Raw genomic sequence first — 72089 nt, forward strand, 5'->3', positions numbered from 1 at the left:
GAGCATGCTACGTTCGACCATTGTTTTCACTCAAGCCCACCAGCCTGGGGGGAAACATGGCCGAATGAGCACAGTCCAGCGGGAATCTTCTCACTTCCTTCCTGAGGGTACGGGATGGTGTAAAGAAAAAACCAAGGCATAAAGCAATCTATAGCGGAAAGGAAATTAGGTTCGGGAGCTGGGTGGGTCAAACATCTAATAAGTGTCCAACGTAGTCTAAATAACTTGCCAAGAAATTCTCTGAAGGGATTCAGTCCGTACGAATTATTATTTGGAACTAGAATGATTATCTCTGACCTCGACAGTCAGACTTCAGTGGTTAAAGAAAAAAGCTTTGATGTCAAAGACCGTTTGGCTATTTCGCAGGACTTAAACAAAACAAGAAAAGACCTGAGCAACATACAGTTGAAACAACAGCCAACAACCACTGAAGAATCACCACCTGTCCCAGCAAGACCTGTCTGGATTCCAAAAGTCGGGGATCTAGTCAGGGAGAAGATCGCGGTAAAGAAGGAATTTGGGCCTTCTTACAGAAAAGCAGTTCCTGTCTTGTCTGTCAACGGGACAAGATCAGTTGTACTACCGCCACTTGCTGGTAAAAAGGAGAACCGAGTTGTATCCATCGACCTGGTAAAACCACAACATGTGGCCGATAACAAACAGTAGGCCAAGTGGACTCCCAATAAGTAGCAGAACACCAAGGTTTGCTACCAGTACAGAGGTCCTAACAAAGAGGCTCATCACATTCGAAACGCCTACAGAAGAACAACAAGGACTATGCAACAATGCAATAGAACTCAGACCTCTGAAAACCCAAATAAAAACATTTAGCAGAGACACACCAATCTATAATGAAGTACCAAGTGAAAATGCAAGCAACAAAAATCCTGAAGCAATTGGAACAATTGACAGAACTGCATCCGGCTACTTCATCAACTTCGATGATTCCTCTGAAAGCCTCAGTGAATCAAAGACACAGCCATCATCAAAATCCTTTAAAGACAAAGCTAAGGAACTTTTGAACCAACTGAAAGAAACATATCTGATTTCTCCATGGATTGAATTTTGGGTGGGTTTTGGTGCATTTATCCTCATACTTTGGCTCATCATGGTATTAACTTTGGGACGCTTCATTGAGGGAAAATATGCTAAAATGGACACAGCAAGTCAGAACATCAACTTGGTCCTCAAACCACACACATCTTCACACGTCGAGAAAAGAGAACTTTCTTCAGCCAACTTCACAGCCAATCCTATACCTGGTGGGGTAGCCTGGGACAACACTGACTATGAAATTTATGGTCCGGGCGAGATCCTGAAATATCCACACCAAATCAAGATCTCCTTGAGTGACTTTGCAAAACCAAACTCATTTGCTGATGATTGGGACTTCGAAAACATTAATAACATGATGTCTGACTTAGTAATGTCTGCTAAATTTACAAAACATGATTATTTGCAAGGTTCTACAAATTATGATAGTATGTATTGCTATAACCACTATGGTAACCATTTTTTACATAAATCTGCACAACCTAGAAATGTTTTAAATTATAATCAATGGGAACATTGTGCAACACCTCCAAAAGGGAGCTCAAGAACCGTTTACGACAAATATTCATATTTTTCAGGTTTTAACACAAGTAATGCTGAAACATTCTATTTTAAATTGTCAAACAAGACAGGGATGAAAACCATGATAACCAACACAAAGTTGATATATTCAGATTCATTCTTCGAAGAAATGAATACTTTTGGATTTGATTATTGGGACAAAAATGTTGATTTGAAAAGTGTTTGGGGTACAAAAGAATGGCAAGTACAGGGTTTAGAAGCTTTGTTTAGAGCTTGCATGATCCCAGAACAAATGATATTTTTAAATGACACTGTTCAACAAACCACCTGTCTTGGCCTAGCCAAAATCAAAGATTTAAATAAACCGTCTATTCCAAAGCCAACAATGTTTAGCAATAGCTCTGATACGGATGAAGAGATAGACGTAAACCATATATTAAACCAAAACAGAACACATCCTGATTGGAAACAATGGTTAATCTGGCCCACAGATACAAATAACTGTCAAGACAGATTCCTGAATAAAACACAGGGGTTCAAAATGACCAGGCCAGACCCTAGATATCCCCAAAGACATCACCCAGGGATAATAACAACCTACAGTGTGGGCAAATTATGCCTTCAGTGGCTACAAACTTCCACACTGCCTGAAATTAAGCAACACCTAACTTTACTTACTGATGGTGCTGACTTGCGTGATTTCATAATGGGACCACGCAAACAGCGTCAGAAGCGTTTCATAGCAGCCTCTGTATATGCAGCATACAATGAGGCCTGGAAGGTTAATCAAATTGAAACAGCAGAGAGAATACGGGAAATTGACCGTATTAATTTGGAAAAATCACTTTCTGTAGTGGACAATGGGTTAATGACTCTGTCCTCCAGAATTTTTTCATTGGACAGCATTGTGTCTTCAGCAATCGATATATTATCGCAAGACTTACTATTATTACAACATGGTCAGTCACAATTGCGTTCTATTGTACAGCTTGGCTGGACGTTACAAAATCTGCGTTCAGGCTATGTGCCTTGGCGTTTAATCAACACAACGTCACTATTCCAAATCTTTAACCTTACTGATAGACAAATCGGTATGGCGCAAAAGGGTGCTGATTATACAATCTTGAGCATTGAAAAACTACAAAGATTACCAATGACAATGTCAGAACGACCTGTCAGTGAATGGATAATCCACTGAATCATAAATATTCCAATCTCAACCTTCAGGTTTCAATACTGCCAAAAATATATACAGGCTGGCATGTACGAGAAATTGGGGAAGGGGTACCTTAAAACAACTTGGAACCTGCCCTATTCACATGCATGTGTCAGTAATAAAGGACAGAAAGTGTTTCTTAGTGGCAACAATTGTGCCATGTCACTAAGCGGCACGCTTCTGTGTAACGGAATTAGTTTGCATGGAGCCTGTGAAGGGAATTCATACAACCTTTCATGTCACCAGCAAGGCGCACCTACAACAGAAATAGAACCATTCTTTCAAAGACTCTATAATGGGAGTTACATTCTTATTGTAGACCGCAAATGTTGTAGTCTTATGCCCGGGACTCCTTATCTAGTCACTACGACTGCGAAGGTCAAGTGCTGTGGACGTTCTTTGTTCCCCAGCTCCTTTCCAGACAGGGAGGCAAGGGCATGGCCCAGTTTGAAAATTACTTCTATTCGAATAGATACTTTAAGCAGAATGAAAACAGTGCTTCTTCAGACGCCTACAAGGCTCACGTCATCAAAAGAAATGTATGATCTACAAGTCGCAAGGACGACTGCAGAGATACATACATTATTATCGACTAATTCCCCCGTACATTTCGCGGAAATCCTGAGCGAAATCTTAAATATTTCTGATACCACTGGGGTCTCAAAGGTATTTAAGACAGTATTTTCGATGGCATTAACACCATTCAAAGCCAGACTGGGTATTTTTCCAGATTTCGTCCATTCGATTTTTGGCGGACTTCCCCTGATCCTGGGACTAATTGCAGGAATCCTATTCTTAGTCCTTATTTTTCGTTATGGCAACCCATGTCACAGATCAAACTCTCGCGACAATGGAAGAAACAATCCTAGCCATTGGATACCGGGACCGGATATCAAAAATCCTGGGACTCTCCCGGCTTAGAGACCTGAACATGACTTGGTTTCTATCATTTCGACCAATGTGGCAAAGATGTGTTTTACCTGTATTAAGGTGTCTGCTATACGGAGAAGAATGCGTGTTAGACACCTGTCTGACGCTACAATCGGATGCGCCAGTGGATGCAGATACATTGTTGGTTCCTACCAAGGTTCACGCTTTGTGCTGCCCTCAAAGGCTGCCAATCCTGATGACGGCATTCGTGGAATCTTCACCACTACGATTGAAGAGTAGTGAAGTTCAAGATGAAAGCAGCATCGATCAGGTACGACCTTCTGTCAGCAATGCGAATCAGAATGTCAATGGAGGCAATCATGCGCACGAATGCATGGTTACACCTATTTCCGACTTAGTGGAACTTTCCCATGAAGCTGTTGACAGTTTTTTCGAAAGCATTAATGATATGATGTTCTCTCCAGAACAGAAATAGAGACTTTTGAGCAAGCTCGCACACGGCGTTCCCTGAATTCGGCCTTCAACTTTAAAAATAAAGTCACATGAACAATTTTTCCCACCAGTTCACGGACAACAATTTTTTAGCAGCCCCAAATTATTTTTTACAAAATTTTCGGGACACTTATCTTCTGCTTAAAGTAAGAAACTATTCCTAGAGAACTAAGATTTCTATTTTTAGATACTTTATAAACTTTAGTTGCCCGCTGGTATGTTCACAAATATTTTATTATGTGATGAAATGGTCTCGAACTTTCTTTCTGTATAGCCATATTAAGAGCCATTTCATGTGTATTTCTCATATACCAAATAAGCAATAATGTCTACAAATGCGTGTTTACTTTAGCGTTTAATTCATAGCTTAAGTGCATACAATATATATGACTGCAATTTTTCAGTATATTTGAAAATTTCAAAATGCATTAATGTATTTTGGGGTGGTGAGGTATACACTATACTCTATAGTATGTTGTACTATGTTATACTATGCATAGATTAGTAAATATGACCATAGTTAGCGTGGAGTGGGTGTCATGTATTCCTATAGGTTCTGAATCGATCCCCCTATTCCTGACCCTATTCTGGTTAAACTAACTATCAAGTTAACTAACAGTCAGCCCATGAGGCAAGAAAAGCCCCCATGATGCAGATACCGTTATCTGACGCAGTCACACTACGGCACAGGAACGTGTTATCTGATTAGGTCATAACGCTTGAGATCTAATTAGACAAGCGACATTCCTCCAGCCCCTGATAAGGCATACGACGTTCTCATAACAAATCAAACCTATGACAACCTGGAAAATCCGTGCGGCCATTGTTTTGACTTCACAGAGAACTTCAGTAAAAGAATGTGCTAACGAGCAAGTCGTATGACATCTTTATTGACGTATCTATGTCCATCCTTACGTCAATCTCGGCACCTTTAAGGTATAAATATTGCCGATCTTGCCCTATGCAAACACACGCGTGGTGACGAGACGGAGCAGCCATACTTGCCGAAGCCCAGAAGCAGAGCAGACCCCGCTGGCAGCAGCCCCGCCTTCCTGACGCGCTGAGAGACGCGCTGCTATCTCCTACCGAGAGACCCAGCACCGGCGTTTTCGGGCAGCCCTCGCAGGCAGCCTGGAATATCGAGAGCAGAGAAAGAGATACCATTCCTCATTCATCCTAACTTCCAGGTACAGAACTGAATAACCCCTCACAGAGAATTCTTTAGTTATTCACTTGGCAAAAACAAACTTAACTTAAACTGTAACTTTCTATTCCCGCCCACGCATTAGACTTAGGTCAGGTACACGGGGTAGGCGTATTTAGAAACACCAGTTGAGTACGTTTAGTCAAATGTATATGTGTATGTAAATATATTTTAATCATTTTAAACATCATATGGCTCAGAAACCATATCAATGTTTTTACAGTATTATTTTATACTATTGCTTTTAATGTATGCACTTTACTTAACTATAAGTATTGCAATAATATCGATCCATTTCTCTTGTACGAGAAAAGAGACTGATCAATAAATAACACCTTTTTATTGAACACGCCCGTCTCTTCCTTTTCTCTACAATCTGATGAGACTAAGAATGCACGTACTGACTGAGTAAAATAATTGCCTTGTGCTCACACGACTCTGGAGATATACTCTTGATTAGGGGAGAGCAAAGTTGTCATGTTCTATGGTTGTCAGAAACTAAATCCCTTCTTGTCTAATCAGGGGAGTTAATTCTTTCCTGAACATTCGAGAAAGTTTCTAGCGAACTCTGAGCTACGCTGGCAAACCCAAAACTTAAGTCTAGTATCGACAGTAGTAGACCTAGTTAACGTCTGGCCTAGGCCTTTACTGCTGTAGGTATTATTCCAATGCGCAGAGCCTATTGGGAAGATAGGAACTACACTACATGGCACCCAACGTGTTTGGAAAGGGCGATAAAACTAACGTAAGACATTTAGAGTAACTCAGTCGTGCTTTCTCACTCAGACCCCTTTTCCCAAATACTCCAAAGACGTCTGGAGTGGGTGAAAGGTAATATCCTCCAAAACCTCGCAGGAGGGAACTCCTATGTAAGGTTCTTGGTATAGTCAACGTTGAAGGATACACTGTTCCAAAATATTGTGCATCTAATCTTTGTTCCATAAGAAACCTGATCTGCAAACAAACATAATACCATCCTCTCGGTAAAATGGGAGACAGTGATGAAGAAAGAGAGGCAGTTAGATTAGCAGCTGAAATAGTAGCAGCTGATACTGCAGCACTAGATGCGGACGGGGATATAATACTCATCCCGGTCGCCAAAAGGAAATCTATAACCTTAAAACTTATAGAAAATGGACTGACACCTAGAGGTGGCACAGTCATATTCGTAATTGAGGCACACGAATATCGGCAGACAGAGGTATACTATACATGGATACATTTTCCAGCAGCAAATGCTGTAACAAAGTACTTCCACTATTACAAAATAGAGGGTCCACCCGACATTTACACTCCTTTCGAGGAGGTGGAAGTACCACTCAAATTCCAAGAGCATTTGCTCTTATTTGATGGCGCCCTAATACATAACAATCACATTACAAGGCTCGGTCCTTTAGGTAGACCAGGAGCAACGTGGCCGGTCTTAGCCGGATACACACCACACCCAGACATCGAAGGAATGTCTACTGGAGAGCTGTTAATACAGCTAAAACAATTACTAAAAATTCATAGACAATTAGTCCAGTATGTAATGCGGACTTCAACAATTCAGCCAGCGATTAAACTTCCACAGCTGACCCCTCACCAGGGGAACACAAATAAAATCACACCACAGAACATCCAATCCTGCCTAGGTAAAGTTCCGGCTAAACGGGAACAAATACCATTCTGGTTGGCACAGAAAATCACCCAAATAGAGGCGGTGTTTCCTGACACCACCCCATTAGAAAAACACAGGATTCTGACTATATGTCTCCCAATGGGAATCGCACCACACATAGAGGACTGTGATACTTGGGGTACAGTCTTTGCTTCAATCTACACAAAAACGCACGGTGTTCCATCCATTTCGGTAATACCAGATGTGCTAAAACAAATTCAAGATGAATACGGTCCAGAACCAGCTTTAACTCTTGGTATGAAATTACTGAAAGACTTCAAGCAGGTCTCGGCTATATTATTAGCCAATATAAAAGGTGAAGCAGCAAACGTGGCGATCCGCCAGAGGTTAAAAGAGACAGATATAGCAGACCAACCAGCTGAAATTGCCAGAATCATAGAAAAATCCTATGAAGAACTAGGTAGAGATAGTTTAGGTGGAATACCAGTAAAACCGCAACTGACTGAAAGTCCAGAAAAAATATTTTTTAATAATAATTCACCAAAAAAGAACTGGGATGGAAACAAACAATCCAATCCAAAAGAAAAGAAATTCCAGTCCCGAGGAAGGTCTCCTAGGCGAAGGGAGAAATCTCCGAACCAGAGACACAGGTCACCCCAGAGTGACCCCTCTGGGAAAAGATATAACCTTAGAAATAGGGATAATATTAAAAAACCTGATAGATATCAAGACATTGATACACGTTCCTCTCAATCTTTTCAGACTTCCTCGCAGAAATCGGAAAGAAGAGGACGATCAGAACAAAGAGAAGAGCACGCCAAGTCCAAAGACAAGGAACCTGCTCAACAAAAAAAGAAATTACAATTTCCAAAAAAGAAGGTAGCCAGTATCAAGGTAGTTAACAATGCCGAGAATACTGAGGACACAACTGAAAAACGGAGAGTGGGCTCAAACAATGCTAGACAGCGCAGCAGAAGTGAGCATAGCTCGCAAAGTCCTTATGAATCATCTGGAGACAGTGGACACGAATGAATATCTTCAAGTGGAAACTGCAGACACCAGAGTTAGCAAACCCCACAAGATATACGAGATAACATTACGTATAGAGGGAGATAAGACTAGGAAAATAAGGGGACTATTTTGTGATAACCTCTCCAAGGGTTATGACATCCTTCTAGCTGAAAAAGACTGGCCACCAGAGTTTGTCAGGGAGTGCCCTCATGGCGAAGAAGTAATTATGCCTGCCTTCTCGAATCAAATCCCGATTCATAAAAAATACACACTTGCTAGAAAGTGGGCAGTGGCCTTAGCACCTGCTTTATATAAAAATCATGTAGGATGGGATGAGGATTCTCCTCCTCACAAAATCCAGTTAAAATCACAACCTACTGCACAAAGGCAGTACCCAATTAAGCAAGAAGCTAAAAAACAGGTAAATGAAATACTAGATCAGCTAGAATACCAGGGGTTGATTGAAACTTGCACCTCACAAATGAACAATCCTTTGTTTTCGGTCTCCAAACCAGACAATTCATATCGTCTAGTTTTGGATTACCGACACCTTAACACATGTTGCAAAACCTTTGCAGTGCAAAACTCACACAGTGCTGCACTAATGAATAACATAGTGCGCAAAAAATACAAAACAACCTTGGACATCTCCAATGGATTCTTTTGTCAAAACATAGCACCAGAGAGCAGATCTTTAACTGCATTCTCAGTAAATGGCACTCAAAAGCAATTCTGTCGGTTAGCCCAGGGGTACAAGAACAGCCCGGGGGTATTCTCAGCGAGAGTAACAGAATTACTACATCTATATGATGATGAAGCATTATCTTATGTCGATGACATTTACTTAACAGACGATGACTTGGATACTCACTTGAAAAGAGTGAACACCATAATACTTGGGTTCGCAGCAGAGGGTTACAAATTCAACTTTAAAAAGTCCAGAATTGCCCATCTGACAGTCCTGTTCTTAGGATATGAGTTATCAAGTGAAGGTAAAAGCCTGGCAGACAATTTCCTAGAGAAATGTGCCGTAATCCAAGCTCCTAAAACACTAAAAAACCTACAGTCAATTCTAGGCGTCCTAAATTTCGGAAGAACATACATTGCAAATTACGCAGAAAGGGTCAAACCCCTTTATGATCTAATTAAACCAGACTTTAAAAGATCCAATTGGACTCAAACACACACAGAGATTTTCAGATCCTTACAAACAGACATGCTAATTAAAACAAAATTAGAAACACGTGATAACACACGCAATCTTGTGATTCGAGTCATCCCAGGGAGATGCGGATTCACATACCTAACCTCTAATGAGGGAGAAAAGGTACCAATTGCATTCAAATCACACTTGTACACAGAAGCTGAACAGAAATTCAGTAATACAGAAAAAATCATTCGTGCAGTTCAAACCGCAATAGCTAGAGAAAAAGACATAGCTGACGGTAGACATATCACAGTCAGAACAGCAGAATCAGCCTTTGAGGCACTAACAACACCGTGTAATTTACCAACAACAACATTGAATCCGGAATGGATAAAATGGGTGAATTCAATCACAACGGACAAAGTATACTACTACTTTGATCCAGAACTAGAAGAATTAAAAAATCTAAAATATGAAAAGACGTATCCTCTGCCAATCGACATTCTGCCTCTACGACATTACGCCTGTGTAATCTATACAGACGGACATGCTCAACCCTCCGTTTGGGGAGAACAAGCATACAACCCCACATGTGAGATTACAAAAGAAGTGTGGCGCGGAGGTAAACTAAGACCTCTATTAACAAAAACACACTCAGTTGAAACTAATTCAGAACAACAAACTGAAATAATAGCATTGAAAATGGCGCTAGATAATGCGGATCGCGAATTCCCGACACTTATAGTGTCAGATTCATATTACTACGTCAAATCATATAACAGCGATTTGCAGACATGGATTCAAAACGGTTACAAAGATGACACAGATGCACCAATAAAGCAGAAACTGCTCTGGGAACAAATAGCTCTTTTACAAAAAGAACTACCAAAGACTCACGTGACTCACTCACTGAGTCATCAGCGTGATGGCGTTCACGTTGTAGGGAATTCATTGGCTGAGACAGCCACAGCGGCAGCCACTAAACCGGCTCCCGTAGATCGAAAAAAGCGTACATTAAAATACATTGACGGTGAAACAGTGCTGGCGGTGAAAACGTCATCAAAAGGCGACTGCTCAGCGTTACCGATCAACTATCTACTCAATTATACATACATAATCGATGCAAACTCCGTCCCTTTTGCTCGAATCCCTGGAGTGGGGGATAGAGTGATTCCAAACATGGACAGGAGAAGCTTGTTAATCGCAGACGCACATATGGGCGAGGGTCTCAGACACCTCAAACTGAAAGATTCTCTGGAAGAATTACAATCACGGTACTGGTGGCCAGGCATGAGCCTGCACTACACCATGTTTGTAAAAAAACTGCCCAAACTGCAACAGAGATCGCAGTGGGGAAAGAAACAGTTTAATACCTCGTCGTATCAAGGCAGATAATATGACCAATAAAAAGCAGGGCTTGCGATTAACATATACAGGCTAGTTTCCACTTATAATGTAGATCACCAGCACTCGGCTGACGTCCGGACTGTTATACAAAGATTTGCGAGTCTAAATGGCATATACGCTAAGAGCATGCTACGTTCGACCATTGTTTTCACTCAAGCCCACCAGCCTGGGGGGAAACATGGCCGAATGAGCACAGTCCAGCGGGAATCTTCTCACTTCCTTCCTGAGGGTACGGGATGGTGTAAAGAAAAAACCAAGGCATAAAGCAATCTATAGCGGAAAGGAAATTAGGTTCGGGAGCTGGGTGGGTCAAACATCTAATAAGTGTCCAACGTAGTCTAAATAACTTGCCAAGAAATTCTCTGAAGGGATTCAGTCCGTACGAATTATTATTTGGAACTAGAATGATTATCTCTGACCTCGACAGTCAGACTTCAGTGGTTAAAGAAAAAAGCTTTGATGTCAAAGACCGTTTGGCTATTTCGCAGGACTTAAACAAAACAAGAAAAGACCTGAGCAACATACAGTTGAAACAACAGCCAACAACCACTGAAGAATCCCCACCTGTCCCAGCAAGACCTGTCTGGATTCCAAAAGTCGGGGATCTAGTCAGGGAGAAGATCGCGGTAAAGAAGGAATTTGGGCCTTCTTACAGAAAAGCAGTTCCTGTCTTGTCTGTCAACGGGACAAGATCAGTTGTACTACCGCCACTTGCTGGTAAAAAGGAGAACCAAGTTGTATCCATCGACCTGGTAAAACCACAACATGTGGCCGATAACAAACAGTAGGCCAAGTGGACTCCCAATAAGTAGCAGAACACCAAGGTTTGCTACCAGTACAGAGGTCCTAACAAAGAGGCTCATCACATTCGAAACGCCTACAGAAGAACAACAAGGACTATGCAACAATGCAATAGAACTCAGACCTCTGAAAACCCAAATAAAAACATTTAGCAGAGACACACCAATCTATAATGAAGTACCAAGTGAAAATGCAAGCAACAAAAATCCTGAAGCAATTGGAACAATTGACAGAACTGCATCCGGCTACTTCATCAACTTCGATGATTCCTCTGAAAGCCTCAGTGAATCAAAGACACAGCCATCATCAAAATCCTTTAAAGACAAAGCTAAGGAACTTTTGAACCAACTGAAAGAAACATATCTGATTTCTCCATGGATTGTATTTTGGGTGGGTTTTGGTGCATTTATCCTCATACTTTGGCTCATCATGGTATTAACTTTGGGACGCTTCATTGAGGGAAAATATGCTAAAATGGACACAGCAAGTCAGAACATCAACTTGGTCCTCAAACCACACACATCTTCACACGTCGAGAAAAGAGAACTTTCTTCAGCCAACTTCACAGCCAATCCTATACCTGGTGGGGTAGCCTGGGACAACACTGACTATGAAATTTATGGTCCGGTCGAGATCCTGAAATATCCACACCAAATCAAGATCTCCTTGAGTGACTTTGCAAAACCAAACTCATTTGCTGATGATTGGGACTTCGAAAGCATTAATAACATGATGTCTGACTTAGTAATGTCTGCTAAATTTACAAAACATGATTATTTGCAAGGTTCTACAAATTATGATAGTATGTATTGCTATAACCACTATGGTAACCATTTTTTACATAAATCTGCACAACCTAGAAATGTTTTAAATTATAATCAATGGGAACATTGTGCAACACCTCCAAAAGGGAGCTCAAGAACCGTTTACGACAAATATTCATATTTTTCAGGTTTTAACACAAGTAATGCTGAAACATTCTATTTTAAATTGTCAAACAAGACAGGGATGAAAACCATGATAACCAACACAAAGTTGATATATTCAGATTCATTCTTCGAAGAAATGAATACTTTTGGATTTGATTATTGGGACAAAAATGTTGATTTGAAAAGTGTTTGGGGTACAAAAGAATGGCAAGTACAGGGTTTAGAAGCTTTGTTTAGAGCTTGCATGATCCCAGAACAAATTATATTTTTAAATGACACTGTTCAACAAACCACCTGTCTTGGCCTAGCCAAAATCAAAGATTTAAATAAACCGTCTATTCCAAAGCCAACAATGTTTAGCAATAGCTCTGATACGGATGAAGAGATAGACGTAAACCATATATTAAACCAAAACAGAACACATCCTGATTGGAAACAATGGTTAATCAATCAATCAGGTCATTTGTAGAGCGCACTACTCACCCGTAGGGTCTCAAGGCGCTGGGTTCGGGGGGGGGGGGGGGGGGTGCCGTTACTGCTCGAACAGCCAGGTCTTGAGCTTCTTCCTGAATTTGGCCCACAGATACAAATAACTGTCAAGACAGATTCCTGAATAAAACACAGGGGTTCAAAATGACCAGGCCAGACCCTAGATATCCCCAAAGACATCACCCAGGGATAATAACAACCTACAGTGTGGGCAAATTATGCCTTCAGTGGCTACAAACTTCCACACTGCCTGAAATTAAGCAACACCTAACTTTACTTACTGATGGTGCTGACTTGCGTGATTTCATAATGGGACCACGCAAACAGCGTCAGAAGCGTTTCATAGCAGCCTCTGTATATGCAGCATACAATGAGGCCTGGAAGGTTAATCAAATTGAAACAGCAGAGAGAATACGGGAAATTGACCGTATTAATATGGAAAAATCACTTTCTGTAGTGGACAATGGGTTAATGACTCTGTCCTCCAGAATTTTTTCATTGGACAGCATTGTGTCTTCAGCAATCGATATATTATCGCAAGACTTACTATTATTACAACATGGTCAGTCACAATTGCGTTCTATTGTACAGCTTGGCTGGACGTTACAAAATCTGCGTTCAGGCTATGTGCCTTGGCGTTTAATCAACACAACGTCACTATTCCAAATCTTTAACCTCACTGATAGACAAATCGGTATGGCGCAAAAGGGTGCTGATTATACAATCTTGAGCATTGAAAAACTAGAAAGATTACCAATGACAATGTCAGAACGACCTGTCAGTGAATGGATAATCCACGGAATCATAAATATTCCAATCTCAACCTTCAGGTTTCAATACTGCCAAAAATATATACAGGCTGGCATGTACGAGAAATTGGGGAAGGGGTACCTTAAAACAACTTGGAACCTGCCCTATTCACATGCATGTGTCAGTAATAAAGGACAGAAAGTGTTTCTTAGTGGCAACAATTGTGCCATGTCACTAAGCGGCACGCTTCTGTGTAACGGAATTAGTTTGCATGGAGCCTGTGAAGGGAATTCATACAACCTTTCATGTCACCAGCAAGGCGCACCTGCAACAGAAATAGAACCATTCTTTCAAAGACTCTATAATGGGAGTTACATTCTTATTGTAGACCGCAAATGTTGTAGTCTTATGCCCGGGACTCCTTATCTAGTCACTACGACTGCGAAGGTCAAGTGCTGTGGACGTTCTTTGTTCCCCAGCTCCTTTCCAGACAGGGAGGCAAGGGCATGGCCCAGTTTGAAAATTACTTCTATTCGAATAGATACTTTAGGCAGAATGAAAACAGTGCTTCTTCAGACGCCTACAAGGCTCACGTCATCAAAAGAAACGTATGATCTACAAGTCGCAAGGACGACTGCAGAGATACATACATTATTATCGACTAATTCCCCCGTACATTTCGCGGAAATCCTGAGCGAAATCTTAAATATTTCTGATACCACTGGGGTCTCAAAGGTATTTAAGACAGTATTTTCGATGGCATTAACACCATTCAAAGCCATACTGGGTATTTTTCCAGATTTCGTCCATTCGATTTTTGGCGGACTTCCCCTGATCCTGGGACTAATTGCAGGAATCCTATTCTTAGTCCTTATTTTTCGTTATGGCAACCCATGTCACAGATCAAACTCTCGCGACAATGGAAGAAACAATCCTAGCCATTGGATACCGGGACCGGATATCAAAAATCCTGGGACTCTCCCGGCTTAGAGACCTGAACATGACTTGGTTTCTATCATTTCGACCAATGTGGCAAAGATGTGTTTTACCTGTATTAAGGTGTCTGCTATGCGGAGAAGAATGCGTGTTAGACACGTGTCTGACGCTACAATCGGATGCGCCAGTGGATGCAGATACATTGTTGGTTCCTACCAAGGTTCACGCTTTGTGCTGCCCTCAAAGGCTGCCAATCCTGATGACGGCATTCGTGGAATCTTCACCACTACGATTGAAGAGTAGTGAAGTTCAAGATGAAAGCAGCATCGATCAGGTACGACCTTCTGTCAGCAATGCGAATCAGAATGTCAATGGAGGCAATCATGCGCACGAATGCATGGTTACACCTATTTCCGACTTAGTGGAACTTTCCCATGAAGCTGTTGACAGTTTTTTCGAAAGCCTTAATGATATGATGTTCTCTCCAGAACAGAAATAGAGACTTTTGAGCAAGCTCGCACACGGCGTTCCCTGAATTCGGCCTTCAACTTTAAAAATAAAGTCACATGAACAATTTTTCCCACCAGTTCACGGACAAAAATTTTTTAGCAGCCCCAAATTATTTTTTACAAAATTTTCGGGACACTTATCTTCTGCTTAAATAAGAAACTATTCCTAGAGAACTAAGATTTCTATTTTTAGATACTTTATAAACTTTAGTTGCCCGCTGGTATGTTCACAAATATTTTATTATGTGATGAAATGGTCTCGAACTTTCTTTCTGTATAGCCATATTAAGAGCCATTTCATGTGTATTTCTCATATACCAAATAAGCAATAATGTCTACAAATGCGTGTTTACTTTAGCGTTTAATTCATAGCTTAAGTGCATACAATATATATGACTGCAATTTTTCAGTATATTTGAAAATTTCAAAATGCATTAATGTATTTTGGGGTGGTGAGGTATACACTATACTCTATAGTATGTTGTACTATGTTATACTATGCATAGATTAGTAAATATGACCATAGTTAGCGTGGAGTGGGTGTCATGTATTCCTATAGGTTCTGAATCGATCCCCCTATTCCTGACCCTATTCTGGTTAAACTAACTATCAAGTTAACTAACAGTCAGCCCATGAGGCAAGAAAAGCCCCCATGATGCAGATACCGTTATCTGACGCAGTCACACTACGGCACAGGAACGTGTTATCTGATTAGGTCATAACGCTTGAGATCTAATTAGACAAGCGACATTCCTCCAGCCCCTGATAAGGCATACGACGTTCTCATAACAAATCAAACCTATGACAACCTGGAAAATCCGTGCGGCCATTGTTTTGATTTCACAGAGAACTTCAGTAAAAGAATGTGCTAACGAGCAAGTCGTATGACATCTTTATTGACGTATCTATGTCCATCCTTACGTCAATCTCGGCACCTTTAAGGTATAAATATTGCCGATCTTGCCCTATGCAAACACACGCGTGGTGACGAGACGGAGCAGCCATACTTGCCGAAGCCCAGAAGCAGAGCAGACCCCGCTGGCAGCAGCCCCGCCTTCCTGACGCGCTGAGAGACGCGCTGCTATCTCCTACCGAGAGACCCAGCACCGGCGTTTTCGGGCAGCCCTCGCAGGCAGCCTGGAATATCGAGAGCAGAGAAAGAGATACCATTCCTCATTCATCCTAACTTCCAGGTACAGAACTGAATAACCCCTCACAGAGAATTCTTTAGTTATTCACTTGGCAAAAACAAACTTAACTTAAACTGTAACTTTCTATTCCCGCCCACGCATTAGACTTAGGTCAGGTACACGGGGTAGGCGTATTTAGAAACACCAGTTGAGTACGTTTAGTCAAATGTATATGTGTATGTAAATATATTTTAATCATTTTAAACATCATATGGCTCAGAAACCATATCAATGTTTTTACAGTATTATTTTATACTATTGCTTTTAATGTATGCACTTTACTTAACTATAAGTATTGCAATAATATCGATCCATTTCTCTTGTACGAGAAAAGAGACTGATCAATAAATAACACCTTTTTATTGAACACGCCCGTCTCTTCCTTTTCTCTACAATCTGATGAGACTAAGAATGCACGTACTGACTGAGTAAAATAATTGCCTTGTGCTCACACGACTCTGGAGATATACTCTTGATTAGGGGAGAGCAAAGTTGTCATGTTCTATGGTTGTCAGAAACTAAATCCCTTCTTGTCTAATCAGGGGAGTTAATTCTTTCCTGAACATTCGAGAAAGTTTCTAGCGAACTCTGAGCTACACTGGCAAACCCAAAACTTAAGTCTAGTATCGACAGTAGTAGACCTAGTTAACGTCTGGCCTAGGCCTTTACTGCTGTAGGTATTATTCCAATGCGCAGAGCCTATTGGGAAGATAGGAACTACACTACACCAACTCTCACATGTACTGTGTTTTACATATGTACTTACTATGACATGTAGCATTGAGATATCCATTCACTCATCAATACACTCATGCACACAGTCAACTGCCCATGTAGCTGTTTCCACATGCACTCTTGAACTCATACACCTAGTGAATAAACTGCTCACACATCTATGCACAGAGTCACACACCTTCCAGCCACCCCCACACAAACTCAATCTCCCATAGAAATACTTGGGCAACCAATTAATAACACATATAGCCTCTCGTATAGCTAATGATCAACACATGCAGCAGTTTACATCACAACAGACATAATGATGCACAAATTAAGACAGTTTAGTCACTAACCCATGCATTCAGTGAGACACATTTAATCACTCACTCATACAGTCAGTCACGCACCTACTAAATCCTTCATCCAGACACTTATACATCCACTCATTCTTCAATATGTAAGACATATTTTAACTTTACAGAAACATACAGTCACTGGATGTTGTCATCAGTGATGTCATCAGTGATGTCATTTGAGATGTCATCAGTGATGTCATCAGTGATGTCACTGACCATGTCATGAATGATGTAATATGTGACATGATCAGCAGTGGATTGCGGGTGCGCGATATATAGTTAGTGCAACTAACTATATATGGAATTTCAATGGTTTTGTGTGAGTAAAATAAGGTTTTTTAAATGCTAATTCCTAACTATATATGGTCTATAACCTATGGTTTTTTCAGTGAATATATATATATATATATATATATATATATATATATATATACATACATGTATATATTACCTACTGGCGGTCGCCAGTAGGTATATATAGTTAGGATTTTTTCTCTATGGGTTTTTTGAAAATTCTATGTCTAATAACTTTGGCGTTTGTGGACGGAATTGGCTGAAATTTTCAGGAAAATGGCACATTTTGTTTCTGAGCAGCCCTTGAAAATTTGGGGGGGTTTCGTCCAGTGGGGGCCGAGAAAAAAGGGGGGTCCCAAAACGTGTTTTTAACATTGAGTTTTCCATAGGGCGGTTGGCCTCACTTTTAGCCCGAACGGCTGAATGGATTTGCACGAAACTTGGCAAAATTGTAGGGACTGGTAGCCCGATGTGCCTTTTGTAGGTCTCAATATATGTGCTCCAGTGGATTTTGAGAAATTAACGTTTAAAAAAAGATATATATCTGTAACAGCGGACCGGGCAGCGCTCTGGTTCGCGGACTTTTCGCGCAACGGAGCTTTGTGAAGCGAAGCTGATTGGTTCTCCGGCGTCTGTCAACATTCCAAACAGTCCGTAGCGGCCGCCATCTTGTCTCTCGGTAGGATCGAGAGACAAGAGGAGGTCAAAACAAAGGGGGAAATAACTATAAGGGGGCATAGTAGATCCTCGCTGACCCCCTAGGTTTGATGTGGAGGTTTTAAAAGGGCCCCGCGGGGCAAAAAAAAATAATAATAATAATAATCGAACGGCTGAATGGATTTGCACGAAACTTGGCAAAATTGTAGGGACTGGTAGCCCGATGTGCCTTTGCTAGGTCTCAATATATGTGCTTCAGTGGATTTTGAGAAATTAACGTTCAAAAAAAGATATATATCTGTAACAGCGCACCGCTTCGCGTACTTTTCGCGTTACGGAGCTTTGCGAAGCGAAGCTGATTGGCTCTCCGGTGTCTGTAAACATTCCAAACAGTACGTAGCGGCCGCCATCTTGTCTCTCGGTAGGATCGAGAGACAAGAGGAGGCCAAAGCGAAGGGGCAAATGACCATAAGGGGGCATAGTAGATCCTCGCTGACCCCCTAGGTTTGATGTGGAGGTTTTAAAAGGGCCCCGCGGGGCAAAAAAAAATAATAATAATAATAATCGAACGGCTGAATGGATTTGCACGAAACTTGGTAAAATATTAGGGACTGGTAGCCCGATGTGCCTTTGCTATGTCTCAATATATGTGCTTCAGTGCATTTTGAGAAATTAACGTTCAAAAACAAGATATATATCTGTAACAGCGCTCCGCTTCGCGGAGATAAAATTATATCTGTATTACCTAGCTGTTGCTAACACCAGTTAGCGACGGCTAGTAGGAGATAGCGACCATCTTGGGTCCCACTTTGCATGTGAGTGATATTTATCACTAATGACATGCAAAGTGGGCATGCCAAGATGTTAGCGACTGGAAACAGTCGCTAACATCGCTATCTCCTATTATCAACTTTTGGAAATATTCGAGATAAGCGCGAATATCTCCAAAAAGTAACAGCTGCCCTGAGCAGTTCTTAGCCATGTTATCCAATGGGAGGTGGATAACATGGCTAAGAGCATTAGCTCGGTAATGCATGAATATCGCGGAGTTTTCAGCGATATTAATGCATTGCGCTCGTTTTTTATCGTATTTGCGATAAACCTTGATAATAGCAAGGTTTATCTGCGATAATTTCTGACGGTAAAAAAATCTTTGCACTGCATCGTTAGGGATAAATATCGCTTAACTTTGGTAATATGCCCCAACGTCTGTTAACGTTCGATTCGAAGGAAATCAGGAATTGTTGAAAAACATTGTGTGCGCCATCTTGTCTTTTTTCAAATGCCACACTTTTGTCGTGCACGGCAGCCATTTTAGATGCCTTGACCAGACCCACTCTGTGCACGCTGTCGATCCTTAGCATGGCTCCCCACCCTCGAAAGCATCTCACCCAGGCAGTGGTCACCCCCGCTCTCTGTCTTATGCATGGGTAATAAACCTCCCCCCATCTGCGCTGCTCTTCCCTGAGAATCACACCCTGTGCCCGCCCGACACCTCCCTTTCGCCCAATTCACTACCGCACCCTCTGACACTCCTTTTCCTCTGTGTCCGATTGTCCAGGCCGGTCCTAGGCTATCAGCTAGCCCTGCAGATGTAGTTTATGGCCACAGCTGTAAAGAATCACCCCTCTTCAAAGGAGTTATAGTAGATCAAGGCCCACACTCGATGAGATCCGTCACAGCAGAAGCGTTGCTATTATCTGAAAACCATCCTGTATTGTGATTGGGGAGGGGACCGAGCGTGAAGCGGAAGATTCCAGGGATGACTCTTTGTACATCAAAGTTTTTACAATTATGTGTCACATTAAAAATATATAGCACTCCGACAAAGTAGTAAGATTATAAAACTTTAATAATTTATAAATATATACAAGAAAACAAAAATAGTAATAACATATAAACATTTTTAGAGAAAAACAACGAAGTAGCGGTCGGCTGTGCGAATAGTCCCAACGCAGCACAACGTCCAGATTTCCGGCGTGGGGCGTCGCGGGGGGTGGGTCATCAGTAGCAAACTGTTGTGCGAATAGTTCCAAGGCAGCAGAACGCGCCGAAATCTAGATGACACGAAAGTGATGTCTAGTAAGTTGCCACCCAGCAAATAACGGCGTGGGGCGTCGCGGGGGGTGGGTCATCAGTAGCAAACTGTTGTGCGAATAGTTCCAAGGCAGCAGAACGATGGCACCAAGGTGATGTCCAGTAAGTTGCCGCACTGGTTTTGGTATCCTACAATGCTGCTCCGAATAACGGCGTGGAGCGCCCCGGGGGAGGCGGCGGAACGGGCCTCTCCAGGTGGAGTCTCATCTGTTTTAGTGGGGCGCCCCTTTACCGTTTCAGTTGCCATTCCGTCCGCTTTTGGTCCACTGTGTCAAAATCCGCCATTCAGCTGAGTTGCGCCCACTCTTGCGGTGCAGCGATAGGCGGCTGCCACAGGACTCTCAAAATGGCGGCAGGCTCTTTCCTTTTTGGGCGTGGTCCACTGAAATGGCCCTGGGACACCTTGGAAATCGGACGCTTGTCTGCTAGGTCTTGGACCCCATTCTCGAAAGCGTCCCCTCCGCCTTGAGAATTCATCAAAAGTTTTGGGGGCCCCGACTCCTGCAGGCTTCTGGTGGGGAGCGGCTGCCATGATTGCTCGCGGAATGACCACGACGGAGCTACGAGATGGTGGTGCTCTCATGCTGACGCCAGTTTAGTCTGAAACATCCAGAAACAAGGTGGGGCTTTCATCGTTTGGGGGAAAAAAAAAGTTTTCATCCAATGAAAAGTGTTGTTTTTAGGTCATATGATCAAGCCTTCCATCATTCGGAAACCAAAAGTAAAATGAACCAATGAAAAGTTTTATAAACAAGTCACATGACCTGTTATGCGGCATAGGGTATAAAATGCGGAGAAAATACGTTGGCACGTGAGGCGGCGTCAGTAGCGGACCGATGTGCGAATAGGCCGAAGGCAATACAACGCGCCAAGATCCGGATGGCACCGAGGTGGTGTCATAGTTGAGAGTTCTGAGCAGCGGTTGTAACACTGTCTGAAGCTTATTTGCAGCTGCTGCAGCTTCACTACGCGCCAAGATCCGGATGGCACCGAGGTGGTGTGTAGCAAGTTGCCGCACTGGTGTGGCCATCCTACAATGCTGAAAGTCGGCGTGGGGCGCCCCGTTGGCCTGTGAGTTTGCGTCAGTAGCGGACCGATGTGCGAATAGGCCGAAGGCAGCACAACGCGCCAAGATCCGGATGGCACCGAGGTGGTGTCTAGTAAGTTGTCGCACTTCTGTGGCCATCCTACAATGTTGAAAGTCGGCGTGGGGCGCCCCGTTGGCCTGTGAGATGGCGTCAGTAGCGGACCGATGTGCGAATAGGCCGAAGGCAGCACAACAATATTTTCTGACTGACACCACAAGGCGCTGAGATGCCAAGATCCGGATGGCACCGAGGTGATGTCTAAGTTGCGGACTGATGTGCGAATGGGGCCAAAGGCAGCGTAACAATATTTTTTGTATGGAAGATACCACTAGGCGTTGAGATGCCAAGATTCGGATGGCACTGAGGGGATGTCTAGCAAGTTGGTGTGGTCATCCTACAATGCTGAAACTCGGCGTGGGTCGCCCCATTAGCCTGTGAGATGGCGTCAGTAGCGGACCGATGTGCGAATAGGCCGAAGGCAGCACAACGCGCCAAGATCCGGATGTCACCGTGGTGGTTTCATAGTTGAGAGGCACTTCATCTGCAGTGGGGCGCCGAGATCCGGATGGCACCGAGGTGATGTCTAGCAAGTTGCTGTACTGGTGTGGTCATCCTACAATGCTGAAACTCGGCGTGGGTCGCCCCATTAGCCTGTGAGATGGCGTCAGTAGCGGACCGATGTGCGAATAGGCCGAAGGCAGCACAACGCGCCAAGATCCGGATGTCACCGTGGTGGTTTCATAGTTGAGAGGCACTTCATCTGCAGTGGGGCGCCGAGATCCGGATGGCACCGAGGTGATGTCTAGCAAGTTGCTGTACTGGTGTGGTCATCCTACAATGCTGAAACTCGGCGTGGGTCGCCCCATTAGCCTGTGAGATGGCGTCAGTAGCGGACCGATGTGCGAATAGGCCGAAGGCAGCACAACGCGCCAAGATCCGGATGTCACCGTGGTGGTTTCATAGTTGAGAGGCACTTCATCTGCAGTGGGGCGCCGAGATCCGGATGGCACCGAGGTGATGTCTAGCAAGTTGCTGTACTTGTGTGGTCATCCTACAATGCTGAAACTCGGCGTGGGTCGCCCCATTAGCCTGTGAGATGGCTGTTCTTTGGATTTGGGCCTGGTCCACCAAAATGGCCCTGGGACACCTTAGAACTCGGACGCTCGATTTTTTTTTCCTTTCCTGTACATGCAAAAAAAGGTAAATGCCCGGTACGTTACACGCTTCATCTGCCACGATGAACTCTCCAGAGGAACCAAAAAAAAATATAGTTGTGGTAACTATACCATGCATCGTCATATGGAGAGGTGGCACCAATTAATTATAGTGCTGCATAAAAGAGAGATTTGGAGGAGAACCCCTGACCTGCTAGTACATTCATCAAAGAAGTGGCACTGAGAGCTTCAGAGGCAAGGGAAACGGTCCCAAATATTTAGAAGAACTTTGGAAAGATTAAAATGACATGTTTAGATTGTGGCAAATTAATTTCATGTGGACAGATGAGTGTTACTCTAATAAATACAGCATATGAACATCATCATAGTCGATGGTTGGTAGAGACATTTTGACTATATCCTGGACCTGCCCGTCCTCGCCCAAAATGGCGCCGGAATAAATGGGACTCGTAACTCCTTGTTGTGTACTGGTTGCAGAACCTTGAAATCACGAGATACGTATGCAGTTTTGAAGCACATGGCGGGCGGGGACGAGAATTGATTGAATATTTCGACATCCCTATTGATATTAAGTTCTGATGTGTTATTGATTACTGTACTGTTGAAAGTTCGAATTAACGTCACCCATGGTACTTGCCCGCAAATGTATATCTAGATAATTTTATTGTAACTGGCCCTGTCGTATTTTAATTATAAAATGTACGTCCACCGATTCCGTAACTGTTAGACACCTTAGTTCTTGCAACCTAATGGCCCGCCCGTTACGTTCCTCTACAGTGTAAATGTCTATTCATCATATACGATTACAGTTTGCTCTGTGGCAGGCCCACGTGGTTATAGGCTCGTATTTGTATAATGAAATTTTCACAATAAAGGTTTTTAAAAGAAAACATGGTAGTAGTATATACATTGGTAAAGTTTTTAATAATAGTGACTGTTTTAGAATCATTAAAAGGCAAGTGAAATAAAGCAGACCAATTACATGAAGGGTAAAAGGTATAATACGAAGGAACGCAGTAAAGATAAATGGTCAAGGGCTGTTGTGTTTTCTATTCCTGCAACATAAAGTGATCGATAAGAATCTCATATTCAGGCGTATCGGCGACTAAGACAGCAGGTCGACCCTCTTTTGCTCAACGGCTCCGTCATGGGACGAAGAAACGCTCTTTTTCTCGAAAAAAGAATATATTTTACTTGCAGGACAGTTGTAAAATTTCCGGGAAAGTACATTAGCCTGGAACATTATAACATATATTTAAGAAAAAATAATGTTCGGAAGTAATGAAAAGCGTAATTTTTAGGTCATATGACCAAGCCTTTCATCATTACAATAAGAAAAGTAAAATGAACCAATGAAAAGTTTTATTAACAAGTCACATGACTTGTTATGCTTACGTTACGCGCTGCGCGCCCCGGATGACTTCCGGATGCGCTAACGCGGCGCGTCATATGACGCATTACGCGACAACGCAGGTACAGAATATAGTCAAAATGTCTCCACCAACCAGCGGTCGGAACACAACCCCTTTCAGCAGGCTAAATAGTTCTGTTAAATGACAACAGAAGGGACAGGCAACAAGAACCATCAGTCAAAGAGGGGAGAGCTAGTTCTTCTCTACCGGGTTACATTGGGGCGCTACCGGAACTGATCGAATTGGTAGTCTACAGTGTTTCTGGATGTTTCAGACTGAAGCTGGGGTTAGCATGAGAGCAGCACCATTTCGTAGCTCCGTCGTGGTCATTCCGCAACCAATCATGGCAGCCGTTCTTTATCGTTATTTTGGGCGGGGTGGGTGGCGGAGCCGAGCTGTTTTGCAGCCATCATTGTGTGGAGTTCAGTTCATCTCACTAGTTTTGTATTTGTCATGAGGGGTTGTTCCTAATGTTTCTATTTTAGCGAGGTCAAAAAGAGATCCCATTAGTGGCCTACTGATTTTGCTCGATTCCTTTTCTTTTTTTTTTACACGATTTTTCGTTATCTGCAAAGACTAAACAGAGTATTGCGACTCTGTGTTTGTTTGTAAATAGAGAATGAACCAAAGAGAACTAATTCTAAAACAGTAAATACTTGGATAACAATCAATCAAATGGAGAGAGAAGCAGGCACGACGGATTACAATGGGGGCAAAGACCTGCGTTAACTACCTTTCACTATCTGCAAAGAGAGAGTACTCCTAATAGAAATGAGGGGGGGGGGGGCACCATTCAAAGCAGATCAGTGTGCATAAACACGAAAATGTTTTCACTTACCACGTACTTGACATTCGACAGCTTATGATATTTGCTATTAAAAAACCATTGAAATTCACTGAAAAAACCATAGGTTATAGACCATATATAGTTTGGAATTAGCATTTACAAAACCTTGAAAATTCACTGAAAAAACCATAGGTTATAGACCATATATAGTTAGGAATTAGCATTTAAAAAACCTTATTTTACTCACACAAAACCATTGAAATTCCATATATAGTTAGTTGCACTAACTATATATCGCGCACCTGCAATCCACTGCTGATCATGTCACATATTACATCATTCATGACATGGTCAGTGACATCACTGATGACATCACTGATGACATCTCAAATGACATCACTGATGACATCACTGATGACATCTCAAATGACATCACTGATGAGATCACTGATGACATCTCATTTGACATCAATGACCACATCACTGATGATATCATTCATGTGACAATACAATGCATCTCCTCACATTTTAATATAACCTCTGTTTCACCCAGTGTTAAATACAGAGTATAATTTTTGAAACCATTGACACACCAATACTAGTTACTACATACGTACTCACTGATTCCTACGTCTACACACACATTCACTCATTCACCCATACAATCATTCATACATACAATCACTCATCTTTACAACACTATCATATGCACCCATACACCTATACAGACACTCACACTCTGCCACTCATCCATGGAGTTACTCACACACCTAGTCAGTCCTGTAAAGAAACAATCACACTTCCATTTTTTTTGTCTATACAGTTAAACATAGAGCACCTTACATTTTCAAACATATACTAACACATACTTACTTTCTTATACAATCATTGATACAAGTACACATTGATCTGCACAGAGTCACACACCTCCCAGCCAGCCACACACACACTCAGTCTCCCATACAAATACTTAGACAATCAATCAATAACCCATATAGTTAATCATATAGCTACTGATCAACACATGCAGCAGTTTACAGAACAACAGACATAATGATGCACAAATTAAGACAGTTTAGTCACTAACCCATGCACTCAGTGAGACACATTTAATCACTCACTCATACATTCAGTCATGCACCTACTAAATCCTTCGTCCAGACACTTATACATCTACTCATTCTTCAATATGTAAAACATATTTAAACTTTACAGAAACACACAGTCACTGGATGATGTCATCAGTGATGTCATCAGTGATGTCATTTGAGATGTCATCAGTGATGTCATCAGTGATGTCACTGACCATGTCATGAATGATGTAATATGTGACATGATCAGCAGTGGATTGCAGGTGCGCGATATATAGTTAGTGCAACTAACTATATATGGAATTTCAATGGTTTTGTGTGAGTAAAATAAGGTTTTTTAAATGCTAATTCCTAACTATATATGGTCTATAACCTATGGTTTTTTCAGTGAATTTTCAAGGTTTTGTAAATGCTAATTCCTAACTATATATGGTCTATAACCTATGGTTTTTTCAGTGAATATATATATGCATATGCATTTATATATGTGTGTGTGTATATATATATATATATACATATATATATAAATATATATATACATCTGCATATCTATATAAATACAAATATAAATGCATACATATACATATATGCATACATATGCATGTTATGTACATGGAAGTTTGAAAAACACTAATAAAAGCAAAGCTAAAAAGCCACCTAATTACGAACAGAATTTCTTTATCTTAAACGAGGGCGAGACCTATTGCATTTTTAATGCTTGTTCATCAAGCCAGCATGCAACTGAAATGTGACCTAAAGCTGAACTACAGCCTCTTCGCCCATCACATGCCTCTACACTTTAGAGGATTTCTGATTTATAAACCTGCTAATGAGAACTAAGTGTGAACTCAGACTGTTAGTAGGCCCCAGAGTCTTTGAAGCGCCGACAGTCAAACCTCCTATAATAATAGAAAGATTTATTTGCACCTTTGAGAGTAATAATTGTCCTGCTGCAGCCGAGAATCAAAGCCTTTGTAAACATCCATTTCCGAAAATGTATACTTAATGATAATACTTACATATTTATGGTATTCAACTAATAGAGTCCAAATTGAAATGTGAGAGCGATGAAAGCGTTTACAATGTGAAAATATTTTTGATTTCTTTATGGTTTTATACAGTGTTTATATGTTCATACTGTGGTGTATTAGAGTGCTGAGGGACGCATGTCTACGCTTCACACATGATTACTCAGTGGCGGCAAGTTGCTGTGTTAAAGATGTTTATGGGTTTGTATTTTTGTGCATCATTTGGAGTGTGAAGTATGCATTTAAACATACACATTCACACGTAGAGACTGATACAATTGGCTTCGAAATTGCAGCCAGATTCATGAAGCAAAAATCGGCTCGCAAAGGGCCAGATTCTGCGAATCTGGCCCTTTGCGAGCGCTTTTTTTGCATTTGGAATTCATCATCCCAAATGCAAAAATCGCAAATTTTGAAATCGCTAAATTGCGAGGAATTGCATTTAAGGAATCTTTATTTGAGATTCCTTAAATTGCGAAATGGCAATTTTGGGCCGCTATTTACCGCAAAGTCTGACTTCGTAGTAAATAGCGAAAACTTAGAAAGATGCACTTTAGTGCATTTTTCTAAGTTGTATGTTACACACACACATGTCCTTTGGACATGTGTGTGCGCAACACCAGTGTAAATCACCATTTATGGGGTGCTACAGGGTGTCCTTTGGACACCCTGGCACCCTTGAAATCGCTTCCGTATTTGCGATTCGCTAATTGCTAATCGCAAATAAGGAATAACTCCCCATTCATTCCTATGGGCCTTTGGCCCATAGGAATGAATGGGGAGTCATTCCTTATTTGCGATTGGCAATTAGCGAATCGCAAATAAGGAAGCTGTAGAAATCGCTATAAATTTTGCGATTTCTACATGCATCCCGTTTTACGAGTCATTAATAGCGATTCCTTAATAATCGCTATTAAGGACTCGCAAAAGAGGAGCATGATGAATCTGGGGGTTAGTTTTCTATGACATGAAGAAGTGCGATATTCTAATGATTGTTAACTAGTTATGCCACATTTCTGTGTAAATTGCCATTTTGCCCCATTCAGAGGTTCCCCTCTTCACACATCCTCTACACCACAAGCTTCGCAGAACACAGTCTAGCTGCACTGAACTGAATTATTTTACACAATTGCTAACATTTTGCTCCCAAAGAGCCTTCTCCAGTTCAGCTATAGCTTGTAACATGTTTCGTTTTTTCCCACTGGCACACTGAGATATTCATTCACATTAGACGTTATTGTTCATGTATAATATTCTTTTCTATCATCTCTGGATGACATTGGCATAGAGGGCAATTAGTGATTTTTGCATGAAGTGGGATAGTCCCAGATATTAAGCCAAACTGACTGTTATTTTTCACGTGCTCTGATTTTCTGAATAAATGATGCATTTGCTCAACCCTAGATGAAGTTGCAGTACCATTGATTTAATATGCAAAAATAGTGTAAAAGAAACCTTAGATTTTGACGATAATGCAGAAGACTTTCTTGGAGACTTAGATACTGCTAGGGGTGCTGTCCGTCTTTCTATTTGTTTTGCTGCCCCTTTTGACTTACAATATTACTTGATTTTTACATACCCTGTATAACTCTTCATCTGAGAACCTTTATTGCATTGACTCTGTACCACTTTACTTCTGAATTTTGCAATAAAATGCTTTAGCTTTTTGTTGATCTAGAACTCAGTTATTGAATGGCCCAATCAATTTCAAATTGATTATTTTAAATGTATTGTATTGTTTCTGATGTTGATGCTCTGGGAGGTGCATTAATGCAGGGACACATTGCCTCATGAAATTGAGGTTTTACACTGTCTCCGAGCCCGATAAAAGTGAGAACACTGTTTGAGGTAACGTTTGGAGTGTCTTGATTTTAAGGTACATTGTTGAGCTCCCACCTCAGTGGGAGTGGTTTTGAAATTGTGTACTGGAAAGCTACATACTTGTCAGTGCTTGGTAGGTCTCATTTTTGAACACACTGGAAGTTGGGAGTTTGCAAACTCATGACTTTCATGTGTGGTGGCCAGATAGCTGAGGGTGCTCTGTGATTGAATCCTGGAAGGCATGCAAGTGGAAGGAAGGTGGCACAAGACCGTGTTGCAGAATTCTGCTGAGGCTCCCTAATTCTAAAATCAAGGTATAGTGTTTACTGTGTCTTTAATGGTTATGAGTCGTAATCAATGGGTAACGCCCTGAGCTGCCCCGGATAGTAATTACTGGTGCCTCGGAGTTAGAAGCATACAATATATATCTAAGACATTACCCTGGCAATTTTTTTGTTGGGTTGGCTGCAGTAGTAAATTCTTCTACACCTACGAAGGACCGGATCATTCCTAAGGCGTGGAAAAGTTATAGACTTAGGCAAGCACAACTGAGTAACATCAAGATGGAACAAAGGCCCAATAAATGGTATTTTGAGTAGCTCATCAATGCAATGGAAAATGCTAATTTACCTGGAGCACAGACCAAAACCAATTCACAGTCTGCACTGTGCACTTGCACCACTACACAGTCTTTACAATGTTTTTCACCAGCTCATTGCACAATCTTTCTTCTTTGTTCACCGCTAAGCAATGTTCTGTACAGCGACTCTACCAGCTCACGCCACACAATACCTGCATGGTGGTGCTCCCTACACTCCACTGACTAGGTACACAGTACGTCTCCCTTAATCGTTCGCTGTCTGAACTATGCTTCTCTTCATCCACTGGCTGCCCAGTTCTGCCACCTCACTCATTCCTGCACAGTGCTTCTCTGGTGTCCTTATGTGAGAGAGGAAACGCTAATTCAATGGCTGTGCTTTTGTGTACTTGAACCATGGAAGTGTGAGGATTTGCACAGGTTCTGCAGATGGGGTCAAGTCTTGAGGGGAAGTGGTTGGCCCTAATGCCATGCACTGTCAATTACCAATTTGGAACGGCCACAAACCTGAGCTTGGAGTCTTGTGAAGCTGACTCCGAGTGCCTGGTAACTCTCCTGCCCCCTTAAAAGAGGTGACTACCAGTCATCCTGGGGAGGGGTGACTCTTCCTGGTGAAAACAGTCCATGGCAGCAATGCAGTGCACCTCTGAGGGCTCTCTGCAGGGCTCCTGATACTTACTTGCAGTTGTATAGCATGGTGTGAGCATGGGCTTGTCAACACCCTGTGGCCTGGATGCTGGAAGAATTGTCCCTGAGAGACAGTTAGGGATCCCTCTAACCCTGTCTAAACATTTAGACATCCAGTAGTGAGTTGATTTTTGAGCCAACTGAGAACTGTACTAAGACTGAACCATGCCGTTCAATGTATACCTCTCTCACCTTGACCACAGCCAGACATTTGATTTCATAGTCAGCACGCTCTTAACCCCCACTAGCAGAAAGAATGACTCCCAATTGTATGGAGATCACATTATGTTAAATTGAATGATGCGATGCCTGAAATATTTCAAGTTCTAAACTTCTTTATTATGTTGTAAACCAAGCAGCCTAAAAGTACATTCCACTGGTGAGAAGCATGGAGTCACTATTACAAAAAAAGTTTGCTCTTCGGAACATTAAATGTTCACCATAATCAAAAGCACACCTATTGTTCAGATTGCACCCTGACAAAATTCAGTTCTCAGGGTTCACTAGGGAAGAAAAATCAACAACTCAACAGACTGCAGCTCTCAATCTCCCATCAGGCATTGATGCCACAGTGGTGCACAGAAATGTGCTCTGATATTTTAAACAGATTGGCAAATACCTCAAATAAAAAGCAATAATAACTATTAAGACTTATTTTCAGTGCAGCAATTAATGGCGAAGCTGAAGACGTTTAAAATGATCAGAAAACAAAAAGAGACCAACTTTAAGTATGTATTCACTGGGACCACCCTATAATATTTTGCTGAAAATTGAAATAATATTTTGCTGAAAATTGATCGACAATGGGAAAATACTATGACATTTACTATCATCAGCAACATTTATACATACGTTTCATAGAGCAAAACTCAAGAAATTGCTTCTATATGTCAACAACTCCACAACTACGAGGTGACAGCTAGGGCCTTTTAGTGACAGGGATAGCTGTCATGCAGCTAAGCTAGAAAGTGTACTGAAATGTAAAGGCGGGTATCATGAAAGCTAGGTCAAAGCACACCAGAAGCAACCACTATTTATATCAAGCTCTTGGTAGTTGCTTCCTCTGACACTAAACTTACATTCCAAATGCATATTTGTAGCACTAAGGGACCCTAACCTTTTCAGAGACCCAGTGTGCCTAAACCAGTTTCACCTGTTCAGCCATGCCCCAAGTGAAGGCTATTGCTTCCTTGTTAAATAATGATACCAGGACAGAAACTTGAAGCAACAGTTTATTAGGACAGCTTTGTCTCAATTGCCTGACTTTACATTTAACACAACATTAAACATATTATCAACTTCGTCAGTACATCAAACTCATTGCCACCCCCCTTTTTAGGTCGAGCGTAGCGATGGACCTTTTGTTGGCGTGTTAGGGGGAATGTGAGACAGCGTACAGGCACGAGCGTCTCCGATTTGCCGTCGAGGGCGCGCATAGCGCCGTGCAGATGCCATGCCTCAGATTCACAGACTCACTCACGCATGCGCACAGAGACACACACTGCATATATACACACACACACGCGCGCGCGCGCACACACAAATGCACGCAGCCACCCCCCACTCACCTGGCTCTTTTGTCGTGACTCCCCGTATCTCCGCCGTATTGCCTGGCCAGCATAATTGAAACGGCACCCAACAGCCATGCGCCGAAACCGAGTGGAAGTGGACGCCGCGTCCCCAGCGCACCCCTTGCCTGTAGCAGCCGCCTCTGCTGACCCGAAAACGCTCCAGCCGCCTCCCCGCCTCCGGTACCCGGATGTATTACATTCTGCTCCTTGTTGCTTTAGTTCGCTAAGGGAGACAAACCATGTGCACGCCTGCCGCCGGACAGGCGATGTGCACGCGCATGGCGTCTCCCACCGCGCGCTGGATTTATTACGGCTCGCTCCCGTCTTGTTTCTTCTATTAGCACAATGGCAAATCCACAGAGGAGTCCTCCGTTGTGCGCTCTGCTTTCGCAAGAGCACTCGCGTTTTACGGGCGCCATGTACATAACTTAATTTGAGGGTTAGGTTTCTGTTTGCTTCTGAAGGTAAATACTAGCATGGCTCTTTTATTCAATGGTTTTTGCTTTTACGGTGCTTTCGAAAAGCACTGCAGTAGATTATCTGAAGTGATCGGCCACTGTCCGGAGACTGTAGCTGCGGCGGTTCTGCACTGTGTCCTCAGCCCAGGCCACCCACTAGAGGGCACAGAGGAATCCCACAGTAGAGCGGGCCTACAGCGAGCCGAAGAGTGTGGGGGCCGGGAGCGAGTGCTGCTCCACTGCCAGACTCAGCGCTGGTACCTGCTGCAACCCTCAGAGGCAGGCCCGAGCCGGGGCATAAAGGGTCAGTCTGCCACTAGACGGCACGGTGCGCACCCGGCTCCCACCAGCCCCCCCACAGTCTGAGCAATGCAATAGGTCTCGCAATTGTGAGAGTTTGAGCTATTGGCATTGTAAATGGCAATGCCTTTTATTTACGTTTTAAAAACCAACACATAAATAAAAGGCAGTGCCATTTACAATGCCAATGGCTCAAACTCTAACAACTGCGAGACCTATTGCATTGCAAATGCTTGTTTCCATACCCTCTTCTCAAGATGTACCTAGCATTCCCCAACCAACTCCCTATACAGTGACTTCATTCTTTTAACTTTTATTCACTGTCCTGCTTCCATCTCCCAAGTCTCTCTCTCTCTCTCTCTACCCATCAACCCTCAAATGAAGCTTCCTTGTCCTGTTCCAAAGCCATACTTTGTCTTCCCACCCGCTGTGGTCCCCACCTAACTCCAGAAGGGTAGATATGCCTGCATTGACTCACCCTACCCCTAATTATTGCCAACTAGGAAAACACTGCAAGGTATTTTTCTGCACCCCCGTCACCGGACGCGTGTATAAAAACCTATTCAGTCATAAACTCCTTTGCACCATACCTTTTCGTTTCAGAACTTTCAAACTGTAGCCCTCAGTTCCATCATATAGTAAGCATTTCCAAGTTGTGACAAATGTACCGTATCATCCCGGAACAAGAACCATTCCTCCTCCTTAATGCCCCTGTTTGAAGTCATGGCAATGACCACTGACAAGTAAAAGACCCTCATAGCTCTGTACAACTTCCTCTTGACTTTATCAATATCAGCATGCTACAAAACTCCCCTCCACTGTTGCTTCAGTACAAATCCGTTCAACTTAGACATGTCCGTGAGATTCTCCTTTTGATCAATTGCAAATCCTACTTCATCTGTTACAACAATGTTAATCCGGATAGCTTTGCCAAGTCATTCTCCCCCAAATGGATCAGGAGCATGGTGTGGCAACTCCTCTGTGCCACCAGACTCACCAAGAAAGGCAACAGATTCCCCCATGGCATCCCATTCCTACCCCACCAGATCACATTATGCCTGCTACTGGGTACTCAAAGGCTCCTTCCATATTTCTGCCAGTCAGCGTATTTAGCCTCTCATCGTACAAAAGAATGTCCCGCTAACCATGTCACCATCTGACTCCTCTGATGCCTGCTCCCACATCCTTTGGTGAAAAACACAACATTAGTAGAAAGTTACAAAAAACCCTGACAGCCCAGCCCCCCAACAAAACTCCGTCACTACCTCACATAACGCTTGCAGCAGTTAGATTTCCATCTACCGAGAGCTTGTATCTGTCCCCAGTCCAATCCTAGCTGTGCTGCAGCCATGGCTGCCCCAATCTTAAACGGGTGAGTCCATAACTACCTGGGTCTTCATCCAACTTCCTCAAAGCCATCCTCAAAACTGCCAACAATTGATAAGCTGTCTCCCTCTTGCCATTCTCATAACAGAAAATTGTCTTCTAGCTGCGACCAGGCCACACCATAAAACTCGACAAGTTTGACACTGGGCACGTCTCTGTCCTGCCTCCCTCACGTAACCACACCCATCTACCCCTGCCCACCCAATCTGTTTTCAATCTCCACAACCAGATCCGCAGCTGGCACGCCTCCAAACAAATGTCATCATGTAAAACTCCTGCCCTCTTGTCAGTACTCAGCACTTCCAAAACCCTGAAAGCACCAATAACATCCACATCACAGAGTTATGAATTTTTCAAGAATATTTGAAAAATAGTGCTTAGAATCTTAAAGCACTAATCGGGGATATCTGGTCATGCTTGATAGGGTAAATCCAAAAGTTCAGGCGGACAACAATGGAACATGGGTCGTAAACAGGGACCAGCCTTCACCCGCTGAAACAGTACCTTTGGATGGTGGCTGTGTTGATGTCGAGGACGAGATGTGAGGAGCAGAGAGGCGATGCATCAGCGTTGATCCAAGTCATGCATATATGATGCGTCATCTTTGAGTCACGCACTCGGGGGAAGCTTCGTCGTTGAGCAGCATTGAAGATGGCCAATGCGTCGTCATTGAGACGTGCACTTGGGGAAGCTTCTTCATAGAGTAGCGCTGCAGATGGGTGATGACTCATTGTCTGGTGAAATGCGCCGGTTCTGACTGGTGCAATGGTGGCAATGCATCAAGGTCAACAGTTACAGCACAGAATACCTCATTTCCAGGTGCCTAGGACTGGATCGGCACCACTTGGCAGGGCAGGACTCACAGTTGGCAGGGCCCAGGTCCTGTTGCAGGGTTGTGGAAAGTCTTTGATGTCCCTGAGACTTCAGGAGAGGAGTCACTCTGTGTTCAAGTGAGATGGGTCCAGTCCTTTTGCTCAGCAGGGCAGAAAGCAACAGGCAGAAGGTCAGCAAAGCAGAACAGAAAATCAGTTCTTTCAGATCAGCAGTCCAGCAGAGTGGCAGCCCTTGTAGCAGCACAGCAGTCCTTCCTCGTGGCAGAGTTGTTTACAAGTCCGGTAATGTCTGTTCTGGTCGGGTCAGAGACCCAGTACTTATATTCAGATGTGCCTTTAAAGTGGGGGTGACTTCAAAGAAGGGTCTTTGAAGGGCACAGGTTCTTTCTTTTCAACCCTGGCTCCAGACTATCAGTGGGGAGTAGTCAGCCCTTTGTTTGGGGACAGGGCACTGCCTATTCAGGTATAAGTGTCAGCCTCCTCCCTCCCTTCCTGCCCAGGAAGAGCCATCAGAATGCAGATGAGTACTCATACACACCTAACCTTCCTGTGTTTGTGGCTGTCTAGAGGGAATGCACAAAGCGAAGCTGTCATCCACCCTGACGTGTATTGGAGACAGACTGTAGGCACACAGAGCTGTAAGGGCAGAGAAATGTCCACTTTCTTTAAGTGGAATTTTTACAATAGTAATGCTAAATCCAACTATTCCAGTAAAGAGGATTTATCATTATCATTCCAAAAACCTAAAATATGAAACAGCTACTCCTTTCTAAACAGGAATTACAGCTTAAAAGTGTATTAAGGAATTCCCAATGTTAACCGATGAGAGAAGTAGGCCTCACAGTAGATGACGTGTTTATAAGTCCTGATTGACTACATTAAGATATATAAGACATCGGGATCATTGTACACTAATGGTTTGTTGAGTGCATGCTTAACTGAATGCAAATGTGGTTGTCATTTTTGTTTTTATTTTGTTAGGTATTCTGCTAATATTATAAATATCTGAATATCACAGTTTTAAAAGAAATTTTGAGATAATAATAAAGAATTTTAACTTTGTAATAATCAGTTTGCGTGGCCCTTGTATATAGTAATCATGAACTTTGAATATGTGCATAGTAGCCTAGAGGTTTTGTATATACAATAGTGTTTTTTCCTGCCCTGGGAACTGTCATTATTAGCATGGGGTCCTTATCTTTACATTGAGAACATCCACTGCAGCCACAATTCTGAGTCCACATACCCCCAGGGCTTCTTTGAGTTCAAACTAACCCTAGCCTTGATCACCTTATCATAGCAAAGCCATGCATACCCCCGAAATGCATTTGCACCTTTTGAATGATATCCATGTACTTAAACAGAGCTATCACCCTGTCAGTGTGTTTTCCGCAATAAATACTGCCTTAAATAAGAAACACTGACGTCCAAATTTCAACATTAACCAGCATGCTAGGCCACCTCACCAGCTCCCATTCCTCTTCATTAGAACCCTACTTTGCTTGAATATCCCTGTGTAGTAACTTAAAAACAAAGACATATTTGTGCTTCTAAATTTTGTTTTTAGTTTTACCTACATCATGTAACCCTGACGGACTTGCTAAACCCATACAGGGCAGTTTTTTTTCTGTGTGTGCCCTGTCATTGTCCCAATTCCTGTGATGTGCTCTCTCTGCTCTACACTCCTCCTGACCCTCAATGCACATCTCCTTGTTGCCCTTTGCATTAAGCACCTGCGCTTTTGCGCTAGCCACTGGAGTCTCTTTGTCTTTGTCTTTGTCCTGCACCTGACACCACACCCTCACCCGAACCGATGGATCTGCAGTTCTTGTGTATTGCCCCACCCCCCTGTCCCACTTGGACCACCAGTCCCCTGTACCATGTGGCAGTCTACCTCCATCCCTTCCAGCCTCCTTGTGGTAGGTCACATTCCTTCCACTGTGTTTTCCTCTGGTATCACTCTTGTCTGCATGTAACCTCTGCATAACACCAAAAGAGCTCCCCACGTTTTTGTCAACAGGACCCCTCCACGTCTGCCCTTTCAAACCCTCGTCATCTCTCACTTTTTCTTCTCCCCATTCATCACTGTCAGCCCTATAGTCCAACACCAATTTTTCCACACCAGACACATCCAATTCACATGTACATCTTTCTGATTCCACAAAGCGGCACCACCGCGGACATCTTTATGCTGGCAACAGAGCTCGCGGTGTAGGGAGGCCTGTCAAAGATCCTGCCATCTCTTAAGGCCAATGTCATGAGGTCGCAATATGCCTGGCTGGTGCTGCCAAACTTCTGCCACCCTCACGCAGTGGCATCAACACCCTCTCCCCCTCCAGGCTGCAGCAACCTACAGGGTCTCCTTCACCACTGGCCCCACAATCAGTATCAGCACTCTGATCCCCTGCCTGCTCACTCTACACCTCTGGTTCCCATCGTCATTGTTCTTATGCACCCCCAATCCTGTCACCTGTTCCATGCCCCTCACTTCTGCTGTCTGCACTGCCCCATATGCCCTTGGCCTTTTTGTCCAAATGGCCCATGTCCACCCTTGCATCCCGCTCCCTTCATGAACGGGCACACTTCGCCAGTTTCTTGCAGAATCTGTCTCTTTTCCCTGTTGTGTGCACTATGTTCTGGGCAGGGAGAGGACTTAGCAGCAGTCCATCTCTTAACGAGAATCCTAAAGCTTAAATCAGCCTTTCACACATTGCGGGAGTTACATAGGCTTCCTACTAGGAAGCGAAAAGCCTTCAAGGCATTATGCACCACCCACAAATCTCTTCATGGTACAGGCCCTGAGTACCTTAACCCTTTTGCTGCGGCGGTGATTCCGCCGCAGCGCTAAGGGGTGGGGGGGACGCGCGGCGCTCCGACGCTTGTGGCGGAACCGCTCCATCACGCCCCTCGGGTGGGCTGTGCTTGTGACGGAGCGGTTCCGTCACGGCCCTGCCCGCTCAAAAGAACGCACCACGCAGGGGCGAAATCAGCGCCGCACAGGCGCGGCGAGCGGGCCGTGACGGAACCGCTCCGTCACCAGCACAGCCCACCCGAGGGGCGCGACGGAGCGGTTCCGTCATAAGCGTGGGAGTTGTTAAAACAAAATTCAAATGATACACACCTAGGAGAGCTCTTAACTCAGTTACATCAAGAATGGTAGAGACTTGATAAAGAGACTTGGGGTGACAGAAGTTTTACTTCCACGAGCAGTAAAATTTGAAACAAACTGCCCCGGCACCTCAAAGAACAGCACAACTTATTCCATTTTATAAAACAACTCAAAACTTGCCTTTTTTACATCCATGCCACTTAACTAGCAGAACACAGAAGTGACATCTATCTAGTAGACATTAGCGCCAAGGCATCTAGCAGACATTAGCGCCAAGACGCCTTTGGGCAATCGTGTCGCTTTATAAACCTTATCATTATCATACATGGGCTAACCTGATGAAGGTGTCCTTACGTTACAATCTATATCACCACTTTTGGGGGCTTATACGTACCTGCAACTTTCCAAAACTTGCAATAGTACTTAAAGTTTCTGTAAATGGAATTCTTAAGGAACCACAACTTTTTTTGTAAGTGCTCGAACAGTGTTGCCTGAACATGTGTTTTAGTCTTACAGTGTATCAAACATTAGAGGCACAAACCTCCATCTTTAAAGATTCTCCAAGTTTACCAGGCTGCATTCAGTCATTAGAAATATGTGTGACTTGTTCTATTCTGTTAATTTGATGATGTACATCCGCACTGACTCAGTAAAGATCTCCATTGTGTTTTATAAACTTTATCATTTGAACCTACACAGCGCTCTGTTCCACACTGGCTCATAAGAACAGAGGCTTCAGAATGCTCCTTTGTACATTAATTTGTCAAAGCGATTATATGGTCTGGAAGAGAATGGGGGAATGGTGAGAGAAGTGACATTCTTTGCAGGATTTTCCGATTTGTAGATAGTACAAAATTGAAATAAAAAGACATGGGCTCACAAAAGCATATTTCTGCCCCAGGCCTGGTCCTCGGTGATGTGCCGGTACCCACACATGAAACGGGCCGCCTCTTGTGTGCAGTTTTTTCAAGTTTGCTTTTAAAGATGGCTTGCTATGATTAACCGTAATGACTGGAAGGAATGCGCGGATCTCCCTGGTGTAAAACATTCCACTGCACACAAAACCTGCTGGCGTCTCTTTCTTTTAAAGGGGGAAGTGTGTTTGTCGCAGCATGCCTTGCTAGATTAAGTACCACAGATGAGAGATGCCATCTCGCACCAGCTTGGACTCATCCGTCAGCCTGCGAACACAGATGCCGAATCCCAAACTCACATAACTTTCCTGCAACTATGAGCGAATTTCAGAGAATGCACACTTTTCACCAGCCTGTTATCATTTTGACTAATACTGTAAGTGGACGAAGCATATTTAGGATGGTTCTTGGCAGGTGAGAGCAATAATACACTGGTTTTCAATCTCTTGTCTGTCAGCCATAAATACATACCAAGGAGATTGGTCCATGGAGCGAATCATACAAGTTTACAAATAATCTACATTTGCTGAGAAGGCCAGACAGATTATGAAGACAATTATTGTGAACCTAACTGGATTTTTCACTGTCCATTGTGCTGTGTAACCCCTCGGTGTGTATAGGTGTTTTAGAAAAATATTTAAGATAACATACATTTCTTTGTGCTTTCAGACAGGAGAGTGAATCACACACTGGCCACATGGTTCATACAGGGGAGGAGCAGATATATGTCAAGTGGTTGCAAGCCACACTATCGAGGTCGATAATAATCACCTGCACACATATATGGACTCTACAAATACCGAATAATAACATATCACCTAGGTGAGTGGTTCTTAACCTTTTGTCTTCTGTGGACCCCGAATAAATCATTACTGGAACCCGGAGACCCCCATTGAATCAGCATTGGAACCCGGGGACCTCACTGAGTCATTATTGTAAGGCAAGGACCCTCATCTAAGCATTTTCGCTGATTGGAAAAGCAAAACAATACACAAAAAATACAGAAACAAGCACTCATCAAACAAATACACAAAAAATGAAATATTTAATTTAATTCACAAACAAATATTTACTTTTTTTTAATCAACATTTTGATTTTAATGGGAAGGTTGGAACTTTTCTAAATTTAATTGAGGCCACTCAATGTCCATACTATATTCTGTTTGATGCACTTGTACTGCTCCCACAAATCAGTCTGAGGATACTAACTTAAGTTGTAGCCTCTAATGTAAAATCCCTTCACATTTAAAGCACATTTAAAATGTCTCATTTTACATTTTGCTTCTTTATTTATATGCACTTTATTAATCTGTTAATAACATTTCATTTTCAAAGCAGCTGCGGACTCCCTGAGAAAGCTTCACAGATCCCCAGCGGTCCCCGGACCACAGGTTACAAGCCACTGATCTTGGTAAGCAGATATAGGAAAGTATAGATATACTTTCTTGACTCCACATCTACTTACTGTTATAATATGTTGGTAATCGATATTGTGGAATTGTTATAAGAGCTGCTTGATTTTGCAACTTTCACACAGAATACAAAAATGGTAGGCTAATTACACCTTTCAGAGTGCCCACAGTTTAGGACAGCTATAAATGCTGAATTGATACTCTGGCCATTTTGACAGGTATTGTGCTGCAGAAAGCGGTGCCTAATGTTGGCTAGGTGTACTTTTATATAACATTTTGTGTGAATGTATATTTCCAGATTTCCATTTCTTTGACTTAGCTTGTTTCTGCTCCAAATTGCATGGTGTGCAATGTCCATGAAAGAAGTAGACTGGCCAGATCTACCATGTGGAGTGTGGAGAGGCGTGGTGGAGCGGCCAGGGCAGCTGACTTTGGGCACAGGATTCACGGTTCAATCCCAAGCTCCAGTGGCAGCTAAGCACCATGTGACTCTGGGTAATAGCTCACTTAATATCCACGATGGCCCCTGTCGCCTTGAGACCTGTGAGGGCGAGTAGTTTGCGCTTTACAATGCAGATTTAAATATTTTTTTTTACCATACAGACTTGCTCTATTCTTCTTTTTAAAAACAAAAACAAAACCAAAGCTTGTTTATCCGTAGAGAAATTGATTTGCTCTTCCATTCAGGCCCAGATCACATAAAGAAAGCACCAGAAGTGCAAACTTAAGGTATGGTCTACATGGAGTGGACATTGTTGGGAATTCTGCTGGAGACTAGTTTATCAAGGATGGAGGGAAACAAAGTACACAAAAAAACGAGAGAACAGCTATTTTACACAACATACTTTTCATACACAAAGGGACATTAATATGGATTGCATCACTGTTGGCACGTCAAATTATGATTACTCCAAGAGGCAGATACGTACTGGTGGAGGGCTCCTGAGATAGTGACTCCCAAGCCATAGTAAATGCAGGCACTCCCAACACATCACAGATAGAGTCCCTTGATGGACTGCAGGCATACCCTCTTACACCGGTGCATGTTATGACCATATGGAGAGGGGACGTCAACTGTGCCTCAAATTCTGAGTTAAATAGGTCCCACATGCCTTTACCTGGCACTGATGCTGTGGAAGCGACAAGGCTTCACAAACTAGCTGCAAAGCTGGAACGTAAGTGACACATGGCAAGCTCTGCACCTGACAGTGACACATATTTTAATCATCTCATTTTATTCTTCTATGCATAATCTGCACATAAGGCTTGATACAATTCTAAATTCTAATCACACACCAGGGGTAAGTAGACATGCTGAATACTCATCACACACACTCTCTGATCATTTCCTGCTTCTAACACACTTGCATTGGTTGGGGTAAGTGAATCATGTGCATCCCAATCTGGAAACTCCAAATTATTTCGCTCCTGAAGGCAGCCTTAGTGGTAGTCTCAATAACCATATTGCGCAATACTTTAAAGAAAATGACGATATGACTGGTAATACACCAATAGAGGCCTTCAAAGAGTTCATTCAGGGTATTTGCATCCAAATGCCTCAAGGGGTGTAAATTACTCTCATTAGGGATATTACACCACTGGAAAATAAATTCTGATATTTAGCAATAACACAGTGGCTGATATAAATGCCGAGAGAGCCTCACATGTATAAGGGCTGACTTTGGTTAGAACTCCTGTGGTCGATTAAAACTTAAAGGCCTACATCAGAAAGCAAATTCTGTGACCAGAATGAACCTGGTTAGTGTATCTGACCTGTGGCCCATCTCGATTGGCTTCAAATTGCATCTAGGTCTCAGTCTGCCATGACCAGTGACTATCACTGGCACTTTGTGTTTTGATGCTATTTCTACTTAAAACTTTAAAACATCATATCTCCAATTTCTCTTATTGTATTTTTGCCATTTTGGTGTCATTTTGTTGAAATGTACTCTAGGTTTTTAAATTTGGTTTCGGATTTTTATTGTTTTGCATTTTGACTCCATTACTGTTTTGGTTCTGCATAAATAATTTACACATTACCCTAAGTTAAGCCTATCTGCTCTGTGCCATAGCTTACCAGGACATTGAGCTCGGGCTATTTTAATGACTTTAAGGAATCACCCTGATGACGGCTGTGATTATTCCTTGAGGTGGGAAGATACCCACCCCAAATAATGATCTAATTTATTACACTAACCGATTTAGGTGTGGCAGACACAGAGTTTCCCTTTGCGGGCTCCACCATCCTCATTGGACAGACTGGTAGCACACCTACTTAACTCTACTATCTAGCTGCAAAACTTCAATGGGTCGCGGGGTGACAAAAGGGCTCTTAAAACCCAGATCTTCAATACATGTGCAACTTGATGGAAAGAAAGTTGATGCTAGAGCATCCAGGTTAATGGGTATGGCCAAATATTGTTCGTAGTGAGATATATGTTGATCAGCGTCAAATATTACATATTTCACAACATTTTCTATTGTGGTGCTTACCTAGTTTCACAAAAGCAGAAAGAATGATGCACACAATAACATGGTCGGATGCAGGTATTTCATACCGCATCCCATCCGGAGAGTTTTTGCTCTTCAAATCTTGGTTAAAACCTTTAAAAAAAAGTTGGGCCTGTGAAACTGGGATACCTCAGACACATGGTGGTTAGAAATACTACATATCCTGGTCAATAGTAAGAAGGCGGCAGTGTCTCAGATGTATCTAAATTTTTAAATCTTTTTAATTAAAGAATAGCATGTAGTACATAAATCAACCAAAACAAGTGCAGTTCAGTGCATCGATCAAAACTTCCAATAATCTTAAATTACAGTACAAAAATATGTCCAGGCACTGGGTCTACAAATAGAAAACACATATCAATATTCCGTATTGTTGATCATTGAATGTCTTCATTGTCTACCACTTAGGAAGGAGGGAGGATGACAGGTGTGCATAATAAACCTCTACTTTCATTCCAAGGGCCCCACATTTTTGTCCATTTATGCTGGCAACCCCATCTCTCATAGACAACCCTTTCCGCCAGAATGCACCAATCCATATCCAGCTCCCAGTCAATGTATCTGGGCTGGACTCCTCCCCTCCATGTTCTTGATACGTTACGCTTTGCCACCATACAGCCCAACATAGCACACATCCTCTCCGTGCGTGACAAATCATTTGCATCCCAGATATACAGCAGAAACAGCCGGGGAAAAACATCTATAGGTGACTTACATATGCAAGACTTTTTCCCAATACATCTGAAGGATCGGGCAATGCCACCATTGATGTATGTAGGTACCCTCTTGGCCACACCCACGAGGGCAGTCAGGAGAATTCAATAACCCCATCTTGACCAGCACCGAGCTAGTATGGTAGATCCGATGTAACAATTTAAGTTGGATACGTTTGAATCTGGATTGAATCGCAACTTCTCGGGGGGATGCCAAGGCTTTCCTCCAGTCGTCATCATCCAAATCCCCTAAATCGTCAGCCCACTTTGTACGTGTTTTCTCCTGGGCCTCTGGGGTATGATTGAGAATTTTACGATAAGTCAGTGAGATTGCTTTCTCTGGGATATACTCATCTAATAATCAATCTTCCAGAGGTGAGGAGACTCGCAAGTCTGAGTCTTTTCGGAATAGCTTTGTTTAATGCATTTCTGGCCTTAAGGCAGCAAAAGGTTTCCCTTTCATATGGTTGGTAGTCCCTTTGCAGGTCACTGAATGGAATCACTCCACCCATCACCCACAAGTCTCCAACTTTCAAGAGACCAATCAGATCCCACTTGTCAAACCCTGGTTGTTTCGATAACATCCCTAAACGGGCTGTCTCCAACAATGGAGTAGCTCGCGTTTTTTTATCTTTACAACCCAGTGCGTGTGCAACCTTGTGCCATAAAACTATTGTGGAAGACATAGGAGTAAATCTAGGTGTATACTTCACCCCCCCATTAAGTGCTCTTAAGTAAGTGCCAGGACGCATGTTATGCCTGTCCATTCTGTAAGCGGGGTCAGATATGGGACGATGGACCCAGTGATTCAAAACAACTAACTGTGAGGCTCAGTAGTAAGATCTGATAGCGGGTAAGGCAATGCCTCCATCATACCAGCTCTATGGAAGTTTAGTGAGGGCTATACAGGGAGAACCTTGATTCCACAGCAGGGCACATACTTCGCAATCGATTAATTGAAAACAGTGAGGTGGGACTAAATATTGTGTATTTTGTAGGGCATACAAAAAGCGAGGGAGTGCCATCATCTTGTATAGGGCTGCTCTGGCTAAAAGTGTAAGGGATAACATTTAACAATCGTGTATATCCGCCTGGAGGCAGTGCAAGGGGGCATCAAGTAACAGTCGTGGAAGCCGTCCGTAACCATATTAGCATCGCAATCCGTTGGTAAACTCGGCGGGTCCCCACTCAATTTAATAGATCAGGGATTTATCCAAGTTAATGGTGTAGCCGGAATATTTCTGGCAAAGAGTAAAGATATGTAGCATCCTACGAATAGAAAAGGGGGGTCGAGCCAGATGCAATAAGATATCGTCGGCATAGAGGGAATTCTTATCTGTCCACTCCAGCGACCAATTGAGGCCCCTAACAAAGGGGATCTCCCCTTATCCATACAGCCAAGGGCTCCAGGGCCAAGGCAAAGAGTAGGGATGAGAGCAGGCAACCTTGTCTGGTACCCTTGCCCAATTCAAAGGGTGAGCGAGCACCATTCACCGAAATCTGTGCCAGGTGGCCAGAGTAGAGAAGATGCACCCAGGACAGAAACCGATTGCCAAATCCATATCTTTCAAGTGCAGAAAACAAAAAAGGTCATTCAATCATGTCAAAGGCCATTTTGGTGCCAAGGGACATAATAATGGAGTCCTCCTGTATAGTGGAGGTTCTACCCCAGACACCATACAGACAACGGAGGTTCAGCGCTGTATTCCTAGTAGGCATGAAACCGGATTGATCAGGATGCACTCATTTGTGGAGGCACGGGAGAGAGGCGTCGTGCTAGAATCTTAGCTAAGATTTTGACCTCAGGGTCCAATAAGTAAACAGAGCTACATTGTTCGGGGTGCTTACCCTTTTCATGAATGACTACAATATTAGTAAGCCTTTGCATCTCAGGCAATATACCCCAATTCGCGCTCTCCTCATACATCCGCACTAGAAATCGGGCAATAGTCGTGGCATTGGATTTGTACAGTTCGATTGGTAGGCCACTCTGGCCCATGGCTTTACCAGACTGCAGAGTGAAAATCGTTTTAGAGACCTCCTCGGCGTTCAAAGTGGCATCAAGGTCCTTAGCGTCTTGGGAGTCAAAAACAGGCAGCAGCAGAGTAGAAAGCAGCTCTTCCACCCCCTCCTGGGTAGACAATTGTGTGAACTTATAAAGACCTTTTCACAGTGAATGGCAAATGCCCCTGCTATCCCAGCTCTATCCTGTATTTTATCTCCCTCTTGATCAATGATCTGAGCCATCCACCTGTTAGCTAACTCCCTTTTATCTAGCCACGCTGGCTTTATCTCCTATATTGTAAATACGATGTTGAGTAGCTCGGGACTGGGTCTTAGCTACCTCTTCCGCTTTGTCCCTATATTCCTTTTGTTTTATAGATAACTTATGTGCTGTATCAGGCGTGTGTGAGGCCACTAACTCGCCATCACACGTGGCCACCTCTTTTTCTAAATCTTCCAGTTTTTAACATTTCTCTTGTCTGTGACCCGCAACCGCTGCCACCCCACAGCCTCGGATCACCATCTTGTAAGCCTCCCATAATGTGATGTCTGAAGGAACCGAACTTTCATTGTCAGCAAAGTAATTTTGGGTAGACTCTGCCAATTTGTCTCACCGTCTGAACTTTAAGATACCAGGGATTTAGAGCCATTTCGTGTCAAGAAGGGGGAGGAACACCCCTATAGTATGTCATAATCGGGGAGTGATCTGAGATACCCCTAGGGAGGAAGGAAGTTCCATCGAACATGGGGAGTTGGGAGGTTCTACAGAAGAGATAGTCTATACCTGACAAGCTCCCATGCACCCCAGAGTGAAAGGTGTAGTGTGAGGAGGTTGGATTACGGGTCCACCATACATCTATCAAACCCAGTGCCTCAAGAAATTCCGCCAATAACTTCCCGGACAGTTCTCCTCCCCTGGGAGGCAAACGGTCCGGTTCACCATTGAGAGCAGCATTGCAGTCACCCCCACCAGTACTTCACCATCTGGCAAGTTCATCAGATGTGGCCCTAGGTCAGCAAGTGTGATGGAATGAAGTCTGGGGGGCACGTAGAGGGAGGTTACATTAAGGGACCTTCCCTCCCACTGCCCAGAGACCGTAACAAACCTGCCCAGCGGGTCCCGAATAACTTTTTTTGTACTTGAAAGGGGAGGGAAGTGCGTACCAAAATACCCACCCCTCCGGACCCTCTTACGTAACCCACATGAGCCACTAATTCATATCCCCATCTGTTAAGCGCACAGTAGGAGGCACCTTGGATATGTGTTTCCTGGAGCAAGACCAGATCGGGGGACTATCGTTTTAGATATTGCAGCACGATTCCCTGCTTAACGCGATCCCCAAGCCCATTCACATTCCAAGAAAGTAATTTAAGGCATCTCAAAAGCAGGGTTGATCCTTGATCAATACTCATTTACACCGCTAGTAAAGGGCTCTTGTATTTAAAGGATGATGAAGAAGTGATGCTGATGGATCTGCTCACCCCCCTCTCCTGCGGCAATACTAGAGACAATAAATACGTAAGTCGTGTAATACAGAAATCGACATTAGCAAGGACTCAAAGCGCATTAAAGGAGACCACATCCATTAGGTTGTACTGAGCATACATACAAAGACTGCAGCAAAACCCATTAACACACCCTGGAACCCACCCCCACCCTGCCTCCCTGCAACATGGACTTAAAACTCCCCTCCCCATAGCGCTTTTAACCCAATTCAAATCTATTCTATGGAGGGAAACGTCACTGAGCCAAACTACCCAAAAGGTTACATTGCCAGTCCCCCAGACTAACTAATATAAGAGCTGGGAGATAATCCGTATAGTGCCACAAAGTACTTTCCATCCATAGCTCTGCCCCCCAAACAAATGTTCGGTGTGGTGAGCCGCTACCTCTATCTGCCAGTCTGTTAATCATTTGTGCCCTCCCAGATAGAAAGTTAAAATCGCAAACTGTATGATTCATGATATAAACCTCAGTGCCCTCATATGACTAGTCAAAACTCATCGTTTCTACTGCGAAGCCGGGGATCACCCCATTTCTGAAGGACAAGGCAGGTCTTCCCTGCAGAAGAGTTGAACCATCAATCATTCACTGATGTTCTGGTTGATTCTTTCTAGCTGACTGTCTAGTCTCTGCTTTTGACTCGGAGAGGATCTCTTACGGTTACTGGAGGAGCGCCAACCTTCAAGCCAGTCCCATGTCTCCTCCGGAGCCTCTTCAGCAAGCACCCTTAACTTGGCGGGAAAGAGCATAGCATATTTCAGGCCGTGATCATGAAGTGCCCGCTTAACTTCAAGAAAGGATCTCCATTTCTGTTGTACCTTGTAAGTAAAATCTGGGAAAAATGTAATGGTAGAGTTTTCAAATTTGAGTGGCAGGGCCACTCGTGCCGTTTGAAGGATGACATCTCTGTTGCGAAAATTAAATATCCTGGCCAGCATGGGTCGCAGAGGAGCGCCGGGTTTTGGAGGAGCCCCCGGCACATGTGTGCGCTCGTTCCAGAGAGAAATATTTTGAGAGATACCGGGGCTGTAGGTGCTTCTGTATTAATTCTTCACCGAACAGATCGGCGGCTTGCCCCTCTGACCTTTGAGGAACCCCCAAAATGTGTACGTTGTTTCTACATGCACGCCCTTCATATCCTCCAGTTTTGTCTCAAAGTCCAATGCTTGAGCTTGTAATCGCTTAACCGACTGTTCAAGGGACTTTGTTGTGGTCTGAAGAGTTTTTACTGAGTCTTTGGTCTCCCTAACTCTGTTGCCCATGTTGCGAAGGTCGGCACGAATGAGGGTGACTTCAGGCGTCACCATATCAATCTTTTACTCCAGTGCCAAGCGAACCCCTTGAATGGCCTCCATAACATCAGCGAAAGACAGGCCCTCTGCCTGCCTGCCTGTGTGTTGCTCCACTTCAGCATCGGCGTTCTTCTCATCTGATGCTTCGGGCTTAGAGTGGGCAAACTTGGATAGCTTCAACAAGCTGGATTGCTTTGCTCCTTTATTGGTAGTCATTGCATCAGCTTAAGTACCAAAGCAGTCCACAAATATAAGGGGTAAAGCAGCAATTGCACCAGAGGACCAATACAAACAATGAATGTAGAAGGTACAGTTGCACTGCGTTGTCTACTACACCCTCAATGGGATTGCGGCTCACCCAGGGCGACAGGGACTCAAGTGAACAGCCCCACTATTCTGGCGCAGTCCCGCCGTGTGCTTGGGGAAATCAAAATATCAAGTCCGGCTGTACAGTGGCGCACTCTCAGCAACAATGCGGAGCTAGCTGTATCCACCTCTACAATCCCTCTCTGTGCTCCACACCCAGTATTTTGAATAAGAGTTTCTCCAGCAGGGTGGGGGAGGGTCGCCCTGTAAATGCACAATGGTGGGCCCTGGCCATACGAAATGCCAATTGCCCCAATCAGTAAAAATGGTCTGCAGGATTGTCTGCGGGGGGAGGGAATCCAGTATCACCGCTCTCGACCCCCACCCGCCGCAGCTGAAGCAGGCCAACGGCGCCCGAGACTTCCAAAGATCTTTGCGTGCACGGAGCCCACCCGGTGCAACGCAATGTCCATGGCTGATCACTGCAGGCTGTGTTCAGTCGGGGATCCCCAGGAAAAAAAGTATGGCTCAGTAGACCTACAGCCTGTGGCACTAGGAGAGAAATACTGCCTCGCACTCGCCAGCCCTCATGGCCGCCATAATACACTCTGTGCTATCTTCACGCTTGCCGGAACTCACCTGGCACAGCACAATGCTTGTCGCTGCCACCGCAGGCGGTGAGTGACCGGAGGTTCTCCAAGGCAGGGGCCCGATGAAAAAACACTTTCCTGGGTTCACAGGCCCCGCGGTAGCAACGGTATCACGTAGGGAGGGTCAGGACGTCTTTGCAGCCAAAGCTTCCTCCCGGTCCCGGTCCGGATTCACAGCCAGGTTTCTCAGGGCAGAGGTGGCAGAGCTTCTTTGTTGTTCGTCCGGGTGACTCCTTGGCTCAGTGTGCACTCAGACCGTTTTTCACTACGGGCAATACGGATAATTTTATTGGATTATGGGGAAAAAAGTTGGCTGTAGCTCAGCTTCACTCCATTGCGGCCATCTTAAGTGTCGGCTAGCCATGCCCCCTTTATTGAACATATTAAAACTACCCCTGAGCCACCATGAGATGCTTCAGAGAGAGACCTAGTCAGGGACTTACCTGAAGCAGACTATCAATTAGTGGTAGGATACCTGTATTTGAAGACTAGGAATGTATTGGTTTAAGCTGCTCCACTGTCATATTCTGCACTGCACCTACTTAATACTGAGTCCCTTGCATGTTCCCAACAGCCTCAAAATCAAGTATGAAATGTTAATCATAGGGGTGTGTGAAATTCACTTAACTTGCTTTCAAATAATTATGCTATATTTTAGGAAAAATGTGTGAAAATATGCAAAATGCAAATCCATTATTTATTGCTATATTTTATTTTAGTGCAAAACGCACAATTTCTGACATGAGGGCACATTTTGTTCTCAGATAACAGAGCCAAAACACTATTTACTGTGAACAATAGCTGCTCATGTTCTGGTTGTTGGCATTGTTCCTATGCGGTGTGGTCCGCGGCCCCTGATGCTGCGGTCTTCACTGTAGGTGAGGCAAGAGGGTGGATGGTGCCCGGGAATACGCGGCGTTCGGCTTGGTGGTCGAGAACAGCTCCCTCAGCACGCCAGGCTTACGTTCATAGTAGGAGGCATATGTTTCTAAGGGTTGGGATCCCTGTTGACCTTGGAGGATTCCCCCAGTATAGATGATGACTGTCCCCTGAATTGCCCTGAATGCAAGGAAATATTGCAGGCTGTTCAGAAGCCCGCTGCCTGACCTTATAATGGCGGCCATTGCTGCCATCCCATGTTCCAGCCTGAGTAATGACTGTGAGGATACACTATAGGCTTGAAAAAGATGGCGCGCCTAAGGCAAGCCCGTCTGCGCCCGTCCGCACCAGCTCCGGGCCTAGGGCCAGCCATGCTGCCGGTTTCCATCACGCACAGAGGCAGGTCTGGTCTAGATCACAGCTTATCGATCTAGGAAAGACAACTTGCACTCCCTCCACACAGTGCAACCTTTCTTTGACCAGTCCTCTCCTGTTTAAATGTAACAGCTGCCCTTTCTCCTTTTCTCCTTATACAAAATGCCCCCATGACTTATTAATCACTCATCCCACACCCATAAAAACATACTCCATGGGATTGTTGAATTGTGGCTCTCTACCATGCCACGCTAGTGACATTTGGCTGCTGCTGTCTTCCATGTCCTGGGACCTTCTGTTCCTGACTGAGACAAGGATTAAATACTCCTCCAATCCAGACATTTCCCTCGCCTTGCCCCCAGGCTACCGCCTTACAGGTATAAGCCGCGAAGGCTCCAAGACGGTAGGCGGAATCGCGGTTATCCTACAGACTCACCTGACGATCACGTCGAGAAAAATCACGAATATAGGGCCCATAGAGGCACTATATTTTTCCATCTCGGACACCATTTCAGCCATCTTTTCAGGGATCTTGGTTTACAGCCCCCCTAATACCCCACAGCCTGCCATTTCTGAACTGTTAGCAGTCACCGCAGATCTGTCTCTTAAACACCCTCACTTCACGGTATTGGGAGACTTTAACCATCACGTAGATGTAAGTGACTGCAGTCGCGCTACCCATCTCCTAGACTCCATGCAAAGTATGAACCTGACACAAGGGGTTAGGGGCCCCACACATGTTGCAGGACACACCCTTGATCTAATCTTTTCTAACTGTACGAAGCTTAAAATTCTTCCTTCCACACCTCTGACATGGTCTGATCATTTCCTGATTCCGTTCGAGGTGTCTATATTTCAATCTCTTAAGAAGGAATCTGCCATTAGAGCACAAGGCAGAAAATGGCACAAGATCTCATGTACTGCCCTAGAGCAAACATACAAGAATAGCTCAGACTCACATCCTGACGATCTCAACGCAGCGGTGCTTACATTTAATAAAGATCTCACGACCGCCATTGAGAAAGTGACGCCCTTACAGACCCTCACCTCCCGCAGATCAAAACCGTCAGCTCCCTGGTTCACACAGGAATTAAGGGAAAACAGAAGCAGATGTAAAAAACTGGAGCGCCTATGGCGCTGGTCCTATGACTCTGCAACCAAATCTCTTTACAGACAGGCCCTTAAAGAGTTTCACAAACTCAAACGTAATATCATGAGTGTATACTTTGCAGAAACTATTATTTTTTGTAATTTTTTTTATATTTATTAAAATTTTATCCCATTTTTACAATGTTTTCCAATATAGCACATAAAACATTCAGTACAGAAAGGGAAGAAAAAAAAAAAAAAAAAATTACTCATATTCATATATGCTTTAGTATTATCTACATACCACTATCAAATTTGATGTAATCGTATCATTGACATTACTTTCTAGCTTTCTACTAAGCATGGGCGTAAAATCCGCTCCGCTCGCGGATTTTTCGGATTTTCGGCAAATCCGCAATCCGCGAACGCTCGCGAATTTGTCGAAAATCCGTGAATCCGCTCGCGGCGGATTTTTTGCTTGGTTGCGGCGCGCGGCGTGGTGCACGGCGTTCACTTTCCGTCATTTTAGCGTTTGCCGAGTTGTTTTTCTTTGCGAGTGACGCGCCATTTTAGATCTTGCTGCGTGTTCCCGCGGGAGTTTGTCGCCCGCGAATACGTACTCGCGGCTTGCCACCTTGCACAGCACACCTCGCGAGAGTTCGCAATTGCGAACACGTAGTTGCGGCGGAAAGGAACAATCTCGCACTTGCGAAATAGAGATTTTGCAATTTCGCACAAGAAAATCACCAGCAAACAGGATAAACCTTCAGAAAATTATGATTTTTATCAGAATCACTCCTCAGGTTGACATTTGCATGGCTTTTTTTTTTTGCAAGGAGTCCATTTTGGGGGGGGGAGGAAGGAAGTGCCCCACAGTCTCCAACTTCCTGTTCCTGTCCAGCAGGCTCCTCCCAGTGCTTTGTCCATCTCCTGGTCACTTTCATTTGGATCTGGAGCTGGAAGGATTACTTTTTGTGGGTGCTGCTGGATATTTGGATTTGAGGCCTTTTTGACTGTCTTTGGATCACTTTTGGATTAGAAATCAACTTTCACAAGTAAGTTTGTTTGGGGCATTACAGTTGCTGCAAGTACAATTTTGGAACTTTTTCAGAAAATTAAATAAATTATATTGTGGGTAGCCACAGTATCCAGTAGGACCAGGGTTGGTTATGGGTGCATGATACAACTGTTTTGTTGAATTTAAACACCATTGAGGCCATGGATGGGCTGGGATTGTGCAGATTTTATTGTTTTTTGTCGTTTTTTTGGGCCTGCTGGTGTGGCCCTTTGCCCAGGGGTGGTGAGTGTTGCATGGGCCTAGTCTTTCTGTGGGGTGTCTTCTTGAATTTAAACATAATTGAGGCCATGGATGGGCTGGGATTGTGCTTATTTTATTGTTTTTTGTCGTTTTTGGGGGGCTGCTGGTGTGGCCTTTTGCTTGCCCAGGGGTGGTGGTGGTGCATGGACTGAGTGTGCCTGTGGTGTTGTCTCACTCTCTTTGATGTAAACATCATGGATGGCATTGGATTGTGGTGATTTCTGGCTGTTTTTCTGTTTTTTGGGGGTGTACTGTTGATGTGGTCTGGCCATGTGGGTGGTGGTGGTGGCCATCTTGAGTGCTGGCTGGTACAGGCAACATGTGCTTGGGGTGTAAGGGGGCCATTTTGAGGAGAGGCAGTGTCTGAGGCCTGCACTTATTTTGCCTACTTTTCATCCCTTATGCCCAGGGGTAGTGAGTGTTGCATGGGCCTAGTGTTTCTGAGGGGTGTCTTCTTGAATTTAAACACCATTGAGGCCATGGATGGGCTGGGATTGTGCAGATTTTATTGTTTTTTGTCGTTTTTTTGGGCCTGCTGGTGTGGCCCTTTGCCCAGGGGTGGTGAGTGTTGCATGGGCCTAGTCTTTCTGTGGGGTGTCTTCTTGAATTTAAACACCATTGAGGCCATGGATGGGCTGGGATTGTGCAGATTTTATTGGTTTTTGTCGTTTTTTTGGGCCTGCTGGTGTGGCCCTTTGCCCAGGGGTGGTGAGTGTTGCATGGGCCTAGTCTTTCTGTGGGGTGTCTTCTTGAATTTAAACATAATTGAGGCCATGGATGGGCTGGGATTGTGCTTATTTTATTGTTTTTTGTCGTTTTGGGGGGGCTGCTGGTGTGGCCTTTTGCTTGCCCAGGGGTGGTGGTGGTGCATGGACTGAGTGTGCCTGTGGTGTGGTCTCACTCTCTTTGATGTAAACATCATGGATGGCATTGGATTGTGGTTATTTCTGGCTGTTTTTCTGTTTTTTGGGGGTGTACTGTTGATGTGGACTGGCCATGTGGGTGGTGGTGGTGGCCATCTTGAGTGCTGGCTAGTACAGGCAACATGTGCTTGGGGTGTAAGGGGGCCATTTTGAGGAGAGGCAGTGTCTGAGGCCTGCACTTATTTTGCCTACTTTTCATCCCTTATGCCCAGGGGTAGTGAGTGTTGCATGGGCCTAGTGTTTCTGAGGGGTGTCTTCTTGAATTTAAACACCATTGAGGCCATGGATGGGCTGGGATTGTGCAGATTTTATTGTTTTTAGTCGTTTTTCTGGGCCTGCTGGTGTGGCCCTTTGCCCAGGGGTGGTGAGTGTTGCATGGGCCTAGTCTTTCTGTGGGGTGTCTTCTTGAATTTAAACATAATTGAGGCCATGGATGGGTTGGGATTGTGCTTATTTTATTGTTTTTTGTCGTTTTTGGGGGGCTGCTGGTGTGGCCTTTTGCTTGCCCAGGGGTGGGGTGCATGGACTGAGTGTGCCTGTGGTGTGGTCTCACTCTCTTTGATGTAAACATCATGGATGGCATTGGATTGTGGTGATTTCTGGCTGTTTTTCTGTTTTTTGGGGGTGTACTGTTGATGTGGACTGGCCATGTGGGTGGTGGTGGTGGCCATCTTGAGTGCTGGCTGGTACAGGCAACATGTGCTTGGGGTGTAAGGGGGCCATTTTGAGGAGAGGCAGTGTCTGAGGCCTGCACTTATTTTGCCTACTTTTCATCCCTTATGCCCAGGGGTAGTGAGTGTTGCATGGGCCTAGTGTTTCTGAGGGGTGTCTTCTTGAATTTAAACACCATTGAGGCCATGGATGGGCTGGGATTGTGCAGATTTTATTGTTTTTTGTCGTTTTTTTGGGCCTGCTGGTGTGGCCCTTTGCCCAGGGGTGGTGAGTGTTGCATGGGCCTAGTCTTTCTGTGGGGTGTCTTCTTGAATTTAAACACCATTGAGGCCATGGATGGGCTGGGATTGTGCAGATTTTATTGGTTTTTGTCGTTTTTTTGGGCCTGCTGGTGTGGCCCTTTGCCCAGGGGTGGTGAGTGTTGCATGGGCCTAGTCTTTCTGTGGGATGTCTTCTTGAATTTAAACATAATTGAGGCCATGGATGGGCTGGGATTGTGCTTATTTTATTGTTTTTTGTCGTTTTTGGGGGGCTGCTGGTGTGGCCTTTTGCTTGCCCAGGGGTGGTGGTGGTGCATGGACTGAGTGTGCCTGTGGTGTTGTCTCACTCTCTTTGATGTAAACATCATGGATGGCATTGGATTGTGGTGATTTCTGGCTGTTTTTCTGTTTTTTGGGGGTGTACTGTTGATGTGGACTGGCCATGTGGGTGGTGGTGGTGGCCATCTTGAGTGCTGGCTGGTACAGGCAACATGTGCTTGGGGTGTAAGGGGGCCATTTTGAGGAGAGGCAGTGTCTGAGGCCTGCACTTATTTTGCCTACTTTTCATCCCTTATGCCCAGGGGTAGTGAGTGTTGCATACTTGCATGTCCCTAGTCTTTCTGTGGGGTGTCTTCAATGTAAACATCATGGATGGCATGGGATTGTGCTCATTTTTCTGTGTTTTGTCGATTTTTTGGGGTGTATAACTGAACTGATGTTCCTCTGTCTTCCATTGCTTTTAGGTGCACAAGAAGACTCAATAGAACCACCAGTGCCAGGAAGAAGTCCTGCAGCGGTGTGTGCAGCATAACGTCACGCGACGTCACGTCTGGACACAGAACCCTCTGCAACTCGTGCAACTGCTGCCTGCTGACCTGCTCTGAAGAAGATGGCCCCAAAAAAAGTAACCCGTAGCTCCTCTAGCAAGAAAGGTGCCAGTAAGGAGCAGAAGAAGCAAGTTACCAAGGACACTGGTGTGCCGCCCGCCCCTTTTTTTGTGAGTAAAAAAAAAAGTATGCCTGCAGCAGCTGCAGCGGGATCTGCTGGGGACCAAGCTGGCAGCAGCACCCCCGCTCCATTGGGCTCAGTGCCACCACCACCACCACGCCAACTTAAGTCCAAGCCCTTGAGTGCTGCAGAGGCAGCCAGTATACTTCTTCAATCACCATCGACCAGTGATGTTGGCTCATCGCAAGAAAGCAGCAGCAATGTCCCTCAATCAACACAGGTTGTTGTAGCTCATCTGACGAGTGTTGAACAACCACAGCGGCAACAACAATCACATGTGCAAGTACAAGCCCAAGTACATGTGGAAGGAGAGGCAGCGCAAGGAGATGCGCAAGCAGAGGTGCATGGAGGGTCACAACAAGTGCCCACAATAGTTGTTCCTCCCGAAGTAGGGGCACATCAGGAAATCGACAATCAAGGCGAGGTATCATTTGAGGAAGCCACTCCTCCTGATGATCCTTCATTGTCTTCCACACCCCTAGCAAGGAAGAGATCAAGGGTGGTGTCTACATCCTCTTCAAGCACACCTCCTTCTGATGATACGGATCAAACTTGGGAACAAACAAAGGTAGTTAAGCGTAAAAGGAAGCTCGTCCAAAGTCTCAGAGTTATGGAGTGTGATGAGTCTCAACAAGAAGTGGCGGATACTGCTGCTGATGAAGACTCTGCCAACGACGACCCAGTCATCATAAAGGTCACTGCAGCCCCAGCGGGCATGCAGCAAACAGACATTTTGACCCTAGCCCGAAGAGCTGCTGAGCGTGATGATGATGTTGTCGATGAGGAGGCAGTGGAAACACCACAATCATTGGAGTTAAGTAGTACACCAACTCGTCCCGCTTCCATATTTCTTTCTGGCAAGAAGAGACCTCCGTCAACCTCGACCTTAATTAGTGGCGGTGAAAGTGTAAAACGTACAAAAGTTGGGCAATCCACATCCTCCACTTCATCTGGCATTAGCTTCATGACCACCACCACCAGTATCGCCGCCTCCTCCATGTCCCACAGACACTTCAAGTCCCCAGTTTGGGACTTCTTTACTGTTTGTCCAAAAAATCCAAAGTTTGCCATTTGTACCCTTTGTAAGCTTGCAGTTAGTCGTGGTAAGTCAGGTACCAAGTATGGTACCGGCGGCCAGAGAGGTCATCTTGAGAGAAAGCACACTGTCAAATGGTTTGCGCACCTAGATGCGATCAAGAAAGGCCAAATTCAAGGAAACGTTGATGTTTCATCTGATGATGACGAGCAGGAAGAAGACGTGTCAAACACTTCCCTTACACCCAGTACCCCTGTCAGCAGCACACCCAATGTGAGGCACACTAAGAGTGTTGGAGCGAGTGAGACACCAACGCACAAAAGTTCACCAGCGAGCAAAATTGGGTCAACGAAGTCATTATCAGCCCGTAAATGCTTGGTCCAGGGCAACATTAGAACAATGCTTACTTCAGACGTGCCATATGAACGCAACCACCCACTGACGCGTCTGTATAACACTAAGCTGGCTAAAATGCTAGCTGTGGACCTTCTACCTTTTTCTTTTGTAGAAGCGGTAGGTTTTCTTGAATTAGTGGCAACGCTCTGCCCTAAATGGAAGGTTCCGAGCCGGTTCTATTTTGCCAGAGTTGCGGTTCCAGCACTACATGAAGATGTGCTGCAGGCGATTGGGGCAGCTTTGCAGAAGAGTGCTGTTCACACAATACATCTGACAACAGACATGTGGACCAGTGGCCCAGGCGATGATTACATGTGCATCACTGCACACTGGGTCTCTTTTTCAGGTGTTATAGCAAAGCTAAACGCAGGTGTTGACCCGGACCAAGTTTTCAAAGCTGCTCGGAAACATGCAACACTAGCCATGTTTGGCTTGGAGAAAAGTCACACAGCAGAAAACCTTTTGGAAGAGTTTGACAAAAAGGTCTTGACAATGCTATCCCCCCTAAAACGCAAGATTGGTTATGTTTCCACGGATAATGGCGCCAATGTAGTTAAGGCCATGTCGAAGGGTGACCATGTTAGAGTGCCGTGTTTGGCGCACTGTATCAACCTGGTAGTTCAAAAATTCTTGAGTGATAAAGAGAGTCCAGCGTTCGAGGTAATGGCCACCTGCCGCAAAATGTGCAACCATTTCAGCCATTCTTTTAAGGCCCGGAAGCATCTGCGGAGACTGCTACTTGAACGTGGAATGCCAGTGAAAGCACTCATCCAGGAGGTGGCAACACGTTGGAACTCAACCTTCTACATGCTTGAGCGTCTGTATGAGCAGTATACGGTACTCGATCACTATTTCTTGACAGAGGCTACATCTCAGAAGGAGGACCTGCGGATGAGTAAGGCGCAATGGGCCATAGTTAAAAGCCTGACAGACATGCTTCGTCCTTTTGAGTTCTTCACGCGTGCAGTCAGCCAGGAGGACTGTAATTTGGGAAAAGCTATCCCATTGTTGTGCATACTGGAGCACCAACTGATGGCGGTTTCTTCTGAGTTTCAAAAAGATGAAAAAAAAAAAACCATTTCATTTTGTCTGAGAAATTATTACATCGCCTACGTGGTGATGAACGTCTTAAAAACATCAACTCAGATCAGCATTACATTTGTGCTACTATTCTGGATCCACGCTACAAAAAGGCGCTGGCAGACAACGCATTCTTTCCTTTCGCTGATGCAGATGTTCAAAAGTACAAACATTGGTTAGCCTGGTCAGCCAAGAGGTTTGAAAAAGAACGGCAGGTTATTGAAGGAGAAGCCAGTACATCAGCATCAGCATCAGCAGGCCATCCGCAGTCAAAAGAATCCACTTCTGCACCTGTGGCTGGGGCACAAGTGACCTCTCAGCCGTTAAAGACACCGGCAACTGGATCATCTGCACCACACACAATGACAACACTAACAGTGGCTGGGGAGGAGGATTGGCTAAGTTTGATGGGGTATGGTTCTCGAAAAAATGTCACAGCCAGCACAGCAAAAAGTAAGCAAAGTGGAGGAACAGTTGATGACCTTGAGTCGATGGTGCAGGACTATCTGAATGACTCAACAGTGGTCTTTCTTAATGAGGAGCCATTGCAGTATTGGCATGGCAAAAAACAATTGTGGCCACAGCTCTACAACCTGGCTATAAACTATTTGTCTTGCCCACTCGCAAGTGTGTCTTCTGAACGTGTTTTCAGTGCTGCTGGTGGCATTGTAACTCCCAAACGGAGCCGCCTCTCGCCCAAAAATGTGGAGCGGCTGACAATGATCAAGATGAATCAGCACCTCATACCACCAGATTACAAAGTACGAGAAAGCACGCCGCATGAAGACCAGGAGGACAGCAACGTAGATGAGGGGATTTTTTCTCTGTTCGGTGCCACTGACCTCATCCAGCCTGAATTCGCAGAGTATGATGACGAAATCTTGTTCTTATTCCCTGACACCGAGCCCTGAAAATGAGACAATCAATCAAGAACTTTCTTTTTCGTCCTTATTCACTTTTATTCCTGTGTGCTTTGTGTCTCTCTTTCTTTGTTTTGCACAGTTAATTTAATTCAAACTTTAATCACCTAATCCCAAAAACAAGACCATCATCAGAACTGTCTTCACTTGTTTGCTTATTGATTTGAAGGTGCCGCAGTCTACATTCCTCAGGTTCACAAGTTCTGAAGAACATGCCCCTCTATCCTCCTCCTCCAGACTGCGATTTCCCTCCAAGCAGAGTGCTGGATTACGCACAATGAAGAAAGACTCAGCACTTGTGGGGGTGTTGTACTTCTTTGCGGGTGAGTTGACGGTTTTGGGCCCATTGCTGTGAAGCTCTAATAATGGACAAAAGTGTTTTGGACCAAATATGAGGTGGAAATTTCTTGCCGTTTTTGCTGACTTGCTTGCCTTTGAGGTGCTCTTTGGCGGGGTTCCGGGGGTTTGTGTGTAATTTTTGGTGTCTGTCGAAGCACTGCTGCGACAGTCTAATCTTGATTGCATTTGCTTTTCAGGAAATCCGTGGTGGAAAACAGGAGTTATGATGATTGATGATGATGACGACCTAGCTGCACAGCGCCGCGTTTGGACCGAAGGCCGAGAGACATTGTAAGTATGAGATTTAGCTTTTCCGCTGTTTGGGGGTGTTGTGTCGGGTGTTTTTTTGCGGGTGGGTTGGCGGGTCTTGCCTGGGGCATTCCTGGGAAGGTCTAATGCCGGATAGAAGTGTTTTGGACAAAATCCTTAAGGAAAAGCCTTTTTTTTGCCATTTCTTCAGACATCTTGCTCAATGTAGCGTTTTGGGGGACTTCCTGCTGTTCGTGGGTGGGTTGCGGCCGGGGTCTCTGTCGAAGCACTGCTGCGACAGTCTAATCTTGATTGCATTTGCTTTTCAGGAAATCCGTGGTGGAAAACAGGAGTTATGATGATTGATGATGACCTAGCTGCACAGCGCGTTACTTTGGACCGAAGGCCGAGAGATATTGTAAGTATGAGATTTAGCTTTTTCGCTGTTTGGGGGTGTTGTCGCGTGTTTTTTTGCGGGTGGGTTGGCGGGTCTTGCCTGGGGCATTCCTGGGAAGGTCTAATACCGGCTAGAAGTTTGTTGGACAAAATCCATAAGGAAACACCAGTTTTGGCACTTTTTGTAAGTTAGGGTTCGTTAGGGTTAGCCCTAGCAGCAGGATTGCATGTGTTTAGGGGGGTTCTATTGCAACGTGGTTCTGTTGTTGTAGAGCACTGTTGGAGCGATGCTGGCTATGGATACTTTTGCTTGCAGGCAAGTGGTTTGAATACAATCCACGGTCTGTATTTGGGTCTACTGTTACTTTCAAAGTACGTTTTGTAACCATTTTTCTGCTAGGCATCGTTTTTGGAGATATGATTGGGTTCTTCTACATTTTTGCGACTGGCTTTAGTAAGGGTCTTGGTGGGAGCATTGCTGGGAAGGTCAAATTTTGTTCTAAAACACAGTAGTACACCCACCTTGAGGGGAAAGATCCGCTATAATATTTTGGCCATACTTATTGATCCTTAAAAAGGTGACTCAGACAGAGCACGCAATTTCAAAAATATTGTACTGTCTATTAGGGAAATCAAAGTGTCACTTTTTGAACCACACAGCGTACATACCTTTTATTTATTTATCAGTGGTATTGTAATAGCACTTCCTGTTTTCCGTTCAATAATTACAGGCCGGGTTTCAGTCAACATCCGCCAGGCAGGCAGTGGACAGGGTGTCTCTTCTGTCAGTGGTCACCACCACATTGATGGACGAAGCGTCAGCTGGAATGGAGGAGTGCCGCCAATAAGAGGAATTGTTTGCTGCATGCAACTTACTTACCAATTTCAACAGGACAACTCCAACAACATACGCAATACAGATACAGTATCCATTGTTGTCTTTTATTCTATGAGTGTGACTGCATGTGCTTACCTTTAGTTTGTAACCAAAGATTGTCTGTAAACTCTGTATCTTCAATTATTGTTTGTCCATGCTCTGCTTTTTTTTTCTTCTCTCAACAAAACCTACCCAAAAAGAAACCCCCATTCCCATCCATTTTACAAACCCTAACCCTCTTCCCCCGGGCTGTGTTGTTTTGCTTGATGTCTGACTAAAATGACATCAATAATTCCACACACTTGCTGGGGAGGATAAGGTGATAGCAGCAACAGGCTGGTGAAGGAATACGAGGATATCTTCTAGACTTACTCAGCTTCAGTACTATATCTTCTAGTAGTAGTAGCCAATGTCAAATAAATTCAACGCAAGTACTAGTTATACTTGCAATACTTTACCATTTGTTAGGCTACATTATGGCACTGTTCTAGTGTACTGTCACCTGCTATTTTCTCGATCGTACCGTAACCGTTGTAATGCTACAGTAAGGAGTACAAACAAGGTTTCGTTTTCTTTTTTTCCATAGGCATGCAACTGCCACTGTGTCACACCACTAGTACCACCGCAATGAGGAAATGTCACCCGCCCAGGAATGACAACGTTAATCCCCATTTCACCTGGAGCAAGCCCTGGGCCTAGCCCTAATTTCTAACACAAATTACAGGTAAGATAAGCGTTTGGTGGGAGGTAGTATAATGGAGTATTATTTCGGAGTAGACAAGAGATTGACGGTTGTACTACTAAAGTCCTACGACTGTTCAGGAAAACAAAGTTACTGTTACACCCCCGCCCCCCACCCACCAGACTGAAAAGCAGTAAAAAACAGGTATGGTCAGATAAAGTTGAAAAATATATTTATTTATCCCTAACAAAATAATCTCCCTCACCCACCCTAACCCCAACGATTGTCTCTGAAACGTCCCAAAACGATCCCAACTCCCAAATCCCACCCCCCAAAAGTCTATAAAAAAAGGGCAAGGGACACTCCACTACTGGAGGGTGCTGGTGCTGGTGCATGATGCGGCATGGGCATCATACTCCTTGCGGAGGGTGGCAAGCTCGGAGCGGAGGCCCTTAACCAAGGTCTTATACCTCAGGACCTCCTGCTCCAGGTTGGACATGCGGACTCGTAGGCGGCGTTGGCGTTCCTTGCAGCTCCTGTGGGGGGCAGCTGGTATTTCGGTTGCTTGGCGGTGGCGGTCGGCTTTCTTAGCCCGGCTCGGTCCCGCTGGCTTAGTCACGGAGGAGGATGCAGTGGTCACAGTCGAAGATGTTGCCCCGCTCGACTGCGTGTCCTCCTCCTCCTCCAGGGCCACCAGCCGCCGATACTCGGCGACTGTGGCCTCCAGCCTCCGTTGCCGGGCCAATCTAGCCTGCTCCCTCCTTGTTGTTGATTTGGAAGGAGCAACTATATGAAGAAAGAAAGACATAGTCTGTAACCAATGCTCCTTATTAATAACACAAAGTGATTGAGCCGAAAGTTGGGTCACAGAGTACAAGTAGCAAATTGAAAGCACAGTACATAACTATTGAGGACAGTATCTATGTAACCTCCCACTTCTGCATCCTTGCTCTAACAGTAGTGGTAGTTTAATGAACTAATTCTACGACCACTATGGACTTCCATTACAGTCGACTATGACAGTACACCAGTCTTATTCTTCTTCTTCTCTCTTGTTTAGGGAAATGGGTACGTTATCTTATGCAAGCCGGCAGAATGACATGGACACAGCACAGTGAAGTTGCACCCGAGAAAAAAAGTTGCACACCATGATGATGGAGAGTGAGACAGACTTGCGTTACTGTACCGGTCCAGTACATGCAGGTGGTGAAGCTATTACTTTTCTATTACGGGTGGCACTGAGAATACTCTGTTACAAGGGCTACTGCTTAATTAATTTACCTTTCACCCTACAGTGCAAATGAGTACTAGAAAAGGAAACTGAAGAAGCTAACTAATTTGATTATCTATCACTTCACATGGGACGTATTTAATGACAGATGAGATGACTTTAGGTGCTTTGCTTAATATTGAGTGAACAGTGATACACCCACACATGAATGACGTACTACAAGTAAACTAAAGTTATTAAGAGAGGTACGGAGTGTCCACCGTAATAACCAGATATATGCTGTGAATGCAAACGCAATACAAAGTACTGCTACTATTCATGGTAGTATTGGACACATTTACAATTTCTTTTCCTTGCCTTCCCTGCACTGGGACGGACGTGCGGGTGCGGTGGTACATGCTCTTCAAGGTAACACTTACTTCACCTGGCGACCATCTACTCTCTCTAGATACACATGTGCTATGTAAGAGTCAGAGAATACCATGCTCCAGGCATCCATTCAGTCAAAGTATACGCACACATACAGTTTCTGTTTCACCCACCCAGGCTGCTGTCCTTCCACCCATCCTTGCTTCATCATTGACCCAGCCATGCACCATACCATATTCTTTCCTTCCCAGCCACCTCTGGGTCCAAGCAAACACATATCGTTCTTCTTTGCCAGCCATCATACAAGTTCGCGTCCCACTTACTTACACCCTTCTTTCGCTTTTCGTTCATCCCATCCATCACGTTCGTCTAAGAACTTATTGGGATTCTTCTCACCAAAAACTTCACAGCTAAGTCGAAGTACATTTCGAGGAGGCTACTACCTGGTTGATTTGTAATTGTAATACACCCGTGCAGAAAGCACACTATGCAGTCTTCAATCTCAATAAGTAAGGAATATATAGCTTACCTGTTTCCGCCACCACCGTTTGATCCCCCACAGGAACGGCCACCAGCTCTTCTAACGCCGCCTCCTCCCCAGAGGCCTCCGAGTCCAAGTCCAACACAGCCACCTCCGCGCTGGCCCCGTCACCAGATGTTACACCTACAAAGTACATTTAAGAATGTTAGAATACACCACTCACTACTATATAATATTTGGTCTAGGAGAAATGTTAAAAAAACAGAATACAATGTAATAATTTGTGACTGTCTACTCCATAGTAAAAATGTCCCATTTTCCAGGGAAGGCTGTTGTCTTGCTGCACTTTTATGCACAACTGATGAATGCTTGCTTTTGATTTTTAACACGCACCACTTTTTCTCCTAACAGACAGAAGCTTGACTCCTGAGTCCTAAGAACACGACCAGGATCAAGTTCAAACTAGGTGAGAGTTCGGCTCGACCACAAGAAATGTGTCCAATTAATCGTCAGCACTAACCACTTTTCCGTTTACAGTTAAATAGTTTTATGACAAAGTAGATTTTAATAAATGTGTTTACTTTTAATAAAGCTTTTACACTTAAATAGACTCTGTGGTTTTTGTTCCTCTAGACTAGAGTGGATGAGCTAAAGGTTTTGGAATTTTTGCAAGCATGAGTGCCTCTGACACTTCTTGACTGTGCTGTGACTCCGTACTACTCTCTTGTCCTGCGTACGATAATCTAGAGATCATTGGGGATCTATAATCGGTGACTTCGGGAGCTGAATGACTCTGCCACACTATCTAGTCAGTAAGGAGACAGTGCATAGAGGTATTGCTGAATATAATGGGAGTCCAATGGAATTGCCAAATGTCCAATCTTAGTTAGCTACACAGACAGACTAATAAGAATAGTCTAGTAATACCACAGGGAGTCATATTCGAGGCAGGATAAGAATTTATATCCAGTCTACAAGAAGATCAAAGACGATTTAGAAAAAATCGAATGAGGAACGCTAGGAAAAAATAGGTACTGTTTATTAAAATGTAAACTTACTGGGGCCAGCAAAGGAGCCCTCGCCTGCCCGATCCTGGCCTGCATCCTCAGCACCCTCCTCCTGTGTCCTCTTGCCCTTGGGGGGAGCTGATGTACAACATGAAAGAAAGAAAAACCAGAAAACATGGATGAGATTTTTCAACCAAATCAAACATTTGAAAAGAACAATAACAACATATTTTGGAAAAATAGCAAATAGATAGACAACTATTCCACGGGATCTATCTCATGTGGTATACTACGTTATTCGTATTGCCTGATTTGCGGAACGTTGACTTAGAAAGTTCCTATGTAACTCAAAAAACAGACTACTAAAGAGGTTTGCCTAGGCCTGGCACTGCAGGCAGCAGTGCGCAACACGTGACAGACAAAGTCCATCCTGCTTGCAGATCAGTGAATACTCAAACTATCAATCCACCCGCCACCACCGCCACTATTTCTTCTGATAGCCATGTGACTGTCTAAAGGAAGGACTGGACTTCAGTCTGTTGGGGCTGATTTATAAGTCCCTTGCGGAAGTTGCGGCTGATTTTCCTCCATTGTTGCGTGCCTTTTCTGACGCAGCGGCAGAACAAAAGACTCGCCATGGTGTTGGTGCGGCGTATATATTTAAAAAAAAAACACATATGGGCATATGGGCGATGCATCACGTTGTAAAGCCCTGCGCCATCAGGGGGCGTTCCGGCGCAAGGGAGGGCGTACCTGCGCAGGAACGAATCCTAAAAGTGGCTGAGGGAAATCTACAAGATGTCAATCAGTCACTTTTAGGACAATGATGCATGACTCAAACCCTGCGCGCTTGAAGCCGACGTACGGCTTGATGCAGCATTGGGGAGATAGGGTACCCCAGAGCATTGCTGGAGCTGCGCCATCGTTGGCACGCAACTCCAGCAATGCGCTGCCTTTACGGCACAGATGCGTAAGGCTTCTGTGACGTTTTGGGCCAATGGGTGGTGGTGGCATGGCACACAATTACTGCCGCATCCCTGCTACTTTGCAGGGATGCGCCGGTAATTGAAAATATGACCCTTACTGTCTAGCATTACGCAGTTCTTTTCTTTACAGTACACTCATACATAATTTCTCAGGCCAATGAAATGCTTCTGAACACAACATACAAAACAAAGAAGCATAGTAGCAAGCAAGGCTACTGAGAAGGAGAGCAGTGCACCTGAAAATGAAATGCATAGAAGATTTTGAAATATAATTTACCTCAATGTAATCGGCAGCATTATTGCTCTTGGTAAAGAACAAAGATTTGCAAATAACAGAGCAGGATAAAACAGAGTAGTAAATGTACTACTACTACTACTCACCAAGCCCGGGGACCTCTACGCCGAGCGCGTCCAGCAAGTCCCGCTCCCGGTCCATGACATCGGTCCAGCGGTGGGTGGCCTGGTTATATGTGCGCCGGACCCCAGAGATCTTGTACATGGCCCGGCACACCTTCTCCCACCGCTGGCGGCGCTCCCGGATGCCATAGCCGGTCGCGATCTTGCCGCCTCCCAGGATCGTCTTGGGGAGGCGGCGCTGGACGTGGAAGATCAGTGCCGCCACTTCCTCCGCGCTGAAGATCTCCCTCGGGACCACTTGCTCCCCCCTTAAACGCCCGCACGGGAGCCGGGCACGGGGTGCGGGACCCTTCCCCTTCTCAGGGTGCTTCCCGGCTCCCTTTACCATGGTCTGGGCAGAAATAAACTTAAATGATAAAGAAGAAATAGAATAGTGAAGAAGAAAAGAAAAGAGTTTAAAAAAGTAGTTTAAAAGTAACTAAAAGCTGCAGAAAACACAAAAATATAGAGCTAGAAAAATAGAGGGTTAGATAATAAGTAAAATTAGATCAAAAAAACTTCAAACAAGCAAAGGATGGCAGAGATTGAGAGAGGATAGAGAAAGCATGCCCAGAACCATAGCAATGAATGAGAAACAAGATGGCCGCGCCCGTTCACGACCGCATGGGTAAGTTCGCGCGAGATTTTCCTTGCGAGTACGCGCGAAATTGTACTAGCGAGCAGCACACTTTGCGAGATTACACATAGCGGGCGGAAACGGAATTACGTCACGCCAACAAGATGGCCGCGCCCGTGTACGACCGATAGGGTAACTTGGCAAACGTATAGCTAGAAGCGCCTCGCGAACACGCGCAAGATCACGCGAACATACACGTCGCAACAAAAACAATTTTGTATTCGCGGCTTCCGAAATCGATCTCGCACGGATTCGCGCCCCAAAAAACGCGCGAAATTGCAGAAAAAACGATTTTAGCTAAACTGAAAGCAATGAGCAGGTGCAAAAGTTCAAACTTAACATTAGTAACATTCAAGGTAGTGCTTCCTGATGGGCCCCTCCAGAGTTTGCAACTATTCTATGACCCTGCTATGACCCAAACAGCAGGCTCATAGAATAGCACCATAAAGGTCCTGTGAAAAAAAAAATTCACTGCAACAAAAAGCAAATTACAGATAAGGAAGGAAGCAGGTGCCAGCCAGACTGGAACTTTCAAAATTACTGACACATTAATGAAACACAAATTAATTGATGGCAGTTGAAGAAGGGCAGGTGTGCTTGCTTTTTTCAACCACCATAATCTACAGTGATAAATAAACCTAATAGGTGCCAGTGAGGATGTACTAGAGGGTGGCATGGGTGTCCCAGAGGGTGGCAGTGGTGAAACAGAGGGTGCTGTGAACCTGTGATGATAAACCAGACGTAGAAACAACATAGTCGCGGCCGTTGCAAGCCGAAAAGTAAGTTCGCAATTGCGAACTTGTCCCAAAATCGGCGCGAACACGCGCCAACACAAAAAACGGAAAAATCCGCAAATCCGCTAGAGTTCGCGGATCTTCGCGGATTGCGAATCCGTAAATACGCAAGTTCGCGGATTGCCAATCCGCAAAATCCGCCCATGCTTACTTTCTACTCCTTTCTGCTCGCTCCCGCCTTGAATACCCTTCCTTAGTTCTTACTATTCTTCCAACGAGCTAGAGGTTGCCAAATTCTTTCATCCAATGCTCTCGCCCTCCTGCCCTTTCTTTCATAGATAGCTTTCTCCAGATTGTAGGTAGAGATCAACCTTGCTATCCAGAGTTCAAAAGTAGGGGGGGCCTTATCAAGCCATGCTCTTGCAATTCCAATTCGATACACCGCCGTTACCATAAACAAAAATTCTATGTAGTGATCCTCTGTTTCTCCCGCCGCTCCTAGAATTATTATATCATCTGTCAATTTTCTTTTGATTCCCAACGAGTTTACCAAAAAATTCTCAATTGCCCGTTTTAGTGTATGTAGTTGTGGACATTGAGCGAACATGTGGACAATATCCGCCTCTAATGAGTCGCAATGTGGGCATGTCATTCCATTGACCCCACCCCACTGTGCAATTCTGGCTGGCGTATGATATAGGGAATATATTGTTTTGTAGTGTTGCGATTGTAATGTCGCAGAGCATAAAACTGTGTGGCCTAGCTCCAAGGATGTCTGTAGATCCTCCATGGAGGCGCCCACCTTTTCCACCCATTTGGTGGCAAACTTATCTCTATCATCGGTTTTTAATGTATACAATTCTGCATAAAGCTGTCTGATTGTACAGCGATTCATCTTCTCTATATATTCCATAATCCTGCTATGTTCAAACCCTATTAATCCACCTCTTTTATCTGCTAGATAGCTTCTTAGCTGTAAATATTTAAAGAAATTGTTTCCCCTTATGTCATATTTCATTTGTAAATCCTGGAATTGTCTAATTGTCCCCTCCATGTTCATTAGGTCTCCAATCTTTTTAATCCCCTTGTTATCCCATTCCTTCATAATTGCATCCCTGAATATCTCCCCTGGTAGTGAGTGCTTATTATATAGCCGTGTGTAGTAGTTGTATCGGCCGATACCCAGCTTTTTTGCCACCACTCTCCAAACTTTATATGCTGCTTGTAAAGTCTTAAACTTAGTATGTTTAAAATAGTTGTAATCAACTGTTTTCAACAGACCATTCTCAGCTTCTTCCCCAACTAATGCTCTATATACATTTGTGTCCTGTTCCTCATTTCCCCCTCCACCTAATAACCCCTGTGTATACTGCAAGGTTGCTGCCCAATAATAAAGTCTAAAATCCGGGGCTCCCCATCCTCCCTTCTCCCTTGGAAGTACCATGTATCGATACACCCTTCTGGTCTTCCCTTGGGCCCAAATTAGTCTATTAAGTATTAATTCCAGTTTCCTGAACCATGATTGTTCAAAGAACAATGGGATAGTTCTAAAAAGATATAAGAATTTTGGGAAGGTAATCATCTTAATGACATTTATCCTCCCCATTAACGTCAGGTGTAGGTTGTGAATCCTTTCGGTGTTTCTTTTTACCTTATCTAGTAATGGATTCATATTGAGTTCTACTAACTTATCTAAGTCAGTGGTCACCTTTATCCCTAAATATGTGGCTTCGGGAACAATTCTGTTATCTTGATGTATTGTATATTTATTTTGAACAATCTGGGTTTTACCTTTATTAATTGAGTATCCTGCAATCATTCCAAAATTCGAGGCCTCCTGCTCTATTTCAACTAACGCTCTCCCTGGTTTTGGTGTTATGATGGCCACATCATCTGCATAGGCGAATAGTTTGTACTCCCTCCCGTGCAGTGTCACCGGATGGATGTTTCTATTGGAATCTAGTTTTCTTAGAAAGGGATCTAGATATAAAGCAAACAGCAACGGCGAAGCTGGGCAACCCTGCCTGGTCCCTCGTTTGATCTGGACTTCCTTTGTATAACTTCTATTTATTCTTATCCTTGCTGTTGGAGTTTCATAGAGAGCCTGAATTGCCTTAATGTAGCCCTCGCCTATCCCGAACCACTTCATAACCCTCCATAAGTAGTCCCACGAGACCCTGTCGAAGGCCTTTTCAGCGTCGAGAAATATGGCTGCGACAGGGTCTCACGACACCTCAACTGCATCTAAAATAGTTATCATTTGCCTAGTATGTTGGGTCGTGCCTTTCCCAGGGATGAAACCATGCTGGGAGATACTAACTAGCCCTTCAATAATTTTGCTAAGTCTTTGGGCTAGTGATTTTGAAATAAATGTTGTGTCTGCGTTTAAGAGCGCGATTGGTCTGTAAGACCCTGGCTCTAGTGGTGGCTTGTCTTTTTTCAGGATCACTATTATGTCTGCACCTGCCCACAATCGTGGTATCGATCTACCAGTCTGTGCCTGTCTAAGAGTCTCTAACATGTCTCCCCCCAGTTGGTCCCAAAAAGTTTTATAAAATTCTGCCGGGATCTGATCTGGTCCTGTAGCTTTCCCCGCCGGTAAGTTTCTCACGGCCTCCCTTACCTCCTGTAGTGTTAATGGGAGATCTAATTCCTCCTTAGCTGCGGTGTCTAATATATCATGCTGTGTTCCCACCAAATAGTCTGTAATTTTTCCATCCACATTTCCTGTGCTTGAATCATATAGGTTGCCGTAGAAGCTTCTAAAAACCTCCTGTATCTCCTCTGGTGTATTAACCACATTACCTAGCCTATCTTTAATTTCTTTTATATCCCCTGCTGATAGATTTTGTCGGGTGTGTATTGCTAGTAAGTGTCCGACCCTTTCATTAAACTCATAGCACTTTTCCTTCTTTGCTAGGTAATTCCCTGCCACCTTCTGTGCCAAGCTTGTCCCTGCCTCTGCTTTGTTTACTTCTATTTCTAAGAGTATTTCCTCTAGTGGGTCTCGCCTATGGATCGCTATAATTAGTCTTTCTTCTAAGACCTCCAGTTCCCTCATCCTGTTCTCTATCTTGACCTTCTCTTTCTTAGTTCTTTGTTGTGTGTAACTTAATGTTTCTCCCCTGATTCCGGCTTTAAATGCGTCCCAGGTCATATTAGTTGTGGCTGTATTCCTATTATCTTCCCAATATGGGGTATCCATTCCTGCATATGTCTTATATAACCTGGCTCCCTCAATATTCCTCTCTCAAAGGTCCATGTACTGTTTTTACTCGCATTCCTATTGAGCATTGGTATATTCAACACTAATGGATTATGGTCCGATACCACTCTGGGCAGTTTTACTAGTTTAGAGTCGTTTATAATTGATCTAGATATAAAAAAATAGTCTAATCTGGCTACCATCTTATGTGGGGCTGAATAAAATGTACTCCCTGTCCCTATTGGATTTTTTTCCGCCCAAACGTCTACTAGTGCATTATGCCGCGCCATATATTGTATGGCCTTGCAAGTTTTTTTCTTTCTTCCATTGTACCCTCCCCTGTTCAACAAGCTCATCCCATCTAGTCCATTAATGTTAAAATCTCCACAGCATAATATAGGTTCAGGCCATAATGCGAGTTCTCCGTCTAGCATTTCAAAGATGTCTGGTTCATCATCGTTTGAGGCATAAACTGACACCATTGTATAACATCCACCCTGTGCTTCCACCTCCGCAATTACCCATCTTCCCTCTTGATCTTCTTTTTTCCTTCTAAGTTTTACGGCCCCTTTTTTAGCTAATATTGCCCCCCCTCTTGTCTTTGTTTCTTGCCTTGTATAGGCAAGAATGTCAAACCCCATTTGTTCCAACAAAATTTTTTCTTTTCCTGCGATGTGTGTCTCCTGCAGACATATTATCTCTAATCTAAGCGATCTCAACATGGCAGCAACTTTTTGTCTTTTATCACCATTGTTCAACCCGCATACATTCATGGAAATCATCCTTAAAGCCATTTACATTTCTCTAGTATTTCCCGTCTCCAGTGACATACTCTTTTCGCTCTAACCATCAGAGCGCTTACTGATACATCTTTCTCTCTATTGTGTTCTTTTCTCCCTTTTTCTGCTATTTGTGCTCCTATTCTCCATCTTTCAACCCCCCCTTTACCCACCCTCCCTCCCCGCACCCCGCCCCCAGGACTCCCACCCCCCCTTCCCCCACCCCTTTCACAGGCAAATAGGTCACACATGACCTATATGTGACTGCTGTGTGGTGTAAAGTCGCTTCCCTCTCCCTACCCGTTTTTTCCCCATTTCATTGTCTTTCCTTCCTGGCCCATCACCTTGTGCTGCTACCCTATCCTGGCTTTACCAATAGAATCTTTATCTTTTTCCTCTTCCCTTATTTTTCTCTGTCAACTCTGTTAAGTACTCGCTGGCCTTTACCTCCGAGAAAAACATCTTAACATGACCACCTACGATGGTCTTCAGTTTTGAAGGAAACATTAAGTAGGCCTCTGCCCCTTGCTGCTGAAAAGGTGTTATCATCTGCCTAAGTCGCCACTGTCTCTCTACCGTTACATGACAAAAATCGGGGCGAGCAAAGAAGGGTACTCCCTGTGCTGTTTTTTTGGCATCTGGTCTGGCCTTTTCCATTATTTCTTGTCTTGCCAAATAGTTGCCACAGAAAACTAGCATAGCCCTAGGCAAGTTATCCTGTCTATCATCTTTCCTCTTTTTATTAAACAGTGGGAACCTATGCGCTCGTTGTACTTCTAATTCCCATTGCCATGGCAATTCAGGGAAGGCCTCTTTCAGCAAT

This window comes from Lissotriton helveticus, chromosome 2_1 (assembly GCF_964261635.1).
Source record: "Lissotriton helveticus chromosome 2_1, aLisHel1.1, whole genome shotgun sequence".
In the NCBI taxonomy this organism is placed as follows: Eukaryota; Metazoa; Chordata; class Amphibia; order Caudata; family Salamandridae; genus Lissotriton; species Lissotriton helveticus.